At 44.7% G+C, this 67,980-nt stretch overlaps 2 protein-coding genes and 1 pseudogene across 5 annotated transcripts; 1 reads left to right on the top strand and 2 right to left on the bottom strand.

Moving 5' to 3' along the window:
• Positions 1-22,228: 22,228 nt before the first annotated feature.
• LOC142846394 (baculoviral IAP repeat-containing protein 2) lies at positions 22,229-43,351 on the bottom strand. 3 transcript variants are annotated; one of them, XM_075966854.1, is made up of 11 exons: positions 43,221-43,351; positions 41,611-41,773; positions 40,919-41,090; positions 38,601-39,840; positions 38,413-38,512; positions 33,343-33,421; positions 31,003-31,048; positions 27,039-27,275; positions 23,426-23,680; positions 23,136-23,177; positions 22,229-23,054 (listed from the first exon to the last, which is right to left on the bottom strand). In XM_075966854.1, exons 4-11 carry the CDS (start codon positions 39,409-39,411, stop codon positions 22,861-22,863), a joined length of 1,764 nt encoding a protein of 587 aa, XP_075822969.1. In that variant the 5' UTR covers positions 39,412-39,840; positions 40,919-41,090; positions 41,611-41,773; positions 43,221-43,351; the 3' UTR covers positions 22,229-22,860. The 3 variants fall into 3 exon arrangements, with proteins under 3 accessions (XP_075822969.1, XP_075822971.1, XP_075822970.1); XM_075966856.1 differs by having other exon boundaries at positions 22,237-23,054; positions 40,919-40,968; XM_075966855.1 differs by having other exon boundaries at positions 22,338-23,054; positions 42,798-43,302.
• Positions 39,739-40,786, top strand: LOC142846872 (GTP-binding nuclear protein Ran-like; annotated as a pseudogene).
• Positions 43,352-49,842: 6,491 nt separating the features above from the next.
• On the bottom strand, positions 49,843-67,014 carry LOC142846393 (baculoviral IAP repeat-containing protein 3-like). 2 transcript variants are annotated; one of them, XM_075966853.1, is made up of 9 exons: positions 66,765-67,014; positions 60,907-61,840; positions 60,703-60,802; positions 59,085-59,163; positions 58,110-58,158; positions 54,992-55,231; positions 52,062-52,313; positions 50,834-50,875; positions 49,843-50,607 (listed from the first exon to the last, which is right to left on the bottom strand). In XM_075966853.1, exons 2-9 carry the CDS (start codon positions 61,745-61,747, stop codon positions 50,414-50,416), a joined length of 1,797 nt encoding a protein of 598 aa, XP_075822968.1. In that variant the 5' UTR covers positions 61,748-61,840; positions 66,765-67,014; the 3' UTR covers positions 49,843-50,413. The 2 variants fall into 2 exon arrangements, with proteins under 2 accessions (XP_075822968.1, XP_075822967.1); XM_075966852.1 differs by having other exon boundaries at positions 60,907-63,524; positions 66,765-66,911.
• Positions 67,015-67,980: the final 966 nt, after the last annotated feature.

Raw genomic sequence — 67,980 nt, 5'->3', positions numbered from 1 at the left:
TATCTGCAGGTGACTGGACCCAGGACTTCAAAAGATACCAAAATCCACTTAAAATTATCACTGGAGTACGTACAATATATGCCTAGTACATGGAAAACACTGTATAACTAGTGTACTTACAGTATATACCTAGTACATGGAAAACACTGTATAACTAGTGTACTTACAATATATACCTAGTACATGGAAAACACTATAACTAGTGTACTTACAGTATATACCTAGTACATGGAAAACACTGTATAACTAGTGTACTTACAATATATACCTAGTACATGGAAAACACTATAACTAGTGTACTTACAGTATATACCTAGTACATGGAAAACACTGTATAACTAGTGGTCTAAGCCACAGATGTGGATGAAAAAGTATACGGTCATCTGAGAAAAAAGGTGTGAGGAAATGAGACCTACAGCCTATGAACTAGCAGCACAGCTGAAAATGCTGAACACAGTATTAAAGAAAAATCACGTAGTTAAAAATGCCCCAATTTCTGGGGGAAATTTTTTTTTAAATCCAGGTATGGAAAGATTCAAAGTCACAAATCATATTTGATCCAAAATGGATTACACTGTTTCATTACAACCAAATTGCCAAACACTGGTAGAATCCTGAACTCAACAAAAAGATGTGTAACCCCACACAAAAGGCTTCAATTTTACCATCAAGATCTCAGTGGAAACCTGGCATGCTAGAAGAGTGGGGGGGAAACAAAGACCCAACTAATTGGCATGGCTGTCTATCCGACACAGTGATAGAGACTTGCCAAAACAAGTGTGTGTGGTGGTTCGTTATTACTCCTAGAGGAGAGAGCCTTCCAGAGTGCTTGTGTGCGTTTGCAGGAACAGCTACTGCTGGTGGGCATATGACGTGAAAGGATAAGTTCTTACTACTTGTGTATTAAAAAAGTGAGAATAATCAACTTTGAATATATTTAATAAATTCCTTAAATATAAATGGACTAAAACCTCTAGTCAGAACCATTTTCTGAGCTGGAAGATGCTCGGTGGGTACAGTGATCATTGTGTAAGTACCAGGAGTTTGGATTCCCAGCACCCACATAAGAGCTAGGGGTGGCAATGCATACCCATAAACCCAGTGGTGGGTAGCAGAGACACCAACAGACCCCTGGGGCTTGTTGGCCAGCCAGTCTGTCCAAAAAGGTGAGCTCTAGGTTCAGTGAGAGACCCTGTCTCAAAAAAGAAAAAAAGATGGAATTAGAGGAAGATGCAAAGTAGAGGGATGTAAATCGTGAAGTCACCCTCTGACCTCTGCGTACACATGCGCAGATGAACACACGCTCACCACATCCTGAAGTCACCCTCTGACCTCTGCGTACACATGCGCAGATGAACACACACTCACCACATCTAGTCACCCTCTGACCTCTGCGTACACATGCGCAGATGAACACACACTCACCACATCTAGTGCATAAGAGAGATCCTCAATACCACAGTCAGTGGTAAGCGTCATACAGAAAGTCAGCAGGCTTATACTACATAGAACAAAAAGGTTTAAATCATAGGAATAAAGCAGACCTAAAAGGCTATGGTAGTGCCTATATATAAAATAAATCAGAGCTAATATAATAACACTGCAAAATAGGATAAAAGCGTGCAAATCGTACATGTGATATGGGTTAACATTTAATTTTATAGGGACCTCAACAGTAAAAATATATATATGTTAAAAATGGGCAAAGTACCTGGAACATTTTTTAAAGAATGTATACAAATGCCCAAAGTGTTCATGAAAAAATCTGATGCACATAATTAACCGTCAGAGACATGCAAATTAAAGCCACAGTGAAATCCCACCTGACCTGTTCCATGGCCATCAAAGGGGGGGGGGGCAGGGTAAAGGTTGAGAGAGGCTAGAGGAGCAGCCATTGCACAGCTGTTACCGGCAAAGTATGTCGGCACAGCTGCCATCATGGAAAACAGCAGAGAAGTACCTCCAAAAGTTGGAAACAAGAACTGTGCACCCACCCACTGAGACAGTGGGGCTCATCTATTGGGAGCTCACCAAGGCCAGCTGGACTGTGACTGAAAAAGCATGGGATAAAACCGGACTCTCTGAACACGGCGAACAATGAGGGATGATGAGAAACCAAGGACAATGGCACGGGGTTTTGATCCTACTTCATGTTCGGGCTTTGTGGGAGCCTAGCCTGTTTGGATGTTCACCTTCCTAGACATGGACGGAGGGGGGAGGACCTTGGACTTTCCACAGGGCAGGGAACCCTGACTGCTCTTTGGACTGGAGAGGGAGGGGGAGAGGAGTGGGGGGGAGGGGGAGAAGGGTGGGAGGAGGGGGAGGGAAATGGGAGGCTAGGAGGAGGGGGAAACTTTTTTTTTTTCCTTTTCTCAATAAAAAAAAAAAATAACTGTGAACGCTGTCATTCTTACTGCTGGGTCAACACCGGAAGAGATGGGTCAGTGTGGTAAGATCTGCATGGATAATGTGTCAGGACACACAACTGTAGCCACAAACCCCTAGTCCTGCTGGGAAGCGTGTGCACAGGTGTTAAAAGGGGGTGTGGGAACTCTGGACATCCCACTTCATTAAGCATCACACCTAAAGCTGCCGAGGTCCTCTGAAGGAACGGGTTTCTTGGACTGGCTTGCAGGGTGTGATCTGCAGAGTCAACAATGGCTGTCTCAGCCGGTGGTTGTTCAGTCCACAGGGCTGCATGTCTCAACAGTCCCAGTCTGATACTGAAGGCCCGGAGGACCTGGTTTGCAGAGGACAGTGAAATTCTGAAGAAGTTGCTTCTAATATCAGTGAAGGAATGCTGCAGCAACAAAACACTTTAACTTACCGCCAGAAGGAGGGAAAGCAGGCGAAAAGCAGTTTCTTCCTTTACCTTTTCATGCAGGCTGCTGTAATGGTTTAAGTAAAATGCTGCAGTTCCCCGAGCAGTGGCAGTGGGCGGTGGGCCATGAGACCACGATGGGCCATGAAGGCAGCCAGCCCCAGGCAGGGAGCAAGTCCCAGGCAAGGAGGCACATGGTGGGTGAGAGACTGAGATGGATAGACACAACACAAGACCATGTCACAGCTCTCTGGTGGCAGCGGGTCCCGGGCAGGGAGCCACGCCCCGGGTGAGACACAGAGACGTGGACAGGCACACCAAGCTGAGTGAGGTTGGATATTTAGTGGGTTATGGAAGGAAAGGAGAGAAGGGGGAAGAACAGAGAGAGAGAAACAGGAGGGAAGGAGAGAAGTGGGGAGAAGGGAGAGACAGAAACTGCCTCTTAGAGAGAGAAGGAAAAGAAAAAAGCTCAGGCTGGAAGCTTGCCCCAGAAGATGGGGGCGGGGGGGGGGGGAGTAGGTGTGGCTTTTCTCTTAAAGGCACAGGACAGACCATTACATTCCCATATCTTTTTGTATAATAAAAAAATAAAAAATAAAAAGGAGAGGTTAGGCACAACAGGTTAAAGGAATTGGGGTGGTGGATTCTCAAAACTGCTTCCTGCTTATTTGTGGGTGTTGTCTTGGGGGAAAAACCTGAGAATGCTGGGTACTGGTCACGTCCTGGGGTAGCTGGTCTGTTTGTTCCTGTCCAATGTTTGTGGTATAGAAATGTCTGATGTCTCTTATACCTGTTTAAGGTACATGCAGAACAGAGGACAAAGTTAAATTTAGGAGAAAAAATTTTAGGACCAGAAAATTGAGAGGGGATCTGACCTGTTTAAGGTGGATCCTTCAATTCGGTTCCCTGGAACTCACAAGAATTTTTTGGGTTGTGGAAACAGAAGTTTTAGACATAAACATTGTATAAACAATAGCATATTTATGTCAGAATGACTGTGACAGATATTTTTGCACAATGAAAAGTATTTTTAAGACTATGGAAGGCAACGTGAGAGAGAAATTTACCTTTATAACTTGCAGGTACATACCTTAATAATTTGTGTTTATATTTTACTGAAATTTGTTTGGTGAGATTGTTCTTTTAAACAACAAAATCTCTCAGCTGTCAAACTGTATCAGAGATCTTTGAGAAGTATAAAATTTTACTTGAGTTATTGATTACAAAACAATAGAACTTATTTGGTTGGCACCTAAAGCTACTCCTCAGGACCCTCCATGGTGCTGAGGTTTGTATTTGCCTTTTGCTGTTTAGCGCAGGGCCTGCCAGGCTACAGAAGATCCTGTGGGCTAAGAAATCTGTAGGAAGCCAAGCCTACCTTGTCAATTCCAATGATTCTGTTCACTGTCTGGTGATCTTCAGTTTAGATGAAAGGCAGTTTGCCTAGTGGTCAGTGCTTGGCAGTTGAAATGAAGCGCAGATGGACGTCGTTCTGTGCACATCTGTCTTCTGTCTTCTTTGGAGGAAGTAGAGTGCTGCTGCTGAAGCCAACCTGTCTTTTTTTGTTATGAAAAGTCTTTTAATAATTAAATATTTAAATGCCATATTCCCCAGATCACTGAGCAGTTGAGGGCTGCTTATCAAGTACAGCTACAGTATAGAATCTGCCTGGAAAACTGGGTCTAAGCTTGACTGTACTGGCTCTCAACTTAACAGTTAAAGCAGGGTTGGATTAAATATATTTTTAGAAGAGACTTAAAAGTACATAAAAGCTTAAAACAAGAGATTTATTGTTTTTGTAGTCTGAAATGAGATGCAATGAACAGACAATTATAACATTTAACAGTAAACATAGGTGCATTTAAGGTACATGTATGAACAAACATACAGAGTGAACAGGAGTTAGGTAAAGTGGATGCTCTTGGTGGGCCCTACCAAAGGCATGCCACTGCACAAAACACACATGCAACAAAGTCAACAAGAGGAATTTAGAGGCAAAAACATAAGTAAACCAGGACCAGTCAGAGAATACCTCAGTAAAGATGGTGGTACTTGGTCACCTGACCTGGCTCTCAGTTAAGATGGTGGTAAGGTCACCTGGCCTCAGTTAAAATGGCAGTGGTCACACGATGTATGGAAGAAAGATCTAGAGGTGTGATCTGCCCTCTTGCTGAGCCGCCACGCCATAAGCCATGGCAGGAAGCCAAAGGCTGGAATTGAAAACAGCTGCCTCGTGGATCCAACCAATTTTGTTGGCAGCAGTAGCGGTATCAGGGACATTTTGAGGAAAAGTGGAGCCAGCGGGATACCGGCAGAGTAAGGGTTTATATCATAGCCAAAACCATGAAAACCCGCAAAAACAGCAACACCACAAGACTTATAGGGGGACAGCACCCTCTATAGGTGAGGTGTGAAATGGCAAATACTGCAGGGCATGTAGAGGAGCGTCCTCTATTTACAGGTGGGGTGCTAAAGCCTGACTGGCTCTGGTCCAGATGACTCGAAAACCAGAGAGGCTAGAGGCCACTCTGAGCAGTAGGGACCACTGACAAGTGGTCCAAAAGAAAAGAAAAAAGGAGAAAAAAAATCCAAGGGACCCTGGACCCCCAGTCGAATGTACCGCATAGCCAGCGTGGGAGGACTGACCCCAGGTCATTTGGCATGTTTTTAGCTATGGAAAACAGCAAAGGCATGGAGGCTGTGCTTGGGGGCTGGAAGGGGAAAACACACCACCGAAGCTGCTGGTGTACATAGAGGTCGGTGCTCAGGCAGATGGAACACATGGTTGTTGTGGGGAAAGTACCTGGTTCCAGACCCCAAGATTGGGAGAGGGGCAGGAGGGCCTACTGAGGCCAACAGCACCAATGTAATGGTTTAAGTAAATGCTACAGGTCCCCAAGTGGTGGCAGTGGGCCATGAGACCATGGTGGGCCATGAAGGCAGCTAGGTCCCAGGCAGGAAGCTGCACGGCAGGTAAGAGACAGGCACACCATGCAGAGTGAAGTTGGATATTTATTTAGTGGGTTATGGAAGGGAAGGGGAGAAGGGGGAAGAGCAAAGAGACAGGCAAAGAGAGAGAAATAGAGAGGGGGGGAGGGGAGAAGTGGGGAGAAGTGAGAAACAGAAGCTGCCTGTTTGAGAGAGAGAGATGGAAAAGAAAAGGCTCAGACTGGAAGTTGAAGATCAACTTGCCTCAGTGGACTGGGGGGCAGAGTGGATGTGGCTTATCTCTTAAAGGGACAGGACACTGCCACCAGAAAGAGCAGCTATAATTTAGGCCTTTCTGCTTCAAATAATGTAACTGAGAAAAACCCTTCAGGAGTACCCAGTAGCTTGTGTTTCAGTTGTCAACTGTACAATCAAAATCAGCTACCACAGCTCTTCAAAAAGTTTTACTGTATCTATTTAAAAGGGTTGTTGCGGGGGGAGGGGGTTGAACCCAAGTTCAGTTCCCAGCCAAAACTGTAGTGGTATTATATTTGTATTTTAATAAATAAATCTTGCCTGAACAACAGAGGCAAAGCTAAAGCCACTAGAGGTCAGGTAGTGATGACACATACCTTTAATCCCAGGATTTGGGAGACAGAGGCAGATGGATCTCTGTGAGTTCAAGGCCACCCTGGGCTACACAAGATCAATGCTGAAACAAATGCAGGTGGTGATGGCTCACTCCTTTAATCCCAGTACGAGGGAGTCATCCCTTAATGCCAGCACTAGAGGGAATATAGAGTGGGAGAAGAGAGAGGCTTAGTCTGTTTAGTTTGCAATCATCCAGCCTTGGTAGAGGTAAGACTCGCTGCTTTGCTTTTCTAGTTCTCAGGTTGAACCCCAATTTCTGTCTCTGGGTTTTTATTATTCATGCTACATACAACCTACTGTAAACTCAGTTCCAAAAGATCCAACAGCTCTGGCCCCTTGAGCACCTCTGGACTGGCATGCACATACCCACACATAAGACACGAAAGGATTAAATAAATCCTTTCAAAGAAAGTCACCGAGCTTTGGGGGATAGACTGGAGTGGAGACAGCCCTGAGATGTGGTCATTTTACTCCTCCCCAGAGTCATGCTAGGCAAGGCCAGCATGGACAGTCACCAGGGCCTCCAGGAGCTGTAGTCTGGAAACTGCCACTTGACATTGCTCCCATATATATGTGGTTAAATGTTCCAGACACTGAGATGTGAAATGCTCCATTTGCCATCTGAGAACGTAGCTTGCTAAAGGAGAACTTGAGATACTCTGAGCTCTCTGTAATTCTGACTTGTCCTCTGCTTCCCTGTTTGAGGGTATGAAAAAAAAAAAACTGCCATTAATATAGTCAGTGGCCTGGGTCACCAATTCTTGCAGCCCTTCTGACCTGACTCTTGACTCTTTCATTATCTCTTTACTTATTTTTCATTCCCAGTCCTCCCTTTTGAGATGTGGTCCAAAACCCTGATACAACTGAGGGGCCAATGAGGTGGCTCATCAGGTAAAGGCATCTGCCACACAGCCTGATCTGAGTTTGAGCCCTGGAATGCTAGTGAAAATGAAAGAGGGGAACAGCTCCATAAAGCTGTCATCTGATCTCCACTCATGTGCCCTTGACACATGCACACCTAAACACACACCATAAATTAAAAATATTAATATTAGCCGGGCGGTGGTGGCGCACGCTTTTAATCCCAGCACTCGGGAGGCAGAGGCAGGCAGATCTCTGTGAGTTCGAGGCCAGCCTGGTCTACAAGAGCTAGTTCCAGGACAGGAACCAAAAAAGCTACTGAGAAACCCTGTCTCGAAAATAAAAAAAAAACAAAAACAAAATATTAATATTAGTGCTTTTTATTTCATGTTCTCACTGCCCTTAAGAAACGGCCACCTGTCAGAGGTCTGGGAGAACATGAATACCCTCTAATTGTACAGCAGCCTACCTTTTCCATGTGTACACTTCAGGGGCTCAACTGTCTTTCTGCTGCCACCAAAGAGTACCCTGAGCAGTGCTGTTCAAACAGGCAGGAATAAGGCTGTGTCCTAAGGCAGACAAAGCGTTGTTAAATAGGAGCTACCACTCCTAAGTCTTCTTTCTTATAAAGCATATTTACATCTAATGGTGCTATTGATCCCGTGAATTGATACTTAAATTCTTGTTTTACTTTCCAAGGGAATTTCAGGATATTCAACCAATGTTTTTAAATACTTACTGGGGAACAGGGGTGTGTGCATCACAGCACCAGTGGAGGACAGAAGACAGCTTGTGGGCATTGGTTCTCTTTTCCCACCATGTGGGTTGTAGAGACTGAACTCAAGACACCGAGCTTGACGGCAGTGCCTTTAGCTATTGAGCTATCTTGTAGACTCTAAAGAGAGTTTTTTTTTCTTTCTTTCTATTTCTTTGGATTCTTCAATAATTTTTAGGATCATAAAAGCCTGTCATGGTGGCATTTAAACCCAGTACTAAGGAGGCAGAGGTGGACAGATCTCTGTGAGTTCAAGGCCAGCCTGATCTATAGAGCAAGTTCCAGAAAAACCCTGTCTCAAAATATATATATATATAAATAAGGCCTGAGTCTGGAGCCTCAGAGAGAGGAGGCCTGAGCCAGGACCTCTGTCAGTTTGGGCATTGGTCTGGGATGTCAAAGGGAATAGGGTCTGAGCATGAGTCTGGGACCTCTGAGGAAGTAAGCAGGTCCTCTGCAGATCCGGGCCCACTCAAGCCTGGGACCTCGGAGGCAGTAGACCTTAATCAGAAACCTTTCCAGGTTCAACTTTAACCCAAGGACTTCTGCAGGAGGGAATCCATACCAGGATTTACAGATACAGGTCAAAGCCAGTAAGGGAGGCCAAAGTTGCCTGAGGCAAGGGACTCCACCTTGGGCAACAAATTCCACAGGAGCAGAACTGAAGGAGACTCCTAGGACAGAGAGGGCTTCTGTTTTACTGGGAGCAGAAGCCAGGAGCAAATCCAGTTCTGGGAGCTAACCCAGTCCCAGAACACTGGTGGATCAGGATTGAGCTAGCCACCAGCTCCAGAGTCAGCAATCTCCACTAGAACAGATCCAACTCCAAGCCAGGGACTTCTGCAGGAGGGGATCCAGACCAGGATTTACAGAAATGAATCAAAGCCAGCACCTAGGCCAAAGTAGGCCTAAGACAGTAAACTCCAAGGGAGTAGAGAAAAGCACAGGAGCGCTGAACTATCTCCAGGAAGAGGAGTAACCAACGGGGTAACTAGAACTGTGACACTGACTGTAACATGAGGAACAACCATCTGAGCTCTGGATTCACTGGCACCTAGAAGATTATTCAACAGAATCTCAGACAGCCCCAACCACACCTATTAGAGGAAAAATGAGTAGAAAAGGTAAGATCACATGCTACACCACAAAGAGCAACACAACACCAGTAAAACCTAAAGACCCAACAATAGCAAGACCTGAACAACCAAATATGGATGAACCAGAAGAAAATGACATAAAAAACACAATTTCAAGAGAATTTTTGAAATTCTTAAAGATGAAATGAGAAATTCCCTTAAAGAAATTGAGAAAAAGACAAGCAAAAAATTGAAAGATATCAACAAATCACTTAAAGAAAATTAAGAAAAAGAAATCAAAATATAAAAGAAACTATCCAGTGCTTGAAAACTGAAATAGAAACAATAAAGAAAACACAAGCATGAACAGCAGAATACAAGAAATGGAAGAGAGAATCTCAAGCACTGAAGATACAATAAGAGGAAATAGACTCATCAGTCAAAGAAAACATTAAATCTAACAAAAGCTTAACCCAAAATATCCATGAAATATGGGGCACCATGAAAAGGCCAAACCTAAGGATAAAAGGTATAGAAGAAGGAGAAGTTCAACTCAAAGGCGCAGAAAATTTATTTAACAAAATCATAGAAGAAAACTTTCCATACCTAAAGAAAGATATGCTTATGAAGATACAAGAAGCTTACAGAAAACCAAATAGACTGGATCCAAAAAAAAAAAACAGTCCTCTTGCTACATAATAATCAAAACACTAAACATACAGAGTAAATAAAGAGTATTAAGAGCTGCAAAGGAAAAGGCTAAGTAACATATAAAGGTAGACCCATCAGAATTTCACCTGACTTCTCAATGGAGACAATGAAAGCCAGAAGGTCATGGTCAAGCATTATGCAGACATTAAGAGACCATGGATGCCAGCCTAGACTACTATACCAAGCAAAACTGTCAATCACCATAGAAAGACAAAACAAGATATTCCATGACAAATCTTGATTTCACCAATACCTAGCCACAAACACAGTCCTACACAAAATACTAGAAGAAAAACTCCAACCCAAGGAAGAGGGCTACAACCAACAAAAACGAAGAATTGATGATCTTATAACAGCAAATCCCAAATAAGAAAAAATTCACAAATTAACATCACCAATGATGAAAACTAAATTAACAAGAGATATAAACCACTGGTCATTAATATCCCTTAATGTAAATGGACTCAACTTTCCTATAAAAAGGCACAGGCTAACAGATTGGATACAAAAACAAAATCCAAAATCCATCCCTCTGCTGCATACAAGAAACACATCTCAACCTCAAATAAAGACATAACCTTAGAGTAAAGAGTTGGGAAAAATATACCAATCAAATGAACCTAAGAAACAAGCAGGTGTAGCTATCCTAATATCCAACCAAATAGACTTCAAGCTAATATCAGTCAAAAGAAACAAATAAGGTCATTTCATATTACTCATAGGAAAAATCCATCAAGAAAAAATTTCAATACTGGACATCTATGCCCCAAATACAAGGGCACCCTCATATGGCAAAGAAACACTTCTAAAGCTTAAAACATACATTAAACCCCACACACTAATAGTGGAAGACTTCAACACTCCACTCTCACCACTGAACAGGTCAATCAGACAAAAAAATGAATAGAGAAATAAGAGAACCAACAGATGTTATGACTCAAATGGACTTAACAGACATATATAGAATATTGCACCCAAATAGAAAAGAATATACATTCTTCCCAGCACCTCATGGAACCTTCTCAAAAATTGACCACATACTTGATAACAAAACACACCTCAACGAATACAAAAAAATTGGAATAACCCAATGTACCTTATCAGATCACCATGGTTTAAAACTAGAAGTCAACAGCAACACTAATTTCAGAAAACCCGCAAACACATGGAAATTAAACAAAGCTCACCTGAATCATCAATAGGTCAAGGAAGAAATAAAGGGGGAAATTAAAGACTTCCTAAAATTCAAAGAAAATGACCACACAACCTACCTAAATTTATGAGACACAATGAAAGCAGTGTTAAGAGGCAAGTTCATAGCACTAAACGCCTACATAAAGAAGCTGGAAAAACCCTACACTAAGTGAATTAACAGAACATTTGAGAACTTTAGAACAAAAAGAAGCAAACTCACCCAAGAGAACTAGATAACGGGAAATAACCAAATTAAGAGCTGAAATCAACAAAATAGAAACAAAGAAAACAATACAAAGAATCAATGAGACAAAGAGTTGGTTCTTTGAGAAATCAACAAAATAGACAAATCTTTATCCAAAATAACCAAAAGGCAGAGAGAGAATATCCAAATTAACAAAATCAGAAATGAAAAGGGGGGCATAACAACAGACACGGAGGAAATAAAGAGAATCATCAGGTCATATTTTGAAAACCTGTAGTCCACAAAATCGGAAAACTTAAAGTAAATGGACATCTTTCTGGATAAATACCACTTAACAAATTTAAATCAAGACCAGATAAGCAAATTAAACAAACCTTTAACTGATAAAGAAATAGAAATAGTCATCAAAAGCCTCCCAACCAAAAAAGGTCCAGGACCAGATGGTTTCAATTCAGAATTCTGCAAGACTTTCAAAGAAGAACGAATACCAATACTCCTTAAATTATTCCACACAATAGAAACAGAGGGAACATTGCCAAACTCTTTTTATGAGGCTACAATTACCCTGATACCAAAACCACAGAAAGACATTACTAAGAATGAGAATTACAGACCAATCTCACTCATGAACACTGATGCAGAAATACTCAATAAAATACTGGCAAATCGAATCCAAGAACATACCAGAACCATCATCCACCATGATCAAGTCAGCTTCATCCCACAGATGCAGGGAGGTTCAACATACAAAAATCTGTCAACATAATCCACCATATGAACAAGCTGAAAAATAAAAACCACATGATCATCTCATTAGATGCTAAAAAAAAGCTTTTGACAAAATACAACATCCTTTCATGATAAAGGTCTTGGAGAGAGCAGGAATACGAGGAACATACCAAAGTATAATAAATGCAATATACAGCAAGCCAACAGCCGACATCAAACTAAATGGAAAGAAACTTCCAGCACTTCCAATGAAATCAGGAACAAGACAAGGTTGTACACTCTCTCCATATTTATTCAATATAGTTTTTGAGGTCCTAGGTAGAGCAATAAGACACCAAAAGGAGATCAAGGGGATACAAATGGGAAAAGAAGAAGTCAAACTCTCACTGTCTGCTGATAGTTTACGTAAGCAATCCCAAAAATCTACTAAGGAACTTCTACAACTCATAAACACTTTCAGTAATGTAGCAGGATACAAGATTAACTCAAAAAAAATCAGTAGCTCTCCTGTACACAGATGATAAAAGGGCTGAGGGATAAAATCAGAGCATCAACACCCTTCACAATAGCCACAAATAGCATAGCATACCTCAGAGTAGCTCTAGCCAAACAAGTTGAAGACTTCTACAAGAACTTTAAATCTTTGAAGAAAGAAATTGAAGAGGACACCAGAAGGTGGAAAGGTCTCTCATGCTCTTGGGTAGGCAGAATTAACATAGTAAAAATGGCAATCTTACCAAAAGCAATCTACAGATTCAATGCAATGCCCAGCAAAATCCCAGCAAAATTCTTCAAAGACCTTGAAAGAATTGTACTCAAATTCATATGAAAAAGCAAAAAACCCAGGATAGCCAAAACAATCCTGTACAATAAAAGAACTTCTGGAGGCATCACAATCCCTGACTTCAAACTCTACGACAGAGCTACAGTACTGAAAACAGTCTGGTAATGGCATAAGAACAGACAGGAGGACCAATGGAACCGAATAGAAGACCTAGATATCAATCCACACATATTCAAACACCTGATCTCTGACAAGGAAGCAAAAAAATCAAATGGAAAAAAGAAAGCATATTTAACAAGTGGTGCTGGCATAACTGGAATCAACATGTAGAAGAATGAAAATAGACCCATATCTATCACCATGCACAAAACTCATGTCCAAATAGACCAAAAACCTCAACATAAAGCCAGCCACACTGAACCTTATAGAAGAGAAAGTGGAAAGTACACTTGAACGCATTGGCACTGGAGACCACTTCTTCAATATAACTCCAGTATCACAGACACTGAAACAATTAATAAATGAGACCTCCTAAAATTGAAAAGCTTCTGTAAAGCAAAAAACATGGTTAACAAGACAAAATAACAGCTTACAGAATGGGAAAAGATCTTCACTAACCCCACATCAGACAGAGGTCTGATCTCCAAAACATACAAAGAATTCAAGAAATTGGTCACCAAAAGCACACATAATCCAATAAAAAAGATTATGGAGTACAGACCTAAACAGAGAACTCTCAACAGAGGAATCTAAAATGGCTGAAAGACACTTAAGGAAATGCTCAACATCCTTAGTCACCAGAGATATGCAAATCAAAACAACTCTGAGATTCCATCCTACACCTGTAAGAATGGCCAAGATCAAAACACTGATGATAGTTTATGCTGGAGAGGTTGTGGGGAAAAGGGAACACTCCTGCATTGCTGGTGGGAATGTAAGCTGGTACCTTTAGATGTCAGTGTGGTGATTTCTCAGAAAATTAGGAAACAACCTTCCTCAAGACCCAGCAATACCACTTTTGGTATATATCCAAAGGATGCTCAATTGTGCCACAAGGACATGTGTTCAACTATGTTCATAGCAGCTTTGTTTGTCATAGCCAGAACCTGGAAACAACCTAAATGCCCCTTGACCGAAGAATGTGTAAATGGTACATTTACACAATGGAGTACTACACAGCAGAAAAAATAATGAGATTTTGAATTTTGCAGGAAAATGGATGGAGCTAGAAAACATTATTTTGAGGTAACCCGGATACAGAAAGACAATTATCACATGTACTCACTCATAGGTGGTTTTTAAATATAAAGCAAAGTAAACCAGCCTACAAACCATAATCCCAGAGAACTTAGACAACAATGAGGACACAAAGAGAGACTTACATAGATCTAATCTACGTGGTAAGTAGAAAAAGACAAGATCTCCTGAGTAAATTGGAAAGCATGGGGAATTTGGAGGAGGGTTGAAGGGGGGTGGGGAGAGGCAGGGAGAGGAGCAGAGAAAAATGTAGAGCTCAATAAAAATAAATTTAAACAAAGAAAAGAAAAAGCTGGAAAAAATACCTGTGGTGTATGAGGTCTGTTTTAATAACTTAGGACTTTTCATGACAATGAGACATGTCTGCTCCTGGTAACACCAATCTACTTCAAGAGGAAGATGGGCATTGAAGAGCCTTCTTATGGAGTTGGTTAGCCATTTGGGCAGGAAACTGCTCTTGCCTAGAGTAATGCATAAACTAGATATGAAGAACCCACAGAGAGATGACTGCTGAACTTGCCTAAAGGTAAGATGATCCTTCGTGGTTCCTGTTTCATAAAAGAGTCTATGAGACATTCTGCAGGACACAGAAGAAAGTGACTGAACTCTCTTTCAAATTTCCTGCTTCATGGAAAAGACTGTTGGATACTATGGGCCTGTAGGCTCAAGATGGATGCCCCAGTGGTACAAAAGAACTTTGGGTGACTGTACAGGCAGCAAGATATCTCTGTCATTTCTAGAATTTTGGAAGTTGCTTGTTTACTTAGGTAATATATCCTTCTGTGGTCTTTGATGGAGTTGAAGAATAGATAGTTATATTTATAGTTTTCCTTTGTTATGATAAAAGATAAAATATATATAAATGTTGTTAACTGTAATTCTTGCTTGATACCTGATATATGTAATTTCACTATGTTAATGTGAAAGCCTTTCTTTTTTGTTTAAACAGGAAAGGGGAAATGGTATAGGAGGTCCTTCTGTTTATGTGTTGCTTTCATTGGTTGAATAAAGAAACTGCCTTGGATCCTCCTGAATATTAACCTTCATCAGGTGATGAAAGGAGACAGAGACAGAGACCCACATTGGAGCACCAGACTGAAATCTCAAGGTCCAAATCAGGAGCAGAAGGAGAGAGAGCACGAGCAAGGAACTCAGGACCGCGAGGGGTGCACCCACACACTGAGACAATGGGGATGTTCTATCGGGAACTCACCAAGGCCAGCTGGCCTGGGTCTGAGAAAGCATGGGATAAAACTGGACTTGCTAAACATAGCGGACAATGAGGACTACTGAGAACTCAAGATCAATGGCAAAGGGTTTTTGATCCTACTGCACGTACTGGCTTTGGGGGAGCCTAGGCAGTATGGATGCTCACCTTACTAGACCTGGATGTAGGTGGGTGGTCCTTGGACTTCCCACAGGTCAGGGAACCCTGATTGCTCTTCGAGCTGATGAGGAAGGGGGACTTGATCGGGGGAGGGGGAGGGAAATGGGAGGTAGTGGCGGGGAGGAGGCAGAAATCTTTAATAAATAAATAAATTTAAAAAAAAGAAAAAGAAAAACCCTGTCTCAAAACACCAGAAAACAAACAAACAAACAACAAAAAAAAAGAAACTGCCTTGGCCTTTTGTTGGGGCATAACTTATGTAGGCGGAATAGACAGAAGTGAATGCTGGAAAGAAGGGAAGAGTGGGAGACGCCATGGTTTTTATGCCTGAGACTGACGCTGGTTAGAATCTTGCCGGTAAGCCACAGTCAAGTGGCAATACACATTAATGGAGATGGGTTAAACTAATATGTAAGAGTTAGCCAACAAGAAGTTAGAGCTAATGGGCTAGGCAATGTTTAAAGGAATAGTTTCTGTGTGATTATTTCGGGTGTAAGCTAGCCAGGCAGCCGGGACAGAACAAAGGGTCTACTCTCCATGTATCATATTTAATGCTACCTAAGGGTTTTCAGTCAGCCATAGCAGCTGCCCAGGCTCCCAAAGCCAGGAACATCTGGGTTCCCGTTTGAGATGTGGTGGTGGGGGGTCAATGGGCCTGGGTCTGTCTGAACCCTCACAAACTATTCTGACTATGCCCATGGTGCTATCAAGATGGACACTGGGCTGCTGGCTATCCTCATGTCCTTTGCAGTGTAGAGACATCAAGCTCAGATAACCCTCCAGCTGACCTAGATCTGGCGGACCATGGAGGATGGAGGGAGGATGGAGGGGCCCAGGCTCCCTCATTCTGACCACCACCATCTCTGACAGGGAGTCTTGGGTGGTCATCACCATGGTACAGCAACCCATCTCCTTCCTTCTGATCACCAGTGCCACTTTTTTGGTACTGATGGAGTTTTAGGACCTACCTCTCCTTCTTGTTTCCCTATTGTCAAAGTAGTAGGACAGCCTTACCAGCATCACCAGACCCCACCACCTAGCTGTATTCTAGGGATATTCCCTTACCTACTCCTTCCTATGGTACCAACCTGTCCTGTCCTGTTGCTGGGAAGGGATCTCCTCGCTAAGGTAGGAGCCCCTGTCTTTTGCTCCCCCATCCTCTTGACCCCAGGCTCATCAGCTGTATCCCTCCTCGTCCAAACCACACAATCTGAAACACCTTTGTTTTCTTACCGGCTTCCTAGGTGGATCCCTGGGTATGGGAACCCAAAACCCCTCTATAGCCAAACGTTGCTCCCTTCTCATTCAATTACAAAATCCTTTCACTCCCATCCAGGGCAGCTGCCTGCCTGGTTCTGGTTGTTTGGAAAGTTTTGTCTGTCTGTTTTCCGTGCACATTGGGTCTATGTTTTTTGGTGTATCTGTATGCTTCACTCATGGAAGCCAAGATGGAAATGGGTCAGGCTCAGCTGAATGTCTGAATGATAGTGGCCACTGCATGCTTTGTTTCTGACTGAATTTTAGGGTGAGATTTCTGTGTTCTCCGCTGCTCCAGCTGCCAGCCACCACTGCTAACACGGACTGCTATGGCTGCTTTGATGGCCAGAGCTCAGAATTTACCTCTGCGTTTCCCGGTCACTAGATTCAGTTTATGAAAGATAGGACTTGAAAACAATTCCCATTTAATAAGGGATCAAAGCTCCACCTCCATGACCTCCATGCTTTAACACGAGACTGCACCTCTCACTCCACCTCCACGCTTTCACACGAGACTGCACCTCTCGCTGCAGCCCAACTTCTTACACACAAATCGGCAGTTTCCCTTAGGGTCACCTCAGGGGTCTCCTTCTCCCTCAACTCTTACCCCATCTTCTAACATACAAGTATGCAGTAAACGGACAGCTGACAGAGCTATTGGACTCTCCACGGGAAGTCTGTACGTACACTCCACCTGGAGAACCCGCTTTTGCAGAGCTACGGGAACGCCTGTCCTTTAGATAAGTCATTGTTGATTCTGTAGAAATCCTGTAAAACCATGGCATTTCTCCCTTCTGTAGTATCCCAGCAGTGTATAAACCTGACTTTTCCTGTGGGGCAACCAGACACCTCCCCCCACACCATGAAGCCATGGTGTGAAAAGGATTCAGCCAAGTCCTTGTTTTCACAGCCAAAATCTACACTGAAAGAGTCCCTCACAAACTTTCTTTATTGCAGTAAACGTTGGTAAGAGAGGAGTCTCACACAGGAAGAGATAGTCTGCTCTAACAGCAGACTCAGAAAGATGTGATCTACTTCTGCTCTGACCTAACAGGCTACTAATACTCTATATTACCCTTCATCTTGGGTTCAACCAACATAAGATCATAGCCCAGGAATTAGCTCTTTATACAGGAAAAAGGCCTGAGTTGCTAAACTAGCTTCAGAGAGAAAAATTCTCACCTGGGCACCCTTCTAGAGTAAAAAGCAAGGTGCTCCCCGCCCCAAGAGATTCCTTTTAACTCAGCCAGCTAGACGCTTATGCAAATCAAGCCCACAGGTTAGCACAGCTGCCAAGGCTGTGTTCCCAGCCGCAGGGGGAACTTCAGTCACACCCACTCTGAGACATAAGGTAGCAGATCCACACCGGTTCTTGTGACTCTGTGAAAATGCATGCTTGGTACCATTGTTACCGCCTGTGGGATGCTAGTTTGCCTGTGTGCCTATACAGACTGAAAGCTTTGTAGAGATCACCCCCTACCTTATGCTTTGCCCTAAATCTTATACCTTAAGCCCCATGCTTCTTTTCTCTTCTTTCATCTTCCCCTAGGAATAAAGAAACAACAGCTGACCCATGCCTGAGTCAGTTAGCTTTTCTACCCCTCAGATCCCTCCCAAGCCGATCTTCTCTGTTCTGAGCCCTCAGCAGCTCTTCACACCGGTCCTGCAGACATTCCTCCCTTCCTGACTTCTCTCTTCAGGTAGCAGTGTAGAGGATGCTACACTTGTCAGTCATGCTCACGTCTCAATACTCAAACCCATTCCCGCTGTAGATTTAATATCTAAACTTGCTCTCCTCTTCTATTTCTTTCTATCTACACCTGCCTGGGGTAGTTCTGATATAGGGATGTTTAATATCCAAGAGTCCCCCACCTCTAACCAACAGCCCATTCTAACAAGGCCTGAAATTTGCTCTATATCAGATGCCAAAGGCATCATCATCATGGTGAACCATGGCTTACCCCATGTCTGTTTTCTCTACCACCTAAAGGAAAAAAAAACTGGTAAGAAATAAAGTATCCATGTTGGTCCTGAAAATACCATGGGACAAATCTGGGCCATCCTAATTGCACATCAGCCATTGAGTAACACTCTGCCTGTCCACTTCGGAGAGTTGTGTGTCCATCTGGGTCAAACCCATGGACTAGACTCTCACCCTCTCTCATTAGCTGCTCTGAGCCAGTTACCACTCCCACCCATATCTCTGATCACAGACTGTTTAACTCCTCTGGGACATACTTTGACTCAGCACTGCCATCTAGCCCTTATGTCTGAATGTTCACATCGCCTCAATCCTCCGCAGTACTCAGGTTTACCGCTGCCTACCCATTGGGTGGACTGGGACTTGTGCCCTGGTGTTCCTTTTTCTATAATTAGGGGTTGCACCTGGTGAAGAACCCTTGCAGGTTCCCTCACAGGGTTTGGTTCAGATCCTCCCCTTCCCCACGGTCCTGGCTTTCCCACCACCGACATCGCCAGCGAAGCAGGACTGGCTACTTCCCTAGCTACTTACCATCATCCAGGATCTCCAATGGGTAGTAGCTCAGATCATCTTTACTCTCCAGGGCCAAGTGGACTAACTCGCCACCATCAGTGCTACAAAGTCAGCAAGGATGAGATTTACCAACAGCACAGAGAGGTGGTCCTTGTCTCTTCCTCAGGAGCAATGTTGTTTCTGTGTCAACCAATCAGGTATAGGAAGAGACAAGCGCTGACAATTCCAGATAGGTCTCTGTTTGGTGACTGGCAGTGAATCTCAGTCTAATAGGGAATTGGATGCTGCCTTTCTTAACCACCTTTCTCCTCTTCTTAGTCCTGGCTGTGCACTGCCTTATAAACTTGTCTAGATTTCTTGAATAAAAGATTCAAAAGATTTCTAACCAGACTTTTAATCAGTTGCTATTACAGGATTACTAAGCTAGAAAGCCAGAAGCCAATGACTCTCAATTATACCAACGATGAAGATTCAGTGGGAAGTAATCTAATGATAACATCATCTCCCTTTGCCATAACCTGTTTATCAATAATAATCAAAAAGGGGGAGACATAAGCCCCTCAAGCCACACAAGTGGCCAGGCCTCTCCCCCAGGCCCTCCAACCTGCCAGTTCCACCCATAGAACACTCTGTCCTAAAGTTTGGACCCAGCCCCTGCCCTACAGAGCAAAAAGCCCAAGCTCTGGACATGAAATCCCACCAATGCCCACCGTGGAAAGCTCCATTCCACCCCATCCCCAAGAAACTCTATATAAGCCCTGCCTTCTGCTCAGTTCTTGCTGTTTCTCGCCATAGCAGAGGCAGGCACCCTCCTGGGTTCTTCCTTCCCAACCTCTTGCTGTGTGGCTGACTTTGTAGTATTCCTTGGCTCCTGACTATAAGGAAAGCATTCCCCTCAGAGCTGGAACACAGATTGGAGCTCTCCTTCATATCATATCTCCTTGACCACTGCTTGTAAAGACCTATTTCCCAATACTACCGCATTCTTGGTTGCCATATTATAAACTTCAGCACCAAAATTCTGCCCAGAAAACAGCTCCGTTTCTCACAGCACCTAGCACTGTGCTTGGCATACAAGTGGGTCCTCAGTGCATACTGAGTAAGCAAAGGGCCAACGAGAAGAAACAGTGAGTTCTGCAAGGACTGTCTGCCATTTAAGAGAAGGACACAAAGGGCCTGTTTATAACTGCAGAGTCTGAGATAAAACGCAGACGGCCCAGCACTGCACTGACTACACCCTCATCTTGGGTAAGTTCTAACTGGGTTACTTGCCTGACAAACTTCTAATTTTACTTCCTGAGAAAGCTGAAAGCCTCATCAGAAATCATTCATAATATGTCCAGGATGAAGATAAAGTTTGGAGAATTTTAGACTTGTTGCGTAACTGGGATGTAAGCAACTTCTTTCCATTCCCCCGGACTTTCTGTTGCTAATACAAGACTTTGAAGCGAGGAAGCACCGTTTATTTATCCTTACATACACACATCCTGACAGCACCAGAGAAGCAGCTCATGGATTTATAGCATTTGCTGCTCTTAGAGATGACCAGAGTTCACTACTCCAGCACCAGGGTACCACCACCCTCTGTGGACAACTGCACACATGTACAGACAAACACAGACACAAATAAAAATAAATCTTTACAAAGTATCAGGACAGGAATGGGAACATTCCCAAAATTAAGAGTGGAGGGCAAAGATTTTAGCCACCTTTCTTGAGTTTAAACCCTAACTTTGTAGAGTAAGAAAAAGTGGGGGGTATGATGGCCATTCTTGGTTCTCAACTTGACAACATCTGAAATTAACTAAAGCCCAAAAGATAGAGGATACGCCAGCGAGGGACTTTTGCTTAATTTGAAGTGAGAAGATGTACTTGAGATGGGGTCTCTCTGCATAGGCCAGGCTGGCCTTGAACTCAGAGCTCTGCCTTGAACTCAGAGCTCTGCCTACCTCTGCTTCTCAAGTGCTGGGATTAAAGGTGTGTGCTACCTGCCTGGAGATCCACTTCCGATCAGGATCTTGAGCTGAGAAGACATGCCTCTAATCCATATGCTTTTAACGGGGAAACCTACCTCTAATCTGGACCGCACCTTCTGCTGGAAGCCTATGTAAGGACATAGAAGTAGGAAGCGTTTGCTCTTTGCTTCCTTGCTCTCACCTCCCTAGCAGGTCCATTCCTTCACCGGCATTAGAGCCTACTTCAGGATTCTGGTGCATACTGAAGACCAACTGAGACACTCAGCCTTGTGGATTGAGCAGCTCCGGATTCTTGGACTTTCCATTCATAGCTAGCCACTGTTGGATTCTAATAAATCCACTTTCTATACATTCGGAGAGTGAGTCATTCTAAAAGTTGTAACACAGAGGGTTTTGGTTTTTGTGTGGTTCTGTCTCATAAGCTGCTCTGGAACTCACTATAGTCCAGGCCATTTTTGCTTTATCTTGGTTAGGGTTTTTATTGCTATGATAAACACCATAACCAGAAGCAACTTGGGGAGGACAGGGTTTGTCTCAGCTCATACTCCCAGGGGAGTCAGGGCAGGAACTGAAACAGGCCACGAAGGAGTGCTGCTTACTGGCTTGCTTTCGTGGACCACCCAGGACCACCTGCTCAGAGGTGGCATCACCTACAATGGGCTGGGCCTTCCCACATCAATCATTCATCAAGAAAATGCCCCACAGACACTATTACAAACCAATCTGTATTTTCTCAATTAAGATTCCCTCTTCCCAGGTATGTCTTACCTGCCTCTGGTGGGACTGAAGGTCTGTACCGCCATGCTGCTTTGTTTCATGTTGTTCTTTGAGTCAGGGTTTCTCTGTGTAAATCTCCTGCCTGTCCTGGAACTCTCTCTGTAGACCAGGCTGGCCTTGAACTCACAGAGATCCACTTGCTTCTGCCTCCTGATTAAAAGTGTGTGCCACCATGTCTAGCTTGTTTTGTGTTTTAAAATAAACTTCACATCTGGGACAGGTCATACATGATCTACTCCACAAAGACGGCACTGCTTATCACTGTCTGTGTTCTATCCCCGAATCCCACAAAAACCTCCACACCACGCAAGTACACTGCTTCTTTAAGTTCTCATGTGGACTGAGCTGAGTGTGAAGTCTTCATCCAATGCTTTATTTGCAAAGCATACACAGTTTGTTAGCTAAAGGGATTTTCGTGAATCACATTATTAGAAACATGTTAGCGATTTATTTTATGAATTCATTTATTTTAACCTAAGAGCAAATGAGTGCAACTAAGTCTTAGGAAAATTACTATTCAATCAGGGGAGAAAATGATGATGCAAGCCTTTAAAACCACTTTATTAGTATGTTTCTCACAAATAGGGGGAAATCTTATTTACCAAGTAACAGAAAAATCCTTATTTTCCAGAGGGAAAAACACCAAAAAGCATGGGGCACCCTAGCCGCTGAGGGCCAGGGCTACTGGTTTCCAGGATTTCCAAGCTCCACCTCACCCAAATCTAAAGCTTTCATAAACTCCAAGCCCAGAAACTCCTGAGTGAAACCCAGAAGCACCCACTCCTTCCATAGTTTATCAGCAGAGGAACTTCCCTTGCAGCTACACAGATTAAGATTACATATACAACACTACCTTTCATGAAGCAAGATTATTAATTCTGAAGAAAAGCAAACATGAGTGTAGTAGCTGAATCGGTAATTCACTCTTTGTTCAGACAGCTTCCGGTACCCAGCAATACTTTAGAACCACTCTTCATTTATGAGAGAAATGTACGCACAGTCCCCTTGATAGTACCCCTGCAGATGGGGCACTTTCTCAAGGAAGGGGCACATTCCTGACAGACTACCAGATGACCACAAGGAATGAACACAATAGAAACCTCTCTGTCCATGCACACTTTGCAAGTTCGTTCTTCTTGCAATCTCCGCAACTGCTCTTCCAATGACAAGCCTAAGACCAGAAAAGAGTGTAAGTGAGATGCGGTGTCCAGGAAGGAACAGAGACAACGGTGGAGTACTAACTGCACTGTACCTGAGACATCTTCTGCTGGAATATACTTCATATTCTTTTCCACTGAAAAAAGACAGCATACAAAAACCATTACTCTAGCAATATAAAACTCTTTAACCTACTACTTTTATGCAGATTTTTGCTATATTATAAGGAATACTACCTAGACAATAAAAAAACATCAGGTTTTTTTGTTTTTCTGGAATACGTAATATGTAAAGATTGAGGTTCAACTGGGTTTATTCTGCTTGCTCAGCAGAGAGACGAACAAAACTCTAAGGGTATCTAAATACTTTCTCCAACAAACTCACCAAATAAGTTCTCATATAATGTGGAGTCGATTTCCTTCAGACAGGTTTTGAAGATGTTGGCTGCAGCATTTCCTTTAACTAAAATGGTGTCAATCAGTTCTCTTGCTTGTAAGGGTATCTGTGTTTTCTGTCTGATAATATCATGTTCCTGCTTAGTAATTATACTGGCCTCAAGAAGATTGTCCAAGATCGGAAGGACACATGTCAGCTGCTGAAAGAGGGCCATTCTATTCTTCCGAATTAACTGCAAGTCACCTTCAGTTAAAAACAAGCAAGAAGAAGGATGCATTAAATTTCAAATGCCCCCAACTACACCCAAATGAGGCACTGAGTGTGAAGGAGAAGGAAAATAGTGATTGTATCTCGATACTGCCTTCCTAAACTAAACTCCAGGTTAAACTCAGACTTCCATACAAGCACATACACTTTCAAGTATGAACGCTGGTGGACCCAGACACACGTCTTCAAATTGTTGAGAACAAGCGGAAAACTTTAAAGTAGTAAAATATGTGCCCTCTTTCTCTTTCTTTCTCCACCATGGAATTAAAAAGTAATTTATTTTTATCTGTATTATATCACTTTACTTCTTAAGTACAGGCAAACAGTTATATTCAAAAAGGCAATTAGATAAGCCACGTATCTTCCAGATAGGGAGCCTCACAATAGCATGGCTGGCTTGTCAACAGCCACAGAATGAGTTGTCAAACCAGTCCTAAACTAGTTAAGGTTTCCGGTTTGTTAGTTACTGAGACAGGACCTGATATATCCAGCCCTGATTTTCATGACTTTACTTCCCTTCCAAGTGCTGGGGTTACAGGCATGAACCACCCAGCCAGGTTTACATGGTGCTAATGTCCTTTCAGGGTCCACACCATCTGTGAACGCGAGGGCTTAGCTACAAATCAAGATGGACTTTGCTGGCTTGCCCAGAAAGTCTAGCCATTTTAGCCATGTCCCCCACTATACGCCTCAGCTTCCCGATCTGAAATAGGAAGAATCCAGCACCTTCCTTAAAGAGGTCAATAAAATGCACATCCACCACTTACCACAATACTCAGCACATTTTATAAATCTAAATTATGGTGCAGCTTTAAGAACTGAATCCAGCTCATTCATAAGAGATTACCCCACTTCAGAGGTAAGGAATCTTAAGTTTAGTTGAATGAGCTGCCTACCCTAACTGAAAAAGGCCAGAATTAGATCTGTCTCAATCCAGAAATTAGAATTTCAAACATTTTGCTATATGGCCTTACAATAAGGCTGTCTTGAACTAGTCTTTTTTTTATTTTTGAAAAAAACAAAACAAAACAGTTTCTTCCTTGAGGGTGAGGGTGGGGATGCCACAGCAGGCAACTTGCAGGGATCAATTCTTACCTTCCACCATGTGGGTCCTGGGCATCAAACTCAGTCATCAGGCTTGGCAGAAAGAGCCTCACTGACCAAAACTATTTCTACCTCTAGTTAAGGACAAAAGTGTTTTCAACCTAATGCTCCAATTCACGCGACACACTGAACCTTCACTTATCTAATAGTTCTCTAAGGTTTTTATACAGCGTGTGTGTGTGTGCATACACAGTGCCATGACACGCTTATAGCCGTCAGAGGACAACTGTAGGAACTGTTCTCTCCTCCTGTCATGTGCATCTCAGGTCCTGAGCTAAGACTTGCAGGGTGGATGGCAGTACCTTTTCCCACTAAGCCATCTTGCGGGCCCTCTGCTAGCTCTGTGATTGTCTTTTGGAACCTATTTCCCAGGTGGTCTACATGCTCCCTGAGAATGACCAGCACTCTCACACCTTTGCTGTTTATATATTTAGACATATGAAAATATATATTTAGACACATATATATATTTAGAAATATGAAAATATTTGTTGAAGATATAATTACTCAGGAGACTTGTTAAGATGTGAAAAAAATCTAACCGGGCAGTGGTGGCACATGCCTTAAATCCCAGCACTCAGGAAGCAGAGGCAGGAGGATCTCTGAGTTTGAGGCCAGCCTGGTCTACAAGAGCTAGTTCCTGGCCAGGCTCCACTCCAGAGCTATAGAGAAACCCTGTCTCAAAAAACCAAAAAAAAGAAAAAGAAAAACACACAAAATATCAGAATCACGTATACACTGTTGTTGGCTGTGCAAAGGACCACAACCCAGGATGTCATCCTAGGTTGACTTTTTGGTCTAAGAATCCCCTACCAAGGACTACTAGTAAAATACCGTATCAGAAACCAGATTTGAAGGAAGTTTATTTAAAAAGTAGAAATATCTGAATCTTTTAAAGAGATTCTTGATATGTAGCCTAGGCTGTCCCTGAACTTGGCATACTCCTGCCTTACTCTCCTGAATGCCAGAATTGTAGGAACTAGGCCTATTCCGCTATAGTCAGCTCTGAATCAGTTCTTAAATCTTGCTTTAAAAACTGGTCCCCAGTTAGTTCCTGGGGCAGCTGAAGATAGGGAACCTGAAATGATCCTATCCTATAGCCATACTGATGAATATTTTGCATATCACCATAGAACCTTCATCTGGCGATGGATGGAGATAGAGACAGAGACCCACACTGGAGACTGGACTGAGCTCCCAAAGTCCCAATGAGGAACAGAAGGAGGGAGAACATGAGCAAAGAAGTCGGGACCCCGAGGGGTGCACCCACCCACTGAGACAGTGGGGCTGATCTATTGGGAGCTCACCAAGGCCAGCTGGACTGAGACTGAAAAAGCAGGGGATAAAACCGGACTCTCTGAACATGGCGGACAATGAGGGCTGCTGAGAAGCCAAGGACAATGGCATTGGGTTTTGATCCTACTTCATGTTCTGGCTTTGTGGGAGCCTAGCCAGTGTGGATGTTCACCTTCCTAGACCAGGATGGAGGGGGGAGGACTTTGGACTTTCCACAGGGCAAGGAACCCTGACTGCTCTTCAGACTTGAGAGGGAGGGGAGAGGAGTGGGGGGGACGGGGAGAGGAGTGGGGGGGACGGGGAGAGGAGTGGGGGGGGACGGGGAGAGGAGTGGGGGGGACGGGGAGAGGAGTGGGGGGGAGGAGTGGGAGGATGGGAGGAGGCGGAAATTGTTTTTTTTTTCTCAATAAAACAATAAGAAAGTTAAAAAAAAACTGAAAAGTATTCATTTTTATGTGTATGGGCCTGCGGGTATGTGTACCAGGTGCACAAAAAGGTCACAAGAGGGTGTCAGATACCCCAGACACTGGACTCGACATGGGTGATGGGAACCAAACCCAGACCCTTTGCAAGAGCAGCAAAAGTTCTTAGCCACTAAGTCATCTCTCCAATCCCCTAAATCACGCCTTTAAAATTTAGCTATGTAAAAGGAAGAAATGCAATATAGCTCAAGAAAAAAACTTTATTGTAAATCTGGGTATGGTAGCATATATGTCATCCCAGCACTTTGGCAGTGGGGTCGGGAACTCAGGGGACTTCAAGGACAGTACTAGCTACAGATGGAATTTGAAGTCACCCGAGCTTGGCAAACAGACAGTTTAGAAATACTGGTGGTGGGGGAGAGGTGATGTCACCAGCAACTTATGGATGTGAGCTGAGGTGCCGCCATGTAACATGTAACTTATGTTACACGCAGCCACCAAAACCACAATACCTGATGCTGTTTCTTCAGTCTGTCTGTCCTTCTCTTCTCTTCTTTCGCCTTCAGCACTAACAAGCGCTGAGACAATATCGCTGACGGTCCTGTAGTTCTCACCGGTGGCCAGAATTTGCTGCTGAACCGTCTGTCTTACCAGGCTCCTACTGAAGCCCATTTCCAGAGCTGCCTTAACCACAGGCGTGTTCATCATGACCGCATCTTCTGAACTTTCACCAGGTCCAAAATGCACAACTGTTTGTAAACAAATTTGCTAATATTAAACTCCACAAAGTTAAAACTATGGAAAATGATTATCTTTATTTCCATATGCTGATAAAGGAAATATACCATATGCATTAAATTAAATTACCGTCAATAAAATTTAAACTTGATAATGGTTAAATGAGAAAACAATTAATGTACTATGCATTTTAAAAAATTACTTCCTACAGTTCAAACATCTAGGCGTACTTAATAAAAATTTCACCATTGTTGATGAGATGGCTCGGTGGTAAAGGCAATTGTTGCCAAGCCTGACAGCTTTAAGTTCAGTTCACAGAATCTACAGGGTAGGAGAAAAGAACCAACTCCCCAAAGTTTTCCTTTTTTAAACAAATGGTTTATTTTCTTTTAAGTGGACTGGTGTTTTGCACTTGCATGTATGTGTGTGTAAAGGTGTTGGATCCCTGGAACTGGAGCCACAGACAGCTGTGAGCCGCCATGTGGGTTGCATAGGTCCTCTGGAAGAGCAATCAGTGCTCTTACCTGCTGAGACATATCTTCAACCCCCAAAGTTGTCCTCTTGACCTCCACACACAGGCTGTGCCATGTGTACCCACACGTACAAAATACATACATACATCTTAAAAATTTTTTCAAAAATCAAGTAAGCAAGATGGTTCATGGTGAAAGGGTTTCTGCACAAGCTGACTCAAATTCAGTTCCTGAAACCGCAGGAGAGGATGGGTCCTGACATAATTAACCCTCTCTGTGTCTCTCTCATACACAATAAAATGAAATAAAAATTAATTTTTTAAAAGATCTTCCTAAATGATTCTAATATACATTCATCTTTAAAAACCAATGTGCTACAACAATAAAGAAGTGAGAAATTACCTCCACGGAGGAAAATCAGAGAAACTACTGAACATGTGACGGCAGAGACAAAGCCTTGGTCCTTCCCTGACACTCATACAAGAGAGCTAACAAGACTCCCCCCAAAATAAAATCAATAAATAAAAACAGTAGGAAAGAGGGCTACCATGGGGGTACAGCTCCTTTGTAGAAAGCTTATCCAGCATTTGGTTGATAGCACAGTAAAACTAAACACAACAAACAAAACATTACAAAATTTAAGAAACGGTGGTATGGCCTGGGTAGAGGACTTGTCTGGCATACTTGAGCATTCCATTTCCAGCAATCAAGCATGTAACCACTCGCTTCCCCTCGTAAAGGGATTAGGTGTGGGGCCGGGGCCTTGCACAGTGTGGTGAGTTCTTGCCAAGCACACAAGAAGCACTTGGGTTAGAATAACACCACCAATGGAGATGTATCAGACTTGAATGATGAATAATGTCTAAATGTTACGTGAGACAGAGAAAATAACAAACATGGGAAGAATAAAGCTATAACAAAAACACAGTTAAATAAGCAAAAGGAATGACATTCTGAATACAGAAGTTATGACGATGAAAATATAAGGAGATGAAAGTAGGAATTGAGAGACTGTACTTTCCCAAGACACTGTGCTGCCACCTGCTGGAAACCTGCACAATAAACACACAAACACCCAATGTCAAAGTGTGGAGAGCAACCGCCTCAAAAGCATGTCTGAAGAAACCAAAACAGCCTTGATCCCTAACGCCTCCTCTAGAAAATAATACTGAAATTTCTTTTCAGAACCCTAAAACTGAAATGGTAAAGTAAGCAATGGGAATTTTTGAAGAGCAAACATAATAGCCCTAAAAAAGGACAAAAGCTTGGCATGAAATAAAGGTGGCAGTAGACAGTGGACAGCAGCCAACGGCATACAGCTTTGTAGGGAGTGTCTACATCACCCTAAATTTGCCAGAACTCTAGGAGGGTCTTGAAGGTGACTGGACACATGCAGAGATGGACTAGTGGGCAGCCTAGGATCAGGGAGAACTGTAAGGATAGATCAGGTAGCATGGATGAGGCTGGCAATGGGTAGGTGGTGAGTTTCTGGTCAAACTGTGAAGGCATTAACTGCTTCTATAGCTGGGTGTTATGAACTGAGATGCGGAGGGTGAGAGCAGACCCTCTGAGGAGTGAAACAGAGGAATCATTTGCTTTGGTATATTTACTGAAACAGCTACTTTAGCCAGAAATGGAAGCACTTGGAAATTGAAGCAGAAAACTGGACATCGTAGCCTGGCACCCACATGACCTGAGCACAAGATACACTTCATGTGGTAGTGTGTTGTATCACTTAGAAATAAAGGAGCTGACAAAGGAGACTGCTCAGAATCAGCGGAAGAATGCTGTCAGGGAAGCCAACCACAGGGGTGTGCTGAGGACACAAGCCCGTGTGCTGGAGTGCAGTTGCCACCCCAGCACTGGGCAGGCAAGAACGCAGCACAGCATGCTTCCCAAGGCAGCACTGAATGCATCAAATGCCGGATGCCGGGTCAGTAAGAGATCTGCTAATACAGCAGCTTCCAGTGACCATGGCAAGACTCCTTCCCTCTTTCCATTACCAAAGCAACGCTCACAAATCAGCAGTAGGGGACATAATCCAGAGGACGAGGCCAGGTATGGTGGCATATACCTGTGGCACAGCACTCAGAGGATGAGGCTTCAAAGTTCAAAGCTAGTTTGAGTCAAATTATAAGCCCCTATATTAAAAATGAATGAATAAAGGAGAAATACATAAATAACAGGACAGAGAAGAGAGTACATGGAAACTAGTGGTTCCAGTCTTCTGTCTTCTCCGGGAAGAGCATGAACTAGAGTTCAACTGCTATCCAGATGGCTCCGAGGGAAAGCGCTTGCCAGGCAGCCAGAATGGTCCCCAGAACCCGCGTAAAGAAGAGAGAACTGACTCCTGAGAAGAATCTTCTCATCTCCACATGTGCACTGTGGCACAAGGACCTGGATTCCAGCATTGGCATCAGCCTAAATAAACATTAAATAAGAACAGCTATCCAGTTCGAGGACTGGTCTACAAGAACTAGTTCCAGGACAGCTAAGGCTGTTACAGAAAGAAACCCTGTATCGAAAAACAAAAAACAAAAACAGAAAAAACAAGCAGACAAAAGAACAGCTCTCCACCCCTTCACCTTCCCCAGTTCTCCTAGACAGGGCAGGTACCAGTACTTAGGTACTCCTTCCTTTCCTGACCAAGTCCCTTACCCACTGTGACTCAGTTTCCATGACCAGGTGCCTAATCTACTGCGGAGTCATGGTTTCTATATCTTGGTCTCCCCTTCTCTGTTCCTCCTCCACAGCGCCAACGCCTCTCCTGAAATGGAGAGTCAAACCTGCACTCCTCTGATGTGATCAGAACATAAAGTGATGGCTCCTTCAGCCTTGGAGACCATGACACATGAAGATAGCATACACTAACTCCTGAGCTATGGCTAAAGGGCAGCTCTAATCCAGAGGCCGCTGCACTCAAGTACCTGTCCCTGCCTTTATACCTAGCACCCAGCCCATCCTAAACCTCTTCAAACACCCTCGAGGCACAGCAACCTCCCTCTCTAGAGGAAAAGCTTATTCCACCTTTCATTTGACACAGCGCCAAGCTATTTGTTTTCTATGTGTGTCTTGTCTCATAAGAAATGTCAGCACTTTAAAGACCAAGAAATGTTCTAGAATCTTTTAAAATGTCACAAATCTTACTAAACACGTAATTTTCCAGTTAACGTTCCACAGTTTTCCATGTGATTCCCTTTAATATACTTTCATTCCTAATATTCTTACACAGACTCATAGTTGCATTTAAAGGTTTCCTACTTACTTGGAGGGTCATTTTCTTCTCCTGGGGTGTCTGAAGTGGACAACAGCTATGAAATAAGAGAACACTTAGCAGGTAAATCAGGAATCTCAAACACTCTAAACAGCACAGTCAATAAGATAGGGTCTCTCTCTGTTGCTGAGGCTGGCCTAGCACTCATGCCAATTGTCCTGCCTCAGCTTTCCAAGTACGGGGCTGATGGGATGAACGAGCACACCCAAACAAACAACAACATTTAATTTAATAAATGTACACACCCTTCAGGAAACTGGGTGACTCAGATATTTCGTTTTAAGACAGGTATGCAGCACAGGAGGGAAAACTAGGAGTTCAAGGTATGCCTCAGCTCCATATCTCAAACCTCTGTAATAAATAACTCATATGAACACTTTATTTGGTTTCATTTCACCATAGATATCATACAGCTATGCTTATACTTAGTCTACCTCCGATTTAGAATTCAAGTATATCTCCCATTTCAGAGAACAGCATGATGACAACAGTGCCTCCTCATTCCATCGAAAAAGCAGTATTTCATCTGGGTAACTCTTAAAAGGTCCTAACTCCTAAAGAGATTTTTATTCTTTTGTTTGTTTACTGGAAAAGACTAGAGACATTGAAGATAGCTCTTCAACCCCATTTAAAAAAATTCTATACATGACAGGATATAAGATTTTTCAAAAAAGTAAGAGAAAAAACATTATTTATAAAGAAGCCTGAACAGCAAGCTAGTAACAAAACTATCAAGGATGCAGTACCATGGCTACAGTACGGGTAACTCAAACACGGCAGCTCTTCTAAGCACACACCCACAACCTCAGGTGTCTGTCTAAGTAACACCCACAACCTCAGGTGTCTGTCTAAGCACACACCCACGACCTCAGGTATCCAAGCACACACTCACAACCTCGGGTGTCTAAGCACACAATCATGACCTCAGGTGTCTGTCTAAGCACACACCCACAATCTCAGGGGTCTGTCTAAGCACACACCCACAACCTCAGGTGTCTGTCTAAGCACACACCCACAACCTCAGGTGTCTAAGCACATACCCACAACCTCAGGTGTCTAAGCACACAATCATGACCTCAGGTGTCTGTCTAAGCACACAATCATGACCTCAGGTGTCTGTCTAAGCACATACCCACAACCTCAGGTGTCTGAGCACATACCCACAACCTCAGGTGTTTATCTAAGCACACACACACACCCTCGGGTGTCAAGCATACACCCACAACCTCAGGTGTGTAAGCACACACTCATGACCTCAGGTGTCTAAGCACACGCAACCTCAGGTATGTCTTCCTTCCTAACCATATTTCTTTTCCTAATTACATTGCTTAAAATTACTATACGAATTTAATAAACTCCAATTTTGCCTCAAAAATTGATTATGGATTCCCCTCTGTATACTGTGAATATGTTTTCTTACCATTGGTTAATAAAGAAGCGTCTCTGGCCCGTGGCAGGGCAGAATAGAGTTAGGTGGGAAAACTAAACTGAATGCTGGGAGAAAGAAGGCAGAGGCAGACAGACACCATTTAGCTGAAAAAGGAGACAGACAACCTGAACTTTACCGTAAACCACAATCCTCGTGGTAAAACACAAAAAAATTAGGAATGGGTTAATTTAAGATTTAAGAGTTAATAAGAAGCCCAAGCTGGGCGATGGTGGCGCAGGCCTTTAATCCCAGCACTCGGGAGGCAGAGGCAGGCGGATCTCTGTGAGTTTGAGACCAGCCTGGTCTACAGAGCTAGTTCCAGGACAGGCTCCAAAGCCACAGAGAAACCCTGTCTCGAAAAACCAAAAAAGAAACAAACAAACAAAAAAAAAGAAGCCCAAGCTAATAGGCTGAGCAGAATTTTAATTCATATAGTTTCTGTGAGATTATTTTGGGTCTGGGTGGTCAGGATTACAAACAAGCAGCCTCCACCAACAAAAAATTTTGTACAAAGAATTAATAAAATAGATGTAAGTATCACTTCTGAGATTTCTGTACTTATTCTATAGCATAGTTGGAGCAAGCATATGGACCTGTTCACGTGGGTGTGTGCAACTCCATATACACCCATGTGGAGGACAGGGGTAGACATGGATGTCTTTCTCTGTAAGACAGGCTCTCTGTCCCATTCAGCCTAGAACTCACTGAATAGTTCCATTATCTGGACAGAGCGCTCCATGGAGTCCCTGGTCTCTAACACCCTAGGGTTACTGATGCACACTGCCACACCCAGCTCTGTCCGTGGTGCTGGGATCTGAATTCAGGGCCTCACACTGCCTAGGAGGCCCCTTTACCAAATGTGTCACCTCCAGAGTTCACGTCAGTCTGAAGAGCCAGTTTACCTGTTCAAGGAGATGAGGATATCTAGCTTGAATCTCATCAACAAACTCCTGCCCTTTCATCCGTATCAAGAACTCACACCTAAAATATAAAACAGAACTATTTTAAATCATTTCATACTAAAAATGAACTGATTATTCTAGAGGAGTGACTTCCAAATATTCTCGATTATACCCCACAGCAAAAATTTCCCATGACGACCCAGTAGACATTAACCAAACCAGCACACCCCAGCACACACCCCAGGGTGGCGGTGCCTCCATCGTTTTCCTGCTGCCTTCCACTTACACACAACAAAGGGAAACCTTCTGGACTTAGAAAGGGCAAAAGCTGGCATGTGAAAAACAATGGTACAGACATCGTCTTTTTGTGGTTAACACTATTTCAAAAACTATGACTCATTATCTATTAAATTTCATTGTTCACAATATAGTAACTGTTAACCTACTCCAGAGTTCACTCTCCTATCGTGAAATATAGTTCACCACACTCCCTCCAAGAAACTTTATCTCCACATTTTGTAGCAATGTCTCACAAATATTTAAGCCACTAAAACCTCTCAGAAGAAGTTAACATAACAACCACTGCCATCTCATCCCTTTGGAAGAAACGTTCAACTAGGTATACAATTTCAAAATTTTCTTGTAAAAGCATATAAACAAAAATCTTGCCCTATGCTCATGTTATGTGAAAAATTAAACTAAAGATGAATCATATCCCCAAATGTATGTAAAGCCCTTTTGCCCTTCCTTAAGTCATAATGTTGCTTCATAAGAAGCTTGGAAGGAAAGCTGGAAATAGCTCACTTGCTGCTCTCATAAAAGAGCCACAATTCACTTCCCAGAACTCATGTCAGGAAGCTCACAACCCTTCTATAACTCTAGCTCCAGGGCATCCGATGCTTCTGGTCTTCTTGGGTATCTACACTCATGTGCACATACCCACAGGCAGTCACACACTGTGCTGGATAATTTGGGTTTTTTTTGGGGGGGGGGGGGTTGTTTCTGGCTTTTTTGTATTGGTTTGGTTTTTTGGTTTTTGAAGATAGAGTTTCTAAATTTAGTCCTTGCTGTCCTGGAACTCACTTTGTAGATCAGGCTGGCCTTGAACTCAGAGATCCACCTGCTTCTGCCTCTTGAGTGCTGGGATTAAAGGTGTGCACCACAATCACCATGCCTGTGCTGGATAGTTCTGTGTCAACTTGACAAAAGTTAAAGTCTTCTGAGAAAAGAGAACGTCAACTGAGAAAAAGCCTCCATAAGATCAAGCTGTAAGGCATTTTTATAAATAGTGACTGAAGGGGCAGGACCCAGTCCATTGTGGGTGGTCCCATTGCAGAGCTGGTGGTCCTGGGTTCTATAAGAAAGCAGGCTGAGCAAGCCATGGGGAGCAAGCCAGTAAACAGCTCTCTACCATGGCCTCTGCATCAGCTCCTGCCTCTAGGCTCCCATCCTGTTTGACTTCCTGACCTGACTTCCTTTGATGATAAACTCTGATGTGGAAGCATAAGCCAAATAAGCCTTCTCCTCCCTAAGTTGCTTTGGTAGTGGTGTTTCATCACAGCAATTCTGTGGAATAATCCTCTTGTATACTGTAAAGATTTGTCACTCAAATTGATTTAATAAAATGCTGATTGGCCAGTAGCCAGGTAGGAAGTAAAGGCAAGTGACCAAACTAAGGATGGTGGGAAGAAGGGCAGAGGGAGAGAGAGTCGCCAGCCAGACACAAAGAGAAGAGATAAACGTGCCAGGCTAATAAAGGCACTGCCACATGTCAAACATAAACAGAAATACAGGTTAATTTAAGTGTAAGAGGTAGCAACTAACAAGTCAAGTCTGAGCACTTATAGTTCATATTCAGTCTCTGAGTGGTCATTTGGAAATGGATGAAAGAGAAATGTCCAACTACACAGCAATAGTAATAAGTCCAGAAGTAAAAATATTGATGGACCAGACGGACTCAATCTTAAGGATGGAAGCCATTTGTTATAAGGTCAGAACAGTTCATTTCTGTTTGCTGCAAAATTCAAGGTGCTCGTGCTTTAACCTGTTTCTGGATTTTGACATGCTCCCCACCCTATGGAGTTTGACTGGTCACCCCCTGATTATATCCTGTAAGATCAAATATTCTGCCAAACAACTTTAAAATGTCCAGCCAAGTGCCTATGTAACTAAAATTCCTCTGGAAATTCTCCAACCCCTGAAAACCACCTAGTCATACAGTTTTTGGACTATATAAACCCTACCTTCTCCTATGTCCAATGCTGTTTTTTTCAAAGCCTGTTTTAGGGAGATAGCCCTGAGTGACTAAAAACAAAGCTTGCTTAATTTAACCAAAGAATTTGGGTTATGGTCTTTACTCTCATTCAGTGGGATTAACAAATATAAATCACAGATTAAAGGAAAGTTTGCAAGAATGCTATCAGAAAGATGGCAATGGGGTGGTGGTAGTGCACGCCTTTAATCCCAGCACTTGGGAGGCAGAGGCAGGCGGATCTCTGTGAGTTCGAGACCAGCCTGGTCTACAGAGCTAGTTCCAGGACAGGCTCCAAAACCACAGAAAAACCCTGTCTCGAGAAACCAAAAAAGAAAGAAAGAAAGAAAGAAAGAAAGAAAGAAAGAAAGAAAGAAAGAAAGAAAGAAAGAAAGAAAGAAAGATGGCAATGTTCTTGGCTGTGTACTTCTATAACAAACCCAAACTAAAGAGAGCTGTCCTTGGAAGAAACAGTCCAAGGAGGGCTCAACAACCCAATTAACATAAACTGAAGAGAGATATGTGGGTGGAGGTTGTGGCAGTGGTGGGGTGTTTGAATAGCACACTCAACGCCAGGGGCTCAACCACCAGGATCACAAAAGGGAGAGAGAGAGACAGAGAAGACAGAGGGAGGAAAGAGGAGAGAGAGAGAGAGAAGGAGGGGAGGGAAGGTACAGAAGGCCCACGGGGGAGACATCTGGAAACAGATAGGCATAGAGGATCAGTAGTCTGGCAGGCAGAACCACCATGGCTCCTAGGGGCTTGCTTTGAGCAGAAACCCAGAACCTTTGCCACTGAAGTCATCAACAACCAACCTCATGAGGCGTCACAGCAAAAATCTCTCTAGTGTGTACTGGCGCTGGATTCAGAAGCTCCTCTGCCATGGAGCGGCCAGGTCCCACCACTACTGCTGAGGGACCCTGGAGGCAGAAAGGAACAGGGCCTGCAACACTCTGCAAGGAACCACCTCCCTCCGTGACCCATGCTCTGCATCCCAGGGCTGCAGAACAGTCTGACACCAGAGCCTGTGTCCTACACGCACTGTTCTTGTGCCCTTCAAGTCCAGCCTGCAGCTGTTCTGTGCACCTGTGCTCCACATCTACTCCAGCTGCTCAAGGGATGCGTCCTCATCTCAGACATCACCTCATCACTGCCCCCACCACTGTGAGAATGCTCACAAGCCAGAACAGGTGTCAACAGAGATCCCATTGGCCAGGATGTTTTCCCATGACAGAAGAGATCAAGTCTTCAGCCTCACCACCAAAAGCTTTGCTATTGCCCTGGACACAGAGAATCTCTAAGACCATCACTGACAAAGACATCAGCTAATAGAACTGCATGGAGACTACAGCACTGGGCTTCCCAACGAGTCAGAGCCTACCATACCCTGACAAGCCCAAGCCCTCACACCTACCTATAGTTAAAGCTCCTTGTTCAATAAAGTCACAAAAATCTAAGAAGCAGGGCTACAAGAAACTTAAAAAACAAAACAAAAACCATAACAACAAAGGAATGCAATAATTTTCCCAGAACTCAAAAGAAGGAAGAGAAAGGTGCTTACATACGACTAAAGAAGCAATTAACACTACTCATCTTCAGGGAGCTCAGTGAGTTTCAAGAGAACAAGACAGATAACATCAGCAATAATGAGAGAATACAGCGAACAATTCTCAAGAGCATAGGAAAGTACAAAATTTACAGGTGAAGACAAATACAAAATCACCTCCAGACTTCTCCAAACTGTAATGTGGAGTGTAAATCAGCCAACTCTAACATAAAGGTTAAGAGGAAAACACTGGGGCTCAGGGTTGAGTGGCTATCTCGATCCAATCTTCAGTACTACCCCAGCCCAGCACAGTGCTAAAACAACTGTAGCTGCAATCATAGCTACAACGGTCCTATTAAAGACAGTGTTCTGCAGCTACAATTATAGCTACAACGGTCCTATTAAAGACAGTGTTAGAAATAACTGTAGCTTCAATTATAGCTACACCTGTCCTATTAAAGACAGTGTTAGAAATAACTATAGCTACAACTATCATATGAAAAACAAACAATGGATACACAACTTAAAAAGCTGTAGTGAAGCCGGGCGGTGGTGGTGGACACCTTTAATCCCAGCACTTGGGAGGCAGAGGCAGGCGGATCTCTGTGAGTTCGAGACCAGCCTGGTCTACAAGAGCTAGTTTCAGGACAGGCTCCAAAACCACAGAGAAACCCTGTCTCAAAAAAGCAAAAAAAAAAAAAAAAAAAAAAAGGTGTAGTGACATCAAAGCCATAAGATGCTGAAAGGACAGAGGCAGAGACTTTGTGTAGCTGAAATCAAGTTATCAGTTTACATAGTAGACAGCTTTAAGACATGAGGGAGGCGATCTTTAACTGAGGGTCCCTCTTCCCAGGTCACACAGGTGACCCCGTGTGCAATGATAGAAAGTAACCAGCAGAACAATGGTTAGACATTAGGTATAGTAGATCCTGACTGCCCTGTATGTCCTCGTTATCCACTCTTCCCTCACAACACAGATTATAACCCATAGCACCTAAAATATTACCTAAATATCTAATAAGTGAACTGTATATACTAAAATCTAGTGATACTGATCATCTGTTAGTCTGTCTTTACTGAGATCAAAGATTAGTCACAGTTGAAACTTGTTAAGAGCTGCACTGACAAAAACTTTAATCCAAGCACTCCGGGAGGCAGAGGCAGGCCCGCAGCTGTTGAGTTCAAGGCCAGTCTGAGTCTACAGAGCTAGTTTCAGGACAGCCTAGGCTACACAGAGAAACCCTGTCTCAACATAAAACAAAGAACCAATTACCTTGGAAACCATTTGGCATGTTCTACCCAGGGGTCATCTCCAGATTCCCAACACCTCAAGCCACCATCACAACAAAAGCATTTGACATCATCGTTGCGATCTAAACAAGAAAAAAAAGGCCAGAAACTGACTCATGTGTATTCCCATAAACAAGCTAATAAAACTCTAGTTCTCCGCTAACATCTTACCCATGTAGTAGAATCCAGCGCTTGCCAGCTGCTCGGGCTGGACAGGAACACTAGAAGGCCAGTACAAAAACGTCCTCATTCGAGCAGTGTGAGTCTGCATGCTCAGATTTGATACACTAAACCTCTGTGTTTCTGAAGAATTTTCCAGAAATGGACAGTTGGGAAAATGTCTCCGGTGCTCTGACATAGCGTCATCCTTCGGTTCCCAGTTACTAAGCTTCCCACCACAGGCAAAGCAGGCCACCCGGTCTCCAGGTCCTATGTAATAGAAGCCGGCTCTGGCCAGCTCTGCTGGTGACAGAAAGCTTAAAGGCCACGCACTGTAAGTAAGAAATCTGGCCTCTTCGGTAGTCATGGCATAGCTGCAGGGACTCGTCCTGGACGGGCAGTCTTCCACTGCTCTGGAGTGAAGAGGGTTTGAGGACGAGCTGGAATAACTTCCTCCTTGCTCCAGAGGTAAGGAACGTACAAACCCACTTCTCACAGGGGCTGTGACCTTAGGCGGGCACTGCAGACCAGATGGAAGCAGGGTCTGAACAAAGCTGCAGCTGGGGTACAGCTGTCTGTGTTTTTCAACAGGGCTGTCCCCTTGTTTCCAGTTGTCCAGCATCAGGCCACAGCAGAAGCACTTGACCTTGTCATTGACACCCGTGTAATAAAAGCCAGCGCGAGCCAGGCTCCTTTCCGAGACAGGAACCCCAGCGGGGAAAGTCGAGTAGGTGGACATTCTGTAGAGCTCACAGGAAAAGTCATATTTTATTTTTTCTTTGCTCTCTTTTGTCCAATTCAGTAAGGTTGTGCTATTTTCCATTATCTTTTTGGTTTTTTTGGTGTAAAGTACCGTGAACAACTCTTTGGGAGACAGTTTTGTGCATGAGTAGGGACAGTATTTCTGACAGCTTAAACTGCCTTATGAAGCTTCTCAGTTCACACTAAGTAAGATCTCAACCACACAGAGAATGCAAAAACAGGCTCATAACCAGGTAGAATTCTCTCTGACTGGATTTATGTGAGTTCACCTTCACAGAGGACAACTCTTATTTTCCAAGATCCTACACTACTCAGGACTCTGGAATCATATGAACTCTTTTAAGTAACCCAAGAGCTATTCGCCCATAATTTACTTTCATTAAAAGTTATGAAGTCAGCTTCAGTAGGACAGGCACGGAGAGTCTTCTGGAAGGATCGTCACGTCAGGTTAGCTGTCCAGGGAATGCCGCAGATCCAGTTCAAGCTCGTCCTGGTGGGGAAGATGACGTTCGTGAGGCACCACTGGACGGGTGAGTTTGAGAAGAAGAATGTAGCCACCCTGGGCGTGGAGGTGCATCCGCTCATTGTCTATACCAACAGAGGACCCATCAAGTCCAACATGTGGGACACAGCTGGCCAGAAGTTCGGGGGCCTGCGCCATGGCTACTCCAACCAAGCCCAGTGTGCCGTTCGATGTAACATCAAGAGTTACTTAAAGAATGTACCTAACCGGCATAGAGATCTGGTATGTGTGTGTGACAACATCCCCGTTAGCCCACCAAATCCAGCTGGACTGGGACTGAACGAGCATGGCATCAAACTAGACCCTCTGAATGTGGCTGACAATGGGGGCAGACTAAGAAGCCAAAGATAATGGCACTGGGATTTGTCTCTATTGCATGTACTGGCTTTTGGGGGTCCTATTCTATTTGGATGTATACCTTCCTAAGCCTGGACGGAGGGGGAGGGCCTTGGACTTCCTATATGGCAAGGTACCCTGCCCTCTCTTAGGACTGGAGGGGAGCGGGATGAGTGGGGGAGCAGGAGGGAAGTGGGAAGTGGAAATTTTGATTCCTATTATCTATAAAGTAATAAAAAATTATCAGACGAAAAAAGAAAACAAAACATTCCTACTGTATTGTGTGGCAACACAGTGGATATTAAGGACAGAAAAGTAAAGGCAAAATCTATTGTGGTCCACCAAAAGATCCTCCAGTACTAAGACATTTCTGCCAAAAGTAACTACAACTTTGAAAAGCCTTTCCTCTGGCTTGCCGGAAAGCTCCTTGGAGACCCTAATCTGGAGTGCGTTGCCATGCTGCGCTTCCCCACCCGAGGTGGTCATGGACCCAGCTTTGTCAGCACAGCACAAGCGTGATTTAGAGGTTGCTCAAACGACTGTGCTCCCGGATGAGGATGACAACCTGAGAGAGTGAAGCTGGAGCCTGCGGCAGAAGTCTAGTTTATAGACAACTGTCCTGTGACGTCAGCAGAGCAGATCGTGTACTTCACTGGATGCTGAAGGAGTGAATGCGCCAGTTAAAACATACCTTTTTTTTAAAACATACCTTCATTTTTTTGGACTTGCATAATTAGCTGTTTGGAACACAGTTGTTTTCTGAAATTTCAAAAATAAGACTGCTACCGTCACATTGCACTATTCAGTCAGTGGTAAAATCTTGCTGCTGTCATCCCCATTCTTTTTGTTTAGAATCAGAATAAAGTTGTATTTCAAAAAATCTAAAAACAAAAAAAGTTATGAAGTCTAGATACTAAGTCAATTGCTAACTATATCGGAAAAATTATATGCAGGCTTTTTCCCCTTATAAGGACTTTAATACGACATCCAAACTATCTATCAAACCCAAGTAACTAAACTCACTCCATGGTCCTATTTTCTAAGAGCTAATTTCCTACAGCTCATGTTATACAATCTCAGGTGCCTTCTGGGGAAGTTAACACACGGCCCTACTAAGACTATAGTGTCTGGTGAACGGCCTTGTTTAGAGCTTAGACTGCTATTCTTCTCACCTGGTAAATCCCTTCCTGTGTCTATCACGTAAACACATCTGCTCGACAGACAGTATCTTGTTAGTAAAGTTAACTAGACTGCATTTTACAAAGTCCACCTGGGCTTCATTTAAGTCTGTTATAATTAAGGATGAATCAATTTATCAAGACACAGCTTTCTTCAGTTGCCGTAGTATCTACCAACCCAGTTTACCACAGCAATTCTGTTGCACAAATGTCCCATACTTACTAGCCTTCTTTCTGAGAACTCAACATTTTATATAACTATTCATACACAAAAGTACACTTCATGGAATTCAAACTGGATTCTTTATACATTTTTCATATTTCCATGACTGGGTTTATTTCTAGAAAAATACAGGAGGAAATGAAGACTCTTCAGTGTTGCAGATCTGAAAGGAGAAAAAAAAGGTATTTTAGAAAACTAATTGCATAGCAATTATGGCCTCTTCAATTTATGCAGTAATACCTGAAACTGTCTCATTCTAGCTAATGCATCCTAACTACAGCAGTTTTTACCCGCCCAGTCTTAGAAAAGCACTTCCCAGAGCACTGTGCTTGTCTCTGAAATGCAAGCTTTATACAGAGTAAAATGTAAAACTTTGAAGACAGGTGGACATTTCCACCCAGGAAGGGAATTGATCCCCAATTTCACATTTGCTGACTGTATTTATTGTTTATTTACTGCTAGACATACTTCGTGGGCATCTTTCTTTGAGGTTTTTGCTTGTTTTTTTTTTTTGTTTTGTTTTTTTTTTTTTTTGCAGGGACAGGGTCTCATTCTGTAGCTGGGCTGGCTAGGAAATCAATGTAAAGAAGATGGTTTTAAAACTTGGAATTTTCCTGTCTTAGCCACCCAAGTGCTAGACCACACTACTACTAGGTTGCTTTTATTTTCTGATTTGAAGATATTTTGATAGGGCACTTCACTGAAGACAAAAAGCACCTGTAGGTATGGAACAGACATTCTGCAGAGCTGTTGATGCAGCTCCATCATGAAGGTAAAAGGTCCTGGGTTTAATCATCAGCAACTATTTAAAAAAGAAGAGAGGAGGAAGAGGAGGAAGAGCAGCAACCTAACAAAGATTCCCGAGCCTTCTTGCAACTTCAATCTCAACACTTGGAAGATAAGGCAGGATGAGATGGTGCTCTGCCAGTGGGAACAACTGATCAAGTCAGGACTGAGCTAGCCTAGATAAAGGTATCTGGGAGGGCTCGTTAACACAACCCGTTAAGGACAATCATTCCCTAACTATTCCAAAGCAACTATAGCAGAAAGCATCTCAAAAGGAAAAAGGACAACAAGAGTTTCACTGAGGCACGGCTCACCCACACCACCCGTTCTCAATGCACACTGAAGGAGAGTGGAGGTCAGAAAGACATGTTTCCCCATAAAACCGCAGAGTTATTTCTCACCTCACTACAGAGAGCAACCAGTAAACTATACGATAAGCGTGCCGCACAATCGGCTCGGTTGGAAGGCAGTGAAAGCAAAACCTCCGGTGAGCTTAGAACCTTGCGGGATGGGCGTGGTGGGGCGTGCGTGCTAGTACTCCCAGCACCCGGGAGACTGAGGCAAGAGGATTTTCGCAAGTTGGAAACCAGCCAGGGATGACTCAAAAAAAAAATGAAGGAATTAACTAATTAACAATGAATAAATGAACCGAAAGGAAAAGAAAGCAAAACTGGAAAGCAAGCCATTGCCAGGGCAAGGACTGGGGAAGCGCGCGGTGATAGCGCTGCGTTGAGAACAGAGAGCTCTCACAACAGCGGCTGCGCTGGCTTCGGGGAGCCGAAGGCGGCCCGCTCGCCCCGCCAGGCGGAGGGAGCCGCACTCACCGCCGAGCCGCAGGACCAGGGCCTCCGGCGCCCGGGAAGCCACAGCACCCAACTCTCCAGCCGCAGCCTTCCCGAAAGCCCCCGCGGCTAGCTGGACGCTGCAGACGCGCGGTGACGTCAGCACGGCGCGCAGCCACCGCGAGGACGGGCGGGAGAGAGAGGGGCTAAATTAATCGCGCGCGCCTGTGCCTGCGCTCGCGCCTGCGTGTTGGAGTTTTGGAAGCCGAACATCCGGGCCTCCGTGCCCGGACTCCGAACGAGGCTGGGTGTTCGCGAACGCTCGTCCGAGCCGCTCCGCTTAGGTGTTTGGGGCTTTGATTCGTGTGCACCTTAAGGGTGGCAACCAGGCAGCTGACACACTGGAAAAGCCCTGGAAGGTGGCTCTCAGATGGGTGAGCTGGCTTCGGAATGCCTGAGGAAAACGGACTACACTCGTGTGCATGTGCATAAATATAACTTGGGTTTTTTGGGGTTTTTTGTTTTTTTTTTAAGATGGGCTTTGACATTGGTAAGCCGGCCGGCTGTCCGGCGTGGTGGCGCTACCTGGAATCCCAGGAGTTCAAACCCAGCCGTGGCTAGCACACCGAGGCTACCTGAGACTCTTTGGGGCGGGGAGGCAGTATGCATATTTTCTTTTTTAATAAAAGCACCAGGCCACAAACAAAAAGATAAGGAAAAAGCAGGGGACTGGTTTGGAGGAAGGTTAATAGTTGTTAATAGTAAAAGGGTTAATAGTATGTATAATGGGGAGAGTATGGTCAAAGTGCATCATATACCTGTGATGAAATTGTAGAAGAATACACTTAAGAACTGGAAATTAAAACCTTGATTCATTGCTCGCAGGCGTCTCCGTCTCCCAACCCTCCGCCGCCCCTCCCTAACAAAGCACACCGAGAAGGACTTTGCAATGCTTTTTTTCACTGCCCTCTTCTGTTGGGTGTTTTGGGTTTTTTTCTTTGGTTGTTTGGACTTTGCTTTTTATTTTTAATTTGTTTGGGAAAGAGTTTTACTACAGGGCTCAGGCTGGCCTAGGATTTAGCATCCCAATTGTGCCTCCTGCGTGCTGGGATTAGAAGTGCAAGCACTAAGTGGGGTTTGAAATCAAATCTTCTCCCCGGGAAACTCCAGGGGGCAAACATTTCAAAAATTTAGAAATAACAGGCCACTGTTAGGAAGCCAGGGGAATCCCAGGACCCTGAACCGTTTCCCATTTCCCTTCCCCCATCATTTCCGCCCGCCAGTGGGTCAGTCACAGAACAGGCTGTCCCGGTGTTGATAGTAAAACGAAAGGATGTGTCACGGTCTGACACAGAGAAAAGAGTATCATGGCTACCAATGACTAACTTCCAAAAATACCCATGGATGCCAGTGTTAATTCAAGTAATTACTTCAGAAAGCTACAAAAAACAGTCCTAATACTTGTGGGACTCTAGCAATAATTGTGCAAAATGAATTCAAGAGTATGTTTCTTTTTCAGCTCTTGTCCTGACTAAAATCAGAATCAGGAGAATCTAAGTAAAATTCCAGTTCCCAAAATTCAGAAGCTTAAGAACTTACTACTTTTTAAATACTGTATAATCCTGAAGACCAATCATTTATTTTGTAACATTCTTTCCCTATTGTCCACAAAGAGCTGGTAATTGTGTGTGTGTGTGTGTATATATATATTTGAAATATATGAATTATATATTACATATTTATAAATATTGAGGTGGTTATCATGTCATTTCATCTTTATATACAAAAATGTACAACTCAAGATAATTTTGAAGGAAAAATAAGACTGAAAAGACTTCTGCAATGTAAGTTGTATAATAAAAATAAAACCAGGAGCTGCCAGAGAAGCTAGGTAACAAGGAGGACCCTAAGAGAGACACATGAATGCCCTGGAAAGGGAAATAGATGAGACTTACTGGGTAAACTGGGGGTTCGGGGGTGTAGAGGGGAGAAGGGGGATGGGAACACGAGGAATCAGGAGGGAGGGATCAGGAGGGACAGAGAGGGAGAGGAAAGAAAGAGATATCTTGATAGAGTTGTGGAGTTAGGGAAAAACCTGGTGCCAGGGAAACTCCCAGGAATCCACAAGGATGACCCCAGCCACAGTGGAGAGGGTGCCTGAACTGGACTTCCCCTGTAATCAGACTCGTGACTAGCCTAATTGTCATCCAGTGACTTACGGAAGTACATGTAGAGATCCACAGCCAAGCCCTGGGCCAAGCTCCGGGAGTCCAAGTGAAGAGAAGGAGAAGGGGTTGATTATATGAGTGAGGGTGGTCAAGATCATGGCAGGGAAACCCACAGAGACAGCTGACCTGAACTAGGGAGCCTGCATGTGGGTGACAGTTGTGTAGGTTGGTCTGTTTGTGGGGCCTCTGGCAGTGGGACACATGAGCTGGCTTTTTGGAGTCTATTCCCTATGGTGGAATACCTTACTCAGCCTTGATACAGGGGGAAGGAGCTTGGTCCTGCCTTAATTTGATATGCCATGTTTTATTGATTCTCATAGAAGGCCTGCCTCTTTCTGAGGAGCGGATGGGTGGTGGGGAGGGGGGGTAGGAAGGAGATGGGGGGACGGAACGGGAAGAGAGGAGGGAGGGGAAAATGTAGTTGGTATGTAAAATAAATTTAAAAATACACTATGCACATGCAAAGATGAAAGATAGATAGATAGATACATACATAGATACATACATAGATACATATATAGATACATACATAGAATAGAGCTAGGGCCTGGAGAGACAGCAGTTAAGAGCACTGGCTGCTCTTGCAGAGGTCCGTGTTTAGTTCCTAAAATCCACACACACCTCCATTAACTAGATTTTCAAAGGATCCGATGCCCTCTTCTGATGTCCACGGGCATTGCAAACAAGTGACATACAGGCAAAATGCACACAAAATAAAGAAAGAAAAAGGTAAATTTTCAAGTTCTTAGTAGTACACCTTTCTCCACTTATTAAATTGCGGAGACTATTCAGTATAAGCTCACAGAGGCAAATGTTATAGGTGCTGGGATACATGGCATAAGTACGCCATAATATATTCAACTTAAACAATTTGATTTAAAAAGCAATTAAAAACCAGGGACAGTGGTTCAGGTTGAGGATTGCTGAGAGATCAAGGCCAGCCTGGAATATGCAGCCAGTTCCAAACTAGCTTTGTTCCTGTCTCCGCGGCTTTGGTAGTAAGAGTAGGGGCCGCCAGGGGGCGCATGTGCAAGAACCAGAGGAATAATTAGGTCCCTGAACCACAAACTAGCATCAGAGCCAGTGAGCCACCACGGCTTACAATGATGATAAAGGGAAGACACAGCCAGCTAGCTACCAACCTTCACGACTACCATGGTCCCCTCTGCCCACCATCGGATAGCCATGCAAAGTGCAGATCTCAGAGCCCAGGCAAGACAGAGGCCTGTTACTGAAGTGGAGAGACATGGGATGGCCAGGTGACTTGAGCCCTCCACTTTCCTCCTCTTGCCTGCCTGACAAAAGCAGCAGAGCCAAGACCTTTCCTTTTCTTTTCTTTCTCCTTCTTTTCAAGACAAGGTTTTCCTGTGTAGCCCTAACTGTCCTGGAACTTACTTTGTAAATTAGGCTGGCATTGAACTCACAGAGATCTGCCTACTTCTGTCTCCCAAGTGCTGGGATTACCAGAGACCTGGCTCAAAGACCATGCAAAATTCAAAAGATTGCCCATGTTAAAAACTGAAGAATTAGTTCAAAGCCAGCCTGATCTTCAAAGAGCTAGTTCCAGGACAGGCTCAAAAGTGACAGAGAAACCCTGTCTCAGAAAACCAATAAATAAATAAATAAAATTGAAGGGCTATTTATAGGCTGTGTGGTATAGCATTTGAGACAAAGAGTTCAAACCCCAACATTACAAATAAAATACTAGAATGAGTTTTCTAAAGAAAAAATATTGTATCTCCAGATCCTTTCCCACTGAGAGGCATTTGGGTGGTCTCCAACCACAAACACTGTTGTAATTAACAGTTTTGGATAAATGTCTTACTTTGAAAGACCCTACAGACCCCCTCCTCAAAACCCGCAGCTAGCATGCCCCCAGGGGAACGTCCTGTTTGCTTTCGTAAGAACATCCCATGTGCTTGAGAGAGCAGGATGTCTATGAGATAGGAAGACTGCAAGGCAGGATATCGATAAGATAGGACATCAACAAAGCAGGTTGACTGCAAAGCAGGATATCTATAAGATAGGAACAGGATGACTGTTGCCAGGCATCCATGCTGAGAGAGGAAACCATTCATGCCCCCGCCTCATTCCGATAACCACGCTTTTGCTTCTGTAAACTTGCTTTTTGCTCTTCCCTATAAAAAGACCTCCCCCCAGTCTGCAGGAGCTCAAGTCCTCCGAAAGACTTTGCCGCCCGCAGGTACCTGTGTTTACTCAATAAACCTCTTGCTAATTGCATCCTGTGGTCTGGACTCAGAGTGTCCTGGTTCTGGGGACTTCATTGGAGGAAAAGGTCCTCTCTGAGGGTCTTTCAACTTTATAATATTTTGCTAGGAATGGGTTGTTAGCTTCTTGTGTAAAACATATATATTTTTGCTGGACACCTTCATCTGAGGGAACATTGACAACTGCAAGCCAAGAAATGTGACAGGGTCTGTCTCTGGGCCTAGAACTAGACTGGCGGCCAGCAAGTATCAGTGACCCCGTCTTCTGCTCCGCATCACTGGAGTTCCAGGCACGTGTGTAGCCATGTCCAGCAGTTTACTTAGGTGCTAGGGACCTGTAGTCAGGTCCCCAAGCTTGTGCACAAGCCCGCCATCCTGAATGTGGCTTTTCCAAGAGAGTCAAGTCGCGAGAGGAGAGCAGGGCAGACAGGGAGGGCAGCATGAGAGGACCGATTCAGAACAAGGCATAATGACACATCTGGAACCTCTGGCCTCAGACTGCACACATACCTGCTTAAAATAACTGAAATGAGTTACTTCCTTTAGCAATCTCTTGATAATGTCCCCCTTCTATTCAGATACATCCCAAGACACATCATACAAACAAGAGAGATGGCCACTTGGTCTAGACCGGATTTGGGCTCATACCCAGTAACGTACACTGTATCCTGTGAGTGAACGTTTAGGGAAAATCCCCTATTTACTATCTTATGCTGGGTGTTCATTTGATTAAACCCAGATACACCATGGGAAGGGACACTTTAAGTCCTCTCAGCCAAAACAGGGAACCCTCACCAGGTCTCTTTGCAACCAAACTTTTTTTCTTGAAGCCCACGAAGCCCAGACAAGCCTTGAGCATGCCTCTCTGACACCATTTCTTTCTGGGCCACCCACCTGCTTTACTTTGAGTAAAGTATTCTTGCTACTTTGCAAATGGCGTGCAACTAATTTCACTCTCAATAAGATACCAAGAACTCTGCAAATCCCCAACCCAGACCCAGATCGCCGGGAACACATCGGAACTCTTCAGCCCAGACTCCATCCTGCTGTTGCTCAACGCACTTAGACAAGAAAGTCTTCCTTCTGAAACTTTTCCCACCGCTTCCCTTCTGAGTCTGAGCAGGGCCTTCATGAGCTTTCTAGAAGGCTTCCCCTGTGAGGAACTTCCTGTTTGCTGTACTGTCTTCCCACTGCAGCCAAATAAGGCTCTTTGCACGGCCTGCTTTGTTCTCTGTTGCTGAGAAAAAAGTGACTAAGACCAATTCGGGGAGGAAATCTGCTTTTGCTTGTAGGTTACATAGTCCATTATTGAGGGAAGTCAACACAGGAACCTGGAGACGGGAACTAAAGCAGAGATGGGGAGAAACACTGCTCATTGCCTGGCTTTTTTTTTTTAAAGATTTACTTACTTATTATGTGTACAACATTCCTTCCATGTATGCTTGCATGTCAGAAGGGGCACCAGATCTCATTATACATAGCTGTGAGCCACCATGCGGTTGCTGGGAATTGAACTCAGGACCTCTGAAAGAGCAGTTAGTGCTCTTAACCTCTGAACCATCTCTCTAGCCCCAGCTTTCTGGGTTAGCATCCAGGACCTTTGCCTAAGGGTAGCACCACCACTGTGGTGGGTCAGTCCCACATTAATTAGCAACTAAGAAAATGCTCCAGATATTCTCACAGGCAAATCTGATGGAGGCCACTCTTCCTTTGAGAATCTCTCTTCCCAGGTGTGTCAACCTGACAACTGAAGCTCTAACAGCTAGCTGTGAACATGCTTCCTTTGATTGGCCCCAAATCTCTGACCTCAAGGGTGGCCTTCAGGGAAGAGCTCGCCTGCTCCGTCATTTCTCTCCTTGAGTAAAGTGCCACCAAGGCTCCCTTCCCCCACCCATAACTCATGTATGACTGGGGAAATGTCATTGCAAGAAATAATGGTGGCAAACAGACCAAAAGCATCTCATTCTGTACACATTTCCAGTCAAGAAAGCATTGGGCTAATTCCCACAGGCGACTGTTATGCTGCCAAACCTGACTTTCTGGGACTCTGGGGATTTGAACTCACTTCTCAAGCTCTTGTGCCAAAAGCACCTCACTGACTCTACCATCTCCTTATCCCCAGCATTTAAGAATTCTTTAAAATGGTATGGCAGGAATATATGGCTGTGACTAAACTGCCAGTATCATAAAATAAACAAATAACAAGAGTAATTTTGTTGCTTTATTAATTTTTCCTAACAGCTTCTTTATAAAAATTTCATATCCCTAAAATGTGATTCAATAAATAACAGGAGTTTCCATGCATAAAACACTTAGAAAAGAAGTGGGAAAATCTGTGTTCCCAGTTCTTAAGGCAACTCAGAAAGATTTCAAATTCTGCACCATAAATGCCAACATCATAAACCTTCTCTGAGAATTTCAGGAATGCAGGCAATCCTGCTTTTCAGGAAGAAGAACAGAAGCCTGTCTCCCAGCATGGGAGTGTGCACATGCATGTCTTCAGAGGCAGGTGTTACATAAATTTGTGTACAGAAAATGGCATTCTGAGTTGGAGATAAATAGCACTCTTAAAGAAACGAAATCAGTTTAATAGTTAAAATATTACGTAGCTAATCCATTCATTCTTGAGTTTAGGCACCATTTTTTCTTTTTCCCCTCGTTGTTCATTTTTTAAGTATTTGCTGATTTATTCTGAGATGGTGTCTCGCGCAGTCCAGACTGGCCTTGAGCTCCCGCCCCTCCTGCCCGCTCCGCCCACTGGGGTAGCCGCTGCGGATCCTCAGGACAGATAGGTGCGCACAGTGCCCTTGATGGTGCCTCTACAGATGGGGCACTTTCTCAGAGAGGGAGCGCAGTCTTTGCAGACGACCAGATGGCCGCAGGGAATGAACACGATGGACACCTCTCTGTCCATACACACTTTACACGTTCTTTCTTCCTGAAGTTTCCGCAACTGTTCTTCCATTGGTAGAGCTATGAAAACAGGGAAATTTTTTATTTTAAACACGAGCTCGGGGGAGCCCAAGTAACCTCAGACTTTGGTTCTCCCACCTCCAATTCCCCAGTGCTGGTCACATGGCATGATGCTATGTGAGGCAAGAAAAAAGAATTTTAATGGAAAGCAATTTGCTTTTCCTCTAGTGACCCCCCCCCCACACACAAAGATGATTTCCGCAGGTTAAAGGGTTAGTACTCTTACCTGTAATATCATCTGTGGGGAGACGCCTAATGTCCTGTCGCACTGGGGAAGAAAGGGCAAGGCGTTACTATGGCATCCACGGCTGATATTCAGCTATAAACTAGGCTTTCTTTATTCAATTTTGTAATGCAGATATTAAACCCAGGGCGTGATGCATTCATGTTAGGCCAAACAGGCTCTCACCGAACCAAATCCACAGGCCAGAATACAGTCTACAAATTTATTTATCTAGTATTAATATTTAAGAAATACAATTATTCTGTAACCCAAGCTGGTATTGAACTCATAATCTTTCTGCTTCAGTCTCCTGAATGCTGGGATTATAGGTGCGTATTACCACGTCCAGCAGCAAATTTATTTACTTATGAGTATGTGCGAGCATGCACGCACAAGGCCCAGGATCCCAGTGTGCATGATGAGGCCAGAGGTTGACTTTGAGTTTTCTCTTTCCATTGTAGGTTCTGGGGATCAAACTTGGGTCATCAGATTTCTGCTGGGATTACAGGGTGTGGTAGTTTGAAAGGGAGTGGCACTGTTAGGAGGTGTGGCCTTGGAGTAGGTGTGGTCTTGCTGGAGGAAGTATGTCACTGTGAAGGCAGGCTTTGAGGTCTCATATATGTCCCAGCCACATGCAGTGAGAGAGACAACTTCCTGTTGCCTGTGCAAGATGTCTGCCTGCATGCCACCATGTCCCACTATGACAACAGACTGAACCTCTGAACTGCGTGCTATCCCATTAAATATTTCCTTTATAAGAGTTGCCATGGGGGCTGGAGAGATGGCTCAGCAGTTAAGAGCATTGCCTGCTCTTCCAAAGGTCCTGAGTTCAATTCCCGGCAACCACATGGTGGCTCACAACCATCTGTAATGAGGTCTGGTGCCCTCTTCTGGTCTGCAGGCATACACACTGACAGAATATTGTATACATAATAAATAAGTAAATATTAAAAAAAAAAAGAGTTGCCATGGTGATGGTGTCTCTCCATAGCAACAGAAACCCTACGACAAAGAGCAAGCACTTTTACCTGCTGAGCATCTCACCAGCACCCACCCCTCACCCCACAGATTTTAAACATTTTACACTTTGAACAAAAAACTCATAATAATAACAACAAAAGTCCTAAATTTTTGTGCAATTAAAATTTATAAGTTGGACCTGTTTCTTTCAACAATCTCCAATTTTCCAACTGACGTAGAAAATCTCCCCATATAATTTGCTAGCACTCACCAAACAAATCTTTGTATAGCACGGGGTCACGTTCCTGGAGGGCGGTTCGGAAGGAGGTTGCCGCAGGCTTCCCTTTCGCTAGCACAGTATCGATCAGTGCTCCTGCGTGCAAGCTCTGGGGTTTCTGTTTCACAGCGTCGTGCTCCTGCTCGGTGATTGCCCCAGCACTCAGAAGACAGTCGAGAATCGGCGTCACACACGACAAATGCTGCAAAAGCCTCATCCTGTTCTTCCGGATTAATGTTAGGTCATCTTTACAGGGAGAGGGTTGGGGAGAGAAAGACGTGTTCAAACTCGGCTCACAACCGTCTCTCTGTGCCTACATAACACACGAAGGAGATAACTTATACGATCATAATTTAAAGATGTCCTGTACTCCAGTTGGCCTCCAATTCACCATGGCAGTAAACTTGTGATTTTTCTGCCACTACTTCCTTAGTGCCAGTTTCCAGATGTGTGATAAGAGGCCCAGTGTATGCAGTGCTGTGCACGCCAGGCAGGTGCTCTGTCAATCAAGCGATGTCCGTAGCCTGGCATTTATCTCTTCATTGGCAATGCTCTGTTTTCTACTATAAAGCTATATCTACAAAATGATGAATACTAATATGACAGGTCTGAAGAATTACTTTAGGAGAAGTAGTTAGATTTTAGATGCATTGAGTTTGTCACGAGGACACATATAGAACAATGTTAAGAAGGACAAAAAGTGTTGCTTAGTTAAAAAAAAAATCAGTCATACATGTGCATTTTGTTTCCTGTTTGGTTTTGTCTTTTCATGTAGCCCTGGCCAGTCTCAAACTCATCTCATCACTGAGGATGCCCTTAAATTCCTGCCTCCACCCAAAGGTGCAAGAATTACAGTCATGTGAACCATATCTGGGGTTAAACACAGGAGTCCTACATGCCTGGCAAGCACTCTACCAATTAATCTACACCACTAGCCCTGTTTGTTTTTGAGACAAGGTCTCATTCTGCTATAACCTAGGCTAGTCTGGAACTCCCTGTGCAGCCCAGCAATCAGAAGGCTAAGGCAGAAGGTCATGCCATCAAGGCCAGCCTGGGCTACACAGCAAGACCCTGTCTCAGAAGTTAAAGGAAAATGAGTAACAGTCTGCTTTTTGGTCCATGTTCGGGAAAGAGATCAACATAGCTTTAGTCTACGCCAGAGTGAGGACAGCCGGAGTTAGAAGAGAGCTGTGCACGCCTGGAGGAAGGTGGTTCTGAGCACAAACACAGCTACTATAACAGGAAACAGAATCCGAGGGCTCCACAACTAAGACATAGTAACGGAAGGCAGTTCTTGTATGGGCAGGTAGAGACTTACATATGAATCTGTGCATTAAGCTATAGTAACGGAAGGCAGTTCTTGTATGGGCAGGTAGGGACTTACATATGAATCTGTGCATTAAGCTATAGTAACGGAAGGCAGTTCTTGTATGGGCAGGTAGGGACTTACATATGAATCTGTGCATTAAGCTATAGTAACGGAAGGCAGTTCTTGTATGGGCAGGTAGGGACTTACATATGAATCTGTGCATTAAGCTATAGTAACGGAAGGCAGTTCTTGTATGGGCAGGTAGGGACTTACATATGAATCTGTGCATTAAGCTATAGTAACGGAAGGCAGTTCTTGTATGGTCAGGTAGGGACTTACATATGAATCTGTGCATTAAGCTATAGTAACAGAAGGCAGTTCTTGTATGGGCAGGTAGGGACTTACATATGAATCTGTGCATTAAGCTATAGTAACGGAAGGCAGTTCTTGTATGGGCAGGTAGGGACTTACATATGAATCTGTGCATTAAGCCAGACATGGTGGTCCATGCCTGTCATCATAGCACTTGGGAGGTAGAGCCCTGAGACCCTGTCTCAGAAGAAGGGGTGGAGTGGGGAAGGCGGAGGGATGGCTCAGCGGTTAAGAGCAATGGCTGCCCTGGCAGAGGACCCGATACACACATGTGACTCACAACCTCCTATAGCCACAGTTCTAGGAGATCCAACAACACTCCCTTCTAGCCTTCAAGGGCTCCTGCACACACACAGTACACTCAAAACTCACACAGGTAAACATAAATTTAAAAATTAATTAAAAAGTTAAACATTGCCATCTAACACATACTGTTACCCTAATATTCAAATTAACAACTCTCCCGGATCCCATCTCGATTTATAACACAGGAGAATGAGTGACCATCCTGGGGTCAAGAAGGAGCTGTGGGTCGGGATGGCTCAGGGCAGAAAACACTCAAGGCAAGAGCCTAGGGACACATCTGTGACACTGAACCCAGAGAAGGTGGGAGGGGAGCTCTGGCTTCACTAAGACGTCCTCTGATCTGTCCACATGCCACGGTGCACACACGTGCGCACATACACACACACACACACACACACATCTTCAAAATTGAGAACTTATTTGACAGTTTGCTGAAATCAAGCTTCTTAGTGCAAATTTTGCTTTAAGAAGAAAATATACAGGCTTACTCATTGAAAAGATCTGTGTGCAAACACAGAAAACAAAAATCAAAGAGTGTGTGATCTTCCAGGCTTTGGCAGGTCACATGGCACTTTTGTGCGAGTTTGTTCAACGTATACAATTTTTAATATAATGATCAATTCTTAAGTGTTTTTTAAAAGTGTGTGTGTGCGCGCACACACGCGTGCACATATTCTACAGCATGGATGTAAAGATCAGAGGAAACCTGTGTGAGTCAGTCAGCTCTCCCCTTCCACAGGACAGGTTCTGGGGTCAAGCTCTATGCTGAGATTCAGCAGAAAACGCCCTCCCCTGCCACGCTACCTCCCTGACCCTTCACATTGCACTTTATCATGAAGAATTTTTTTCAGAATCTGAATTCAGAACATGAAACATAAAAAAGATCAGGCTAAGGTGACATTCCATCTCTCTGGAGAAGGACCCTGTGACTCTGTACCTGACTCTGTGTCCTCGGCTGCCTGCTCCTTCTGTTCCTCCCTCATCTCGTCTTCTGCATCCAGCAGACCTATCACGAGGTCGCTGACGGTCCTGTAGTTCTCACCGGTGGCCAGGATTTGCTGCTGAACCGTCTGTCTTACCAGGCTCCTACTGAAGCCCATTTCCAGAGCTGCCTTAACCACAGGCGTGTTCATCATGACCGCATCTTCTGAACTTTCACCAGGTCCAAAATGCACAACTGTAGAAGAGGGAGATTTGGAGACATTGACAGTGTCTGTATACCTATTTTTTGAGGCTGTTGTTTTGAGACTCCTTCTAGCCCAGTCAAGCCTCAAGTTTATTATGTAGCCCAGGCTGGTCTCAAAATCATGGCAATTCTCCTGTCTCAGCCTCCCTAGTGCTAGGGTTGCAGGCACAAACCCACATGCCTGGGTTCACAGACTTTTAAAATAGCAAGTTATTGCAATATCAAAGCCATACAGTCTGAAAAATACACAGGCACTACACTGTATGCATGTTGCTAACTTTAAAATGATGTATATTCAACAGTCGAAGTAAGAATATGGAATATTACTGCCTTGGATAGAAGCCTATGACTAGTTCTATTCAAGGACAGGAGAGAGAACTGAATATCAGGGACCGATTCCTCCAGAATCAAGGGGCTTTGTAGTATGAGCTGCGGGCCTCTTCCCACAGCCCAGCTCCCGGCCGCCTGGCTAGCTTATGCCCCGAAATAACAACACACAAATTGTATTCTTTTAAACACTGCTTGGCCCATTATATCTAGCCTCTTCTTGGCTAACTCTCGCACCTGGACTAGCCCATTTCTAATAATGTGTGTAGCACCGAGGTGCGCTTACTGGGAAGATTCTAGCCTACGTCCATCCTGGGTCGGAGCTTCATCGCATCTGCCTGGGAGAGGGAAGCATGGCGTCTGAGCTCACTTCCTCTTCCTCCCAGTATTCTGTTCTGTTTACTCCACCCACCTATGTTCTAACCTATCAGGGCCAAGCAGTTTCTTTATTAATTAATTAATTCCTCCATCAGGGCTTCTTTTCTATATTAGATATACTAGTAAGTGTTCTAAATCAGATATATACTCTACATATTTGCTTCTTTTTATTAGCAACTATTAGCTGTGTACGTTTTTATTGCGATATATACACACATATCGTGAATTTTGATATTTCTAGTTCTTTCCATTTCCTGCAAATGACAAGGTGTCACATTTAATTAATGGTTGCGTAACCTTTTCTTCCTTTCTTTTCTTTCCTGATTTCTTTTGTTTGCAGGAGACAGAGTTTCAGCATATAGCCAAGGTTCCTGCCTCAGTCTCCCAAATGCTGAGGTCACAGGTATGCACTACACTATCTTTATCCATCCATCTGCCACTGAGAACTTTGCCTCAGCTATTACTTGACTATTGTGTTTTCCCAATTTTGAAAGAAGACATTGTTATCACTCAGTGCAATTGCTCCAGTGTCCTGAGTAGGGCCCCTTTCAGCACTTGACTTGAAGAACGTCAACCCCTCAACCTCCTCAACTCCATTAGGGAAAGAGCTCCACCTGGGGCTTCTATATTCTGATCCAACCACAGCCTCAGCCCTTGCTATTCAAATGCCAGCTTCCTGCCTGTGCCCTTGCACTCTGCCCCTAGGGCTCACCAACTGCGAGCTCTTAGCTCAGATTCCAGTTGTTAGCACCACACAATCAGCTGCTTGCTGTTGCTCACTTCCTGCCAGACAAAACAGCCTCTGACTCTTCTCTTCGGGATATGCCTTCCCTGTTACTTAGCAGGTTCCTTTTCTCTGGGGCTCTCTGCTGAGACAAGTATCTCCTCCAGAGAGTCTTTTCGTTCACTCTTTAGTCCGTTTGCTTTTATGGGTTTTGGACGGCAAGGCGGTATGCCATGCACGTGAGCTGTGGGGGGACGGCTTTCAGGAGTCAGTTCTCTCCAACCTGTGAGTCCAGGGCCGAGAGCCCAGGCTGTGAGCTTGGCAGCCTATAACCACTGGGCATCTGTCAGCCCTGTTTTGCTCTTTTAAGACAAGGTCCCAGGTTACTAGGTTACCAGGCTGGCCTGGCACTCCCTAAGGCTGACCCTGAACTCCCTCAGGCTGGCCCTGAGCTCCCCCAGGCTGGCCCTGAACTCCCCCAGGCTGACCCTGAACTCCCCCAGGCTGACCCTGAACTCCCCCAGGCTGGCCCTGAGCTCCCCCAGGCTGGCCCAGCAGTTAAATGCACTGGTTGCTCTCCCAGAGGACCAGGGTTTAATTCTCAGCACCCACATGATGGCTCACAACTGTCTGTAACTTAAGTTCCAGAGGACCTGACACCCTCACACAGACGTACATGCAGGCAAAATACCAATGCACATAAAATGAAAATAAATAAATTATTAAAATATATTGCTTTGAACGCTAAAGAGCAGAGTCAAGCACCTGTTCAAATATTCTCTCCCACCTCTTGGGTTTAAGTAACAGGCAAGTTACACTGGCAGCGTGAGCCCTGGGGTCCCAGTGAAAGGATTGGAGCACTATGTTCCACCCTCTCTACGGACAGGAGGAACATGCCAGCAACTGAAGGCACAGTATGTTTGTTCCCACAATGGCCCAACAACAGGGGAAGGCCAGATGCACGCAGTCTGGATAAAGTGTAGCTGCCCAGGGCTATGGGGTGGAGCTCAGTGAAGGAGGTTATGATTGGCATGCCTGAGGCACTAGGTTCACAGGACCATAAAAACAAACAGCAGAAACAACTGTAAATAGAGAACACTTCCACGGCACACGTCCACACTGACCACACTGTCCACACCGACCGTCTAGGCGGGCTGGGGCATGGACTAGACATCCGCGCTGCTTCCAACTGAGGCTTGACAGGCAGTAATAGGAGGGAATCAGAGGAAACTACAAATCGGCATGAATGTGCATTTACCATTATAGCCGTTCAACCCTTCTGTTTATCTCTAGGACAGGGTCTCAAGCAGTTGAACAGGGCCTTGAACAGACAATCCTTCCACCTCCACCTCTCAAAGGCTCGGCTGTAACCATACCCATCGCCACGTCAATCTTAGCACAGAGTGGCTCACGTGAATGCGCTACAATGATTATACGTACTTGGTGACTCTGCGCTCTCATCTTCTGGGGTGTCTGAGGTAGACAGTAGCTGCAGGAGAAAGAAGGGTGAGTTAAAATGTACACTGCACTCCACCGCTGTGCTGAAATGACCAACAGTCCTGCTGAATATTCTTTTCGGTGAGAAGCAGGATTGCATTCATTCACCAGGGTGCGGGCTCTAAGCCAAGCGCTTCCCATGTGCGCAGTGTGCTGCAGGGAGCAGCCTCAGACAGGCTGGATTCGGGAGGAGCAGCATGTGGGCCCTGCACCTGCAGCTAGTCACCTGCTGGGGAGCCTACACTCCAGTCGGTTCCTCTCGCATGGCTCACAAGCTTTTGAACCTCAGACTATGAAATAAGCTCTTGGGCTCAGTGGTTAAGAGCATTGCCTGCTCTTCCAAAGGTCTTGAGTTCAATTCCCAGCAACCACATGGTGGCTCACAGCCATCTGTAATGAGATCTGGCGCCCTCTTCTGGCCTGCCGGCATACAGACAGAACATTGTATACAAAATAAATAAATAAATAAATAGATAGATAGATATTTATTTATTTATTAAAAAAAAAAGAAAGAAGCTCTTACTTGCTTTTTCCAAGGAGCAGTAACAAATGCTTTCTCGAGTCGTTTAAGAAAAACTTACTTTGCCCCTCAAATTGAACTTAATTGCTTCGGAGTCTAATCCATTGCTGGTGGATTAGACAAATGCGTGAAGAGAAAGACAGCAAACACTATCTTTCACGTGGCTAATAATTACAGATCTAATTTCTCACAGAGCAGCCCCTGCACAGTAAGGCTGAGACTTGTGTGTGGAGTCGTGTTTAAAACAACTTTCACCTTTTCACTAAAATATTACTGTGGTTTATTTTGCAAATAAATTTCTAAAAATAATTTTTCAAATAATTAAATTTTTAAAAATAAATTAAAAAGTTTCTCTGTTGGGGAGCAATAATTACAGAGAGAAAAGAGGTCTTTCCTACCTGTTGCAGCAGATGAGGGTAACCCGCTTGAACTCGGCCGACAAACTCTTGTCCTTTGATTCTTATCAAATATTCACAGCTATGATGGAAACAAGGAAGTTAGGGGTTCCTAAGACAACGTTGTTCATCCAGCTTCCGAATGGAAGTAATTTCAGTATGCTCATTTTTATGATTAAAAATCCATTTTAATTAAAAAAAATGAAATGTAATGACAAACTCAGGTTAAAGTGTTCACCTCACGTGACATCCGTTACCCGGTTGACAGGTTCCTACACTGGAGAAAAATCAGTCCAGGCCACTAAGGTCTCTGTGTGCGTATTTCTGCACATGAATGCAGGGCCCCGGAGGTCAGAAACATCTGGTCCTTCATGAACCGAAATGGCAGGGAGCTACTGACTTCTAGGACTTCTCGTATACTTCGGCTGTTCTACAAAATTAGTTTCACTACTTTCTATTTTATAGTTCTATTACTACCAGGATACACCATGCCTTTCTGGATTTTGGAGCTAATCTAGCTGTGGACAGTAAGCATTCCTCACAAGCTTGAACATGCTATTGACTTGGCACAAGGAGGACACAGAGACTGCAGCCAAGAGGGGTTTTGTGGAGGGGAGATTATCCCCTGTGCTGTCAAGGCTGAGCCGCTTAGTGGTGGTCATGGAGCCCCTCAGCCACCGCCGTCTCTGCTCAGAGCTCTCACTGTCCGCAACTCTTCTAAGGCTCCTAAAACACCCTCAAGGCGACATGGAAGCAGAGTTCTACACAAGCCATCTGATCATGTCCATGACAATTTTAAGGGCTGACAACATGCCAACAGACTCGAGGGAAAGTGTGGGGACACTCAACAGAACCCCTCTATCGGTGAGTTTGCCGATCCACTGCTAAATGGACGTAGGACGTGAAGCAGGTCATGCCAGCACTGAGCAGCTCCATGACGTAGGACGTGAAGCAGGTCATGCCAGCACTGAGCAGCTCCATGACGTAGGACGTGAAGCAGGTCATGCCAGCACTGAGCAGCTCCATGGCTCTTGTGCTTTCCAAACCACAGCAGTGGGGGCTGGTGAGACGGCTCAGGGGGTTCTTACCACCAAGTTTGGTAACGTGAGCTCAACCCCAGAGAGTAGGAAAGAACCAGCTCTCAAAAGTTGTCCTCTCACCTCCACACACACAGAACAAATGAGTAAGTATATTAAAAATTTAACTGGAGTAAGGGAAAGCACTTAAAAGTCTGGGAATATTTTTCCCCTTTTATGGCTTTTTGAGGTGAATATTCTTTATAATTGTCACAATGCTTAAAACCTTAAAACCTGGGGGCTGGAGAGAGGACTCAGCCACTGAGAGCACTGACTGTTCTTCCAGAGGATGCACGGTTGATACCCAGTTAACACGTGTTTGCTCAGAACCATCTTTAACTCCAGTCACAGAGGATCCAATGCCCTCTGCTGGCCTCTGCTGGCCTCTGAACAAATGGTACACAGACATACAGGCAGGCAAAAGACTCACATATATAAAAACAAAATACAATCTGCCATACTTAAGAGGCAAAAGTGCTACAAAGGAGAATAATGGCTCTCATGAAAACCAGAGAAGATACAAAGGAGAACGTCCAAGCACTTACCTTGGAAACCACTTGGCGTGCTCCACCCAGGGGTCATCTCCAGACTCCCAGCATCTCAGCCCACCATCACAGCAAAAGCACTTGACATCATCACTGTGTCCTGAAATTCATGTGAACCAAACTTAGGAATACATCAAATCCGCCCGCTCTCAAGTAGAGCACAACACAGATGGATCTTTGCTAGTCTCAGATGAAGTTTCTCACCTGTATAATAAAAGCCCGCACTTGCAAGCTGCTGAGGATGAACCAGAGCACTGGACGGCCAGTTAAAGAATGTTCTCGCACGTGCCGTGAGTGTCTGCATGCTCAGGTTTGAGGCAGTGTATCTTGGAGCAGACTGACTCGACTCTTTTAGGAATGGACAGTTGGGAAAATGTCTCCGGTGCTCTGACATAGCGTCATCCTTAGGTTCCCAGTTACACAGTTTCCCACCACAGGCAAAGCAGGCCACCCGGTCTCCAGGTCCCACATAGTAGAAGCCTGCTTTGGCCAGGTCAACTGGTGACAGAAAGGACAACGGCCACCTTTGATAGGTGAGTAATCTGGCCTTCTCTGTATTCATTGCAAAGTGGGAAGGACTTGTCCTCAAAGCGGGACAATCTTGATTTGCTCTGAAGTTCACAGGGTCTGAGGGGACGCTTGAATAAGAGCCGCTGAAATAGCCAGTGTTCTCCAAACTTGTAAATAGTGAAGGCACTGCAGACGGAAGAGAGGTCTGAGGGCTGGCTTCCAGGCGGCCGGCTGGATTCAGAGTCTGAACAAAGCTGCAGCTGGGGTACAGCTGTCTGTGTTTTTCAACAGGGTTGTCCCCTTGTTTCCAGTTGTCCAGCATCAGGCCGCAGCAGAAGCACTTGACCTTGTCATTGACGCCCGTGTAATAAAAGCCAGCGCGAGCCAGGCTCCTTTCCGAGACAGGAACCCCAGCAGGGAAAGCCGAGTACGTGGACAAGCGGTACAGCTCACAGGAAAAGTTGTACTTCAACTCAAAGGTGTTAGCACTCTTCAACAGCTTGGACAGGAAGACACTGTCTTGAACCATGTTCATGACGAAACGGTGGGGAGGGGAAGGGACGAGCCTTCCTCTGGGGAGGTAGCTTTGTGCATGGCTTTGGGTCAGTTTTACTACTAGGCTGAACACCTAAAATAAGAACAAACTCATTTTTTTCTTCTATGTATTTTGGGATTCAGTAGGATGAAAGTCTAAGTCCTATGCTGAAACATTTTAAGGCACAATTCCACACAACCATACTTTTGTACAATCTTCAGGCATACAATAAAACTAGATTCTCCCTAATAGCCAATGTGTGACAGAGGTTAACTCCATTCTGGGCACCTTGTGCCCTGCATCTTGAGCCTGCTTCTTCTCTTGGCCACTAGGAGGCGGTCACCAACCTGCATGAGTACTGGTCCCCTGCACAGAAGGTCTGGTTCATGAAGCTATGTATTCATACAGGATGAAACAAGGTTCAGATACAAGTGTAAAATAACAAACCACTTCAAGACTTTTGTTTGGCTTTGTTTCCTTCCAAAGGACCAGAATCAGACTTAACTAATTGGTCCTCTACTCAGAATACCTTTGTTGCTCCTCTGGGAAGCACTGAGGAGTGAGCCCAGGGCCTTGGTCTCACAAAGCCTGTGCCTGACCACTGAGTTATGTAACAAGTATCAGACTTTGTCTTTTTCTTTCTTTCTTTTCTGTTTTTTTTTGGGGGGGGGGGTTAGTTTGGTTTGGTTTTGTTTTGGAGACATGGTTTCTCTGTGTAGCCCTAGCTGTCTTAGAACTCACTCTGCAGACCAGGCAGGCCTCAAACTCAGAGATTTGCCTGTCTCTGCCTCCTGAATGTTGGGGTTAAAGGTGTGGGCTATCACTGTGGGCTTGAGACTCATACTTTTAGTTCTGGTCAGAAATTATCTCACAGAGAGTGTTCTCTGAGCAAGACAATAAATAAGTCTATCACCATCTGAACAGCAGAGACCTTACTTGCCACTAGAACAACGGCCCGGGAGTTGGTTGCCCCCGGCTGGTGTGGCTTCCTGCACCCACAGCTGGCACAAGTCTCCCTCAGGGGAAGTCACTGTGTCTAACCTCAGTGCCCCCTTTCAGGGCTATGAAAACTTGGTCATTCGATGACGTTCTCTTCCTGAATAAACGGGCTCATTTATCAGAATAACGTAGCTGCTGCCGTTCCCACGCTTGCCGTCTCTCTAAAAGACCTGAAGTGCAGACCTTTAAAGGAGCAACGGTCTTGTGGGCGGGCGGTTTCTCAATGCTCATGTATTGTCTGTCTGTCTTCCTCTAAATCTGCTGGGCCTACTGGAACATTCTGTTCCTGTTTGTTCTCTGTTGCTGTTGCAATCTCTTAACATGTCAGAGACCTCGTGAGCACACGTCTCTACTTCAGCAGAAGGCTGACTACACACGTCCTCTGGATAACCGGCACTCATGTCTGGATCTTTCCTGAACACGGGCACTTTTTAAAGCTGCCAGTCAGTGGGAGATGCCAGGCTACTTTCTGAAGAGTGTCTCAATACTGTGCCCAGTCACGAAACTCTTTCCTTTCCAGTAGTCAAATTCACAACCAAATCATAATAATCACACCTCAGAGTTAGAGTACAGGCTTCAAATGAGCATCTCAAACAGTGACCCCAAAAGTCCACTTAGTGATTAATCTGTCCTTCCATGCACAGAACTACCCCCCCCGAGGTTAGACTAAGTCCCTTTAAGGGTTTTTAGGCCTCCATTTTGAGATGCTTCGGTTTAAAGAAGAAACTGGAAAAAAAAAAAGCTACAGGGAGTAGAAGGGTTTGTGTCCTTTGTCAACCTGTTTAGAACAGAGAAATTAAAGTCAAAAAACTCAGGGTCATGGCACGATGTCTCTTTCTTTTCTTTCTCTCCCCCACTCCCTCTTTCTGGAGACGGAATTTCCCTCTGTAGTCTAAGACAGACTCAAGCTCATAATCTTCCTGTTTCCCAAATGCTAGGATTACAAGCAAGTGTCACAATGGCCTTTTCCTTAAGATGTTTTCTCGAAAACAGAGGCTGGTGTGTACTGAGAAGCTATGCTAACCTGGGCTGGAGTTGGGACACAGTCAAGGCCCCTGCCTCAGCCCCAGCACTAAGGAAGGAATGCTGCTCTGGCTGTGGCCAGCCATCTCACACAGAGCTCACGGTTACAGACCCCAGCTCGTCGAGACACACGGACACAGAAGTACACTTAGAAATTAATTTATACTTTAAAAAAGCTTGCAGAGTTCACATAAACTCTGCACCCAGCTCCCCGAGTTCACATCTAAGACAACAATACAGTCATACAACTAGAGGGAAATCCCTTTCCTTCCTGACTGTAAGAGCCCACATGCTCTAACCACTGGCCCACCTCTCCAGTCCCAGTGTCCTGAATCTTGTGATTTCTCAAGAGTCACAAGACCTGAGTTCATTCTTCTCATGTGACTTGTTTTCCTTTGCGTTACAGCTTGGGCTGGACTGGTACTCAGTGTGTAGCGCAGGCTCGCCCCAAACTCACAGCAGCATGCTGCCTCAACCTCCTGAGTCCTGAGGTTCCAGGCATGAGTCACCAACTCAGCTTCTAATTGTTTGTATTAGAATTACTAAAGCAGGGACTGGAGAGATGGCTCTGTGGTTAAGAGCACTGGCTGCTCTTCCAGAGGTCCTGAGTTCAATTCCCAGCAACCACATGGTGGCTCACAACTATCTCTAGTGGGATCTAATGCCCTCTTCTGGCATAAAGGTGTACATGCAGACAGAGCACTCACATATAAAATAAATCTTTTTTCAACAGAAGAATTACTAACGTACACTGGTTATGCAAATGGTGGATTTGACTGTGACATTTACACATCTGCATATGCTGTGCTTGGACCCTTTCTTCAGCCCCTTCTGCCCCTCCCACCTCTCCAGCGTGTGAAGTAACAGTCCCTCTAGGGAAATGAAGGCATTCTTGTCTTTATACCTCTGCCTTCTTTGGCTTAACGTAATTTCTTGTTCCATGTATTTCTTCAGATGATACCTGTAATTCTCTTTAAAGCTGAGTGGTACTCTAGTATTTACTACACATACACACACACACACACACACATACACACACACACTTTTCTTCATCCATTTATCTGTTAATAAGAATCCAATCTGTCCCACCGTGAATAGTGGTGCAATAAACAGAGTGTGCTGGTTTGAACGAGCTCGGCCCTCATGAGCTCATATATCCGAATGCCTAGTCCTGAGTTGGTGCACTGTTTGGGAAAGGTTGGAGGAGGTGTGTCACCAGGCCGTCTTTCTCTCTGCCTGACGTCTGTCCCTTCCTCCAAAACCACTTTTCCATATTCACTCATTGGCTCTTTTCTTCAGAAAGAGGTGCAGTCCCCTGCCTCAGTTCCGCACTAAGGGGCAGCCGGCTCCCTGCCTGTCTTCACGAGCTTATTGGCCACCTCAGAGAAACACCTCCTTCCTGGACCTACCCTCTGTACTGCTTTGACCAGACTTCTCTTCGTCTCCTCCATCCCTGCACAACCCTACTCTCTACACAGTACTCACGCTGAGTCCCTCAGCTCCCAAATGAGGACCACCTCAAAGTCTGCTTTCTACTCCAGCCTCTCCTGGCTCAGGCCCTTCCTCTACAACCAAGTCAACAGAACATTTGTTCATGAATCGCGTGTGCACACAACCACAATTAGTCCACGTACCCCTTCAAACACTCTCCATATTCCTAACACCAAACTCACAGAAGCGCTGGCATCTGCCAGTGGGGCACCGTCCCTCTCAAATGTGTCCTGACTCCTGCCCCCGTCCATTCAGCATGCAGGAGCCCTCTCGCCTTTCCAGTGGTTCCTGACAGACCAGCTTACTGCCCCCACCCTCTGGGATGGTCAGCTGTCACCTCTCTGACTACAGGGTAAATGTGTCTTTCTCCCTCAGCCTGGGACTGTATCTCCTGCAGAACAGGCCGCATGTTTTCATTTCTGTAGTAACTGCGGCCACAGGGCCTAGCAAAGACACTGAGCCTCGATGCTGTTGTGTGAGACATATACCCCAGGCTGGCTTTGAACTTCTGATCTTCCTGACTCCACTCCCCAAGAGCTATGATTACAGCCTGCACTACTAATCCCAGGAAAACATCTTGCTGAGGAAGTTCTTAGCACAGCTGACGGAGCCCGCCACGTCCACAGTGTCTTCATTCATTTAAGGACATTTTCCCTGTGACTGCTAACTTGGCCTAGTAGAAGTTTCCTTCCAGGCCCTGGAGTCATACCTCCTAGGGATTCAAGGAAGGGTGTCAGTCCTTTTACAAAGAAAACCACCATGTGGCCAGACACACCTTCAATCCCAGCACTCCAGAGGCCAAGGAAGGTAAATATCAATGACATATCAATGTTCTGTTGAGTTCAAAGTCAGCCTGTTTTACTTTATACAGTTCTAGGTCAGCCAGGAATACATTGTGAGACCCAGAAAAACCACATATGCCTCAGTTTCCCCGTTGCAGCACGGAGATAATAATGGTGCCCGCTTCTTACAGTTGATGTTAAATGTAAAAAATTAAATGCAAGTCCTTAGGGCAGAACCTGGCATGTGGTGGACAGAGAAATGACTACAGCCGTTTACTGGCTGGATTCCGAGCACTATTGAGAACCTGGGTGTAGTGACTCAGACCTGTGGCCCAGCACTCAAGGGGTTAAAGCAGGAGTACTTTCCAGAGTTCAAAGCCAGTCTCAGCTATAGTGTGGGGCCCATCTCCAACACCCATCACTCCCCAAAAAGAAAGAGCCTTGGTGTTTTTCCCGAGCTAATCACTAAAAAAACAACCACTCCCACTCTTCCCCAAGCTCGTCCTTGGGTACTCCCTGTGTCGAGCCTCCCAGAAGCCTCTCCCAGAAACGAAACAGACCTTGAGCTCCAGGGAGGCGCCAGGATGGGCAGCCAGGATCAGCGGACACCCTACAAGCCACCCTCCGGCAGGACCAGAGGTGCAGAGCAGCCGCTTTTGCAGGCCTCGGATCCAGCACCCGCCTCGGGGACCCTCACCCGCTCCCCACGCGCGTGTACTCACCACAGCCCGCTCCCCTGGCTCTACACGCCAGCAAGGATCTCTGATCTCGGGGGTGGCACCTGTCCCTGCCTGTGAGCGCCTCTGAGTGTCGCAACGCTTTTAGAGTCCGGGCTGGCCTCGCCGACCGCCCCCACCCTGCCCCGCCCAGGGCTGCGCCCACTGCGGGTGCTTTCCTCCGAGGCTCGGGGAACTCCAGGGTACAAACCACACGCACTTCCTTCTCACCCGTGGTGGCAACCCCGGTCGGGGATTTCCGTGACCCTTCGGTGCGTGACTTCCTGGGCCAGCTCGTCTGCGTGGCGTTTCCTGAAAGTTTTTAGTTCATGGTGGCCGGCTCACAGGAAGCCTTGAAAACAGACCTGCAGCCTAAGCCTCTGGCTGCCTGGAAGAGGCCCTGCCCCCCTCCCCCCCCCCCCCCCCCACCGCTAAGTCCCTTAGAGTGAAAAAAAAAAGGCCACAACTTTCCAGTCTGCATCTGCAGGATTAAAAAAAAAAAAAAGGCAAATTTGACGTTAGGGAAAAAAATACCCGAAAAGTCTCTGATTATTTTCACTTTTTGTTTTGGTCAAGAATGAAAGAGATGAACAAAAAAAATTTATAAAAAACAATTTAGATCTCCTCTTAGTTTATTTTTATTGTTTTAAAGATCAGAACTAGAGCTGCAGGTAATAGCAAATCTGAGGCAGGAGGATCTCTGTGATTCCAGGTCAGCCTGGACTACTTTTGTTTTAAAAGGGTTAGGACTACATTTGTTTTTATATTTGCAAGGTTTGTCTGAGGGCGGGAGACAGTTAAGAGCACTTGCTCTAGCGGAGGGCTGGGCTTCTGTTCCCATCCAGAAAGAGGCTCACACAACCTGTACTGTAATTCCGGGGGGATCCAACGCCCTCTTCTGGTCTCCACGGGCACTGCAAACACCCACACATAAATACATACATAAGTACCTTTTTTTTTTTTTTAGTTTTTCGAGACAGGATTTCTCTGTATTACCCTGGCTGACCTATTAGTCGCTCTGTAGACCAGGCTGGCCTCAAACTCAGAGATCCACCTTCCTCTGCCTCCCAAGTGCTAGGATGAAATGCAATGTGCCACCATTGTGTGTGTGCATGTGTGTGGTCTAACTCGTCAGCCTTCTTCCATTTTCAGCATGTTAGCAGTCGGTTTAAACAGCTTTGCTCTGAGGGTGACCGACCCGCCCTGGTCATTCTAGGAATGG

This window comes from Microtus pennsylvanicus, chromosome 3, assembly GCF_037038515.1.
Source record: "Microtus pennsylvanicus isolate mMicPen1 chromosome 3, mMicPen1.hap1, whole genome shotgun sequence".
In the NCBI taxonomy this organism is placed as follows: domain Eukaryota; kingdom Metazoa; phylum Chordata; class Mammalia; order Rodentia; family Cricetidae; genus Microtus; species Microtus pennsylvanicus.
The sequence above is the reverse complement of the archived record's forward strand: the minus strand, read 5'-3'. Positions and strand labels throughout refer to the sequence as shown.

Bases quoted from the DNA above. Each gene is read 5' to 3' on its own strand.
- LOC142846394 (XM_075966854.1), bottom strand. From the start codon at position 39,411: ATGGAAAATAGCACAACCTTACTGAATTGGACAAAAGAGAGCAAAGAA. The intron at 31,049-33,342 runs GTAAACTGGCTC...CTTATTTCATAG, and splicing joins ATCCTCATCTCCTTGAACAG to CTGTTGTCCACTTCAGACAC. The intron at 23,681-27,038 runs GTATTGTGGTTT...TTTTAACTGAAG, and splicing joins GACTGAAGAAACAGCATCAG to GTGACTTGCAGTTAATTCGG.
- LOC142846393 (XM_075966853.1), bottom strand. From the start codon at position 61,747: ATGAACATGGTTCAAGACAGTGTCTTCCTGTCCAAGCTGTTGAAGAGT. The intron at 55,232-58,109 runs GTACGTATAATC...CCTCTTCTACAG, and splicing joins TGAGAGCGCAGAGTCACCAA to TTGTGCATTTTGGACCTGGT. The intron at 50,608-50,833 runs GTAAGAGTACTA...CTGTTTTCATAG, and splicing joins CCCCACAGATGATATTACAG to CTCTACCAATGGAAGAACAG.